This window comes from Pelobates fuscus, chromosome 5, assembly GCF_036172605.1.
Source record: "Pelobates fuscus isolate aPelFus1 chromosome 5, aPelFus1.pri, whole genome shotgun sequence".
In the NCBI taxonomy this organism is placed as follows: Eukaryota; Metazoa; Chordata; class Amphibia; order Anura; family Pelobatidae; genus Pelobates; species Pelobates fuscus.
Genome location: NC_086321.1, coordinates 285,207,313 through 285,268,260, shown reverse-complemented (window position 1 = coordinate 285,268,260; position 60,948 = coordinate 285,207,313). Strand labels below are relative to the sequence as shown.

General features: G+C 43.7%; 1 protein-coding gene across 1 annotated transcript; it reads right to left on the bottom strand.

The window, feature by feature from the left end:
• Positions 1-8,325: 8,325 nt before the first annotated feature.
• On the bottom strand, positions 8,326-51,673 carry CIB3 (calcium and integrin binding family member 3). Its single transcript, XM_063457304.1, has 6 exons — positions 51,565-51,673; positions 46,954-46,988; positions 13,437-13,548; positions 11,900-12,047; positions 10,441-10,636; positions 8,326-8,412 (listed from the first exon to the last, which is right to left on the bottom strand). Exons 1-6 carry the CDS (start codon positions 51,613-51,615, stop codon positions 8,391-8,393), a joined length of 564 nt encoding a protein of 187 aa, XP_063313374.1. The 5' UTR covers positions 51,616-51,673; the 3' UTR covers positions 8,326-8,390.
• Positions 51,674-60,948: the final 9,275 nt, after the last annotated feature.

Below are 60,948 nucleotides of genomic sequence, written 5' to 3'. Positions count from 1 at the left end.
GAGGACATGGGGACACTGGGACATAGTGTCTCTGTGTCCCAATGTCTCAGTGTCTCCCAATGTCCCTATTTCTCACAGCGTCCCCATGTGTCTCAGTGTCCCCATGTCTTCCAGTGTCCCATAGTGTCTCAGTGTCCCCAGGTCTCCCAGTGTCCCCTAGTGTCTCAGTGTCCCCATGTTTTCCAGTGTCCCCAAGTGTCTGTGTCCCCATGTGTCCTAGTATCTGTGTCCCCTAGTGTCTCAGTGTCCCCATATGTCCCCTAGTGTCTCAGTGTCCCAGTGTCCCCATGTGTCCTTGCTGCCTTTCCCCCCATCCCTCACTTACCTGAGCTGTAGAGCTGCTGTCTGGACTCTCTGTGCTGTGTAGATGCTCCCACACAGATCAGTGAGTAGAGAGAGGCAGGGATATGCTGTAACTTCCTATCCCTGCCTCTCTCCACACACAGTGACCCCTACTGGCCAGTGCTGGTATTGCAGAGTAATCTCCTTTTATTCTGAGAAAAATACCTGCATTTGTATTGCCGGTATTACTGCAATACCGGCATGGCCAGGCAGCCTCACATACCGGCTGTGCCAGTAAAATACCAGTCAGGAGGCAAACCTAAGAGTAGTGTGTAAAAAATATATATTTTTTTATTTTTTTATTTTTTAATTTTTTAAATGGGCCTGGGCCTGGAGCTGCAGCTCCATCAGCCCCTGTGTTAATCCGGCCCTGCCCCTAGTGTCACCATGTGTCTCAGTGTCACCATGTCTCCCTGATGCCTTTCCCCTCATCCCTCATATGCTGTAACTTCCTGTCCCTGCCTTTCTCCATACACAGTGACCCCTACTGACCGGTGCTGGTATTGCAGATTAATCTCCGTTTATACTGAGAAAAATATTTGTATTGCCGGTATTACTGCAATACCATCACGGCCAGGCAGCCTCAAATACTGGCTGTGCCTTAAAATACCAGTCAGGTAGCAAACTTAAGAGTAGTGTGTAAAAAAACAAAACAAAAAAAAACATTTTTTTTAATTTTTTTTTAAATGGGCCTATTCAATGGGCCTGGGCCTGGAGCTGCAGCTCCATCAGCCCCTATGTTAATCCGGCCATGTATACACATGTACCTTGTAGATATATGATCCATTATGTTTTACTTAACTTAACAACCTATGTGTGTCACTAATCGAAACATACTAAGTGCACTGCTTGAAATTTAGTGATTTGTTGTGCTTACTATGCTCAATGCAAATGTGTGGCTGAAAAATCCTAATTATAAAGTGCCTAAATATATAATATATTGTGATAAAGTGCCAGTGCAAACTCTGTCTAAAAATCTATTTAGAAGTGATAGACCTATTATAATAGTTCATTGGTTACTATAAAGTGCTGCGTGTACCAAAGATGTGTTAGTTGCTATTTATCGTCTCAAACAAGAGACTATTGAAAAGTAATACATCTAGTGTGCACTACCACCATGTAATAGCTAAAAGAGAGTTGTGCTCTAGTTCAATATCACCATAGGCTAAATATTAGATAATGTGACATGATATTAATAATAATATAATAAAGTGCATACAGTTAAGAAAAAACTAAATATACTCAAATACCTATTAAAAGTTAAAAATTGATATAAAACAATATCTAAATCACTATACAAGATCTGAACAATATATATATATATACAGGGAGTGCATAATTATTAGGCAAATTAGTATTTTGACCACATCATCCTCTTTATGCATGTTGTCTTACTCCAAGCTGTATAGGCTCGAAAGCCTACTACCAATTAACCCCTTAAGGACCAAACTTCTGGAAGAAAAGGGAATCATGACATGTCACACATGTCATGTGTCCTTAAGGGGTTAAGCATATTAGGTGATGTGCATCTCTGTAATGAGAAGGGGTGTGGTCTAATGACATCAACACCCTATATCTGGTGTGCATAATTATTAGGCAACTTCCTTTCCTTTGGCAAAATGGGTCAAAAGAAGGACTTGACAGGCTCAGAAAAGTAAAAAATAGTGAGATATCTTGCAGAGGGATGCAGCACTCTTAAAATTGCAAAGCTTCTGAAGCGTCATCGAACAATCAAGCGTTTCATTCAAAATAGTCAACAGGGTCGCAAGAAGCGTGTGGAAAAACCAAGGCGCAAAATAACTGCCCATGAACTGAGAAAAGTCAAGCGTGCAGCTGCCAAGATGCCACTTGCCACCAGTTTGGCCATATTTCAGAGCTGCAACATCACTGGAGTGCCCAAAAGCACAAGGTGTGCAATACTCAGAGACATGGCCAAGGTAAGAAAGGCTGAAAGACGACCACCACTGAACAAGACACACAAGCTGAAACGTCAAGACTGGGCCAAGAAATATCTCAAGACTGATTTTTCTAAGGTTTTATGGACTGATGAAATGAGAGTGAGTCTTGATGGGCCAGATGGATGGGCCCGTGGCTGGATTGGTAAAGGGCAGAGAGCTCCAGTCCGACTCAGACGCCAGCAAGGTGGAGGTGGAGTACTGGTTTGGGCTGGTATCATCAAAGATTAGCTTGTGGGGCCTTTTCGAGTTGAGGATGGAGTCAAGCTCAACTCCCAGTCCTACTGCCAGTTTCTGGAAGACACCTTCTTCAAGCAGTGGTACAGGAAGAAGTCTGCATCCTTCAAGAAAAACATGATTTTCATGCAGGACAATGCTCCATCACACGCGTCCAAGTACTCCACAGCGTGGCTGGCAAGAAAGGGTATAAAAGAAGAAAATCTAATGACATGGCCTCCTTGTTCACCTGATCTGAACCCCATTGAGAACCTGTGGTCCATCATCAAATGTGAGATTTACAAGGAGGGAAAACAGTACACCTCTCTGAACAGTGTCTGGGAGGCTGTGGTTGCTTCTGCACGCAATGTTGATGGTGAACAGATCAAAACACTGACAGAATCCATGGATGGCAAGCTTTTGAGTGTCCTTGCAAAGAAAGGTGGCTATATTGGTCACTGATTTGTTTTTGTTTTGTTTTTGAATGTCAGAAATGTATATTTGTGAATGTTGAGATGTTATATTGGTTTCACTGGTAAAAATAAATAATTGAAATGGGTACATATTTGTTTTTTGGTAAGTTGCCTAATAATTATGCACAGTAATAGTCACCTGCACACACAGATATCCCCCTAAAATAGCTAAAACTAAAAACAAACTAAAAACTACTTCCAAAAATATTCAGCTTTGATATTAATGAGTTTTTTGGGTTCATTGAGAACATGGTTGTTGTTCAATAATAAAATTAATCCTCAAAAATACAACTTGCCTAATAATTATGCACTCCCTGTAGCTATAGAATATTACTCAAGCTGGATGTAAATAGTAAATTATAAAAATGAATGGAAGATCATTAAGTCCTCTGGGAGATACTGTATGTAGTTCATATATCCAGTAGGCTCCCCTATTAAGTAGAGCTCGACCTCGATCACCTCCTCTTCTGGATTGTGGTATAAAATCAATAGCCATGAAGAGGACAGAGGATGTTGTTTAGCCAAAAAATGTTTTGCTACCGGGCCGCCTTATCCGAAATACCGTCTCTGTAGGCCAGTCGAATGCTGGAGCGATGTCCTCGTATTCTTTCACATAAAGGGGTTTCAGTTTTTCCCACATAATTAAGGCCAAAAGGGCATGTCAACTTATATACCACAAATTATGTTTTTCTCATGATGGTGTACCTAATTTCATACCTTTTGTTGGTATGTGGATGGTTAAAATACTTGGCTTGTAACATATGTCCACATGTAACGCAACCTAGACAGCGTACACAACCGCGGCTAACTGTCTTGGATGTATTAGTATAACTGGATCTGTCACCAACATATCTTTCAAATTCTTATTGCATTTAAAACATATGAGTGGAGCCTCCTTAAAGACCTTAGGGAGTGTATCGTCCGTGGAAATCATTTGCCAATTGTCCCTAATAGCTCTGGCTACCAAAGGTGATTGTTGATGAAAGGTCATTGAAAATACCAATTTCTGTGGGGTTACAACCTTCTGAGGTGCTTGTGGCATCCTGGCTTCACTCAATGCTCGCTCGAGGATATTGTCTTTGTAGCCACGGTTTAGAAATTTCTGGTACATTTCCTTTAACTGTCTTTCCATCATCTCAATGCTTCAGTTATTTCTGATCACACGTAGGAACTGTGCTTTGGGAAGATAATTTTTAAGTGCTCTAGGGTGTACATTTTGGGCATGTAGGAGCATGTTGCGGTCTGTGGGTTTGGAGTACAATGAGAATTCAATTTCTCGTTCTCCAACTCTCAATTCTAGGTCCAAATAATGTACTTTTTCTTGGCTGATGTTTGCCGTTAATTTGACTGGTGAAGGAAGATTATTCAATTTTTCCACCATATCAGTTGCCTCTGCATGTGTACCTGACCAAATAATAAGCAAATCATCAATATAACAAAAGTATTGTACAATATGTCTGTGATAATATATATCGCTCTTCATATACATACATATAAGAGTTCGCATACATGGGGCCCATTGCCGCCCCCATGGATGTGCCGGCCACTTGCAAGTACCACTTATCTTCAAACCGAAAATAATTATTTTGGAGCGTCAACATTAGTAGCTCGAGTACGAACTCAATAGGTGGACCCTGATAATTTTTGGCTTGTGTCAGCACAGTTCTCATTGCATCGACTCCCTCTCATGGGGGATTATTGTATAAAGACTTGCGACATCCATAGTTATTAAAACCAATTTTCGTCCATTGACTTGTATCTTTGACAATTTAGTAAGTAGAGTCTGTGTCTTTTTAACACAAGTGTGTAGTTCTTCAACTGGCCCTTTCGAGATCGGTTCAAGGATACCATCTACAGCAGATACTATAGGGTGCCCAGGTGGCTTTTCTGAATTTTCATGTATCTTAGGGATGCTGTCAATTATGGGCGTCCGTGCATGAGATTTATGTAAAAATTGATAGAGTTGGATGTCAATGTATTCTGCCGTTAATGCCAACGAGAGTATGTCCTCTATTTTAGATTGAATGCCTTTTGTGGGGTCACTTGGTAACAATTTATATGTATTTGGATCGGAGAGTTGTACCTGTAGTTCTTCGGCATAGTATTGATAATTCATAATCACTATGCCTCCTCCTTTATCCGCTGCCCTGATGACAATGGAAGGGTCATCCGCTAGTTCATTAATAAGTTTCCTTTGGGGGGGCGGAGCCTAGCATCCAGGCTGAGCGGACGTGCCAGGTCTAAGCTCCTGCACAAAACACTAGATTTTAGGGGTAAATACCCCAACACCTGGCGCAAATCCATCCGAGAGGGGCATAGTCATATGGGGAACACCCGGGCACATCTTCGGATACCCAAATCACTAGGCTGCCTGCCCGGGAACCCCATCTACGGAAACCGGGGCCTACAGGACAGAGAGAAGGGGGAGACGGCCGCTCTCCTCTCCCCCTGCCTGCCACAAAACCATCTCAACCCTCGAATCTCCTACCCCCCCCCCCCCCCGGGACCGGCGGGGGATATCCCGGTCCTCACTGTGTGCCAGGAGAGACACATTTATATTGATTACCACGAAGCAGACGTGCTCCAGGGCCGGCGACACATGAGGCATGTACAAGATGGTGGCTGAGTACTCACCACAACAGCGGTTCCATCCCCAAAAGCAAAGCACAGACAGCGGCACCAACCTCACAAGGTGCATTGACGAGCTGTTCGCCAAATTCTGGGAGAAGCTGCAGCTCCGAGCTCAGAATGCAAAGGCAAGAAAGCAAACCCCCAGGAGAGCAGGTGAGAGGGGCAGCCGATAGAAAGGGGAACACCCTTAGGCACGGCACCGGATCGCTCACGAACACTCACCCACCACGGCCCACTACAGCCATCCGACGACTCACCCCTACAGCCTTACCGGCATCCAGAGTCTAGTGAGAAGACACGCTCCACGGGAAATCGGGGCCCGATACCGAGCCGCAACCCCCCGCTGCTGGCAGCCACTGACACTCCCACTCGACGCCATAACAGACAGAAGAATCAGGAATGCCAAGCACCTGCACAGTATTACAGATGTCTCCAAGCCCGACCTGAAACTTCAGCCACAAGGAGGACACGCTCCCGTTGGAGCAAACTGCGATGGCACGGCTTTGGAACGGCTGAACAGGGGCCTACCCTGTCGCATGCTGAGGCGGGGACCAAGTTTCCAGACTGAGATGCTGTGAGACAAGATGCACACGGACTTCTGCCTCACCCTCTGGACCCTGTGCAGTGCTACACCATTTTGGGGGTCAATATCTTACCAGCTACTGGTGTGGGCTAAGTGACTTATAACACACCACATAGTTACCCAGCTTGCTGGGGATATTAGGAGCACAACTGTTGAAACACCTCCATGTCTGACAAAGCGAACACCACATACCCACACATATACTCAATATAACTAATGCCGTAGAAAGATAGCACAACTTACAGATTAACATGATGTGCGGTGCCTCAGACGGAAGATAACATAATGTTACATGACAGTATAATACTAGCCATTCGATATACACCGCTGAGGTTTCACGGCATATCTGCCCTACACGCACTACTAGTACTGCGCATTACCTGCTAGAACTGTTTAAATTGTTTAAAATGATCTTATTTAGTTTTTCATGCCAATCATAGCCTTTATTGTTCAGTCTGTTTGACCTTATATTGTATATAATAATTGGATTTACATAGCTAATCGGATGAAGCGACTTACTCTAACCCATAAAACAAAGTAGTCCCTCATGGGAGGATATATAATGTTGATAACACTGTAATCTTGCGTCTATTATCAGATATATATGACTCTTTTTCTTCCTTTCTGTAATGCTCACTCAATGCTTCAATAAAACAAAGAATGAAAAAAAAAAATATATATATATATATATGTTTCCTTTGTTGTTTCGTGATGTTCTGTTCTGTGGTTTGTTACATTGCTGTGAAAAGATGTTTTGAGTTAGCTTATTTGTAGCTGCCAAGTATGTATTTATTGAGGCTTTATTAGACTGTGGGTCAAAAGTGGATTTACACTTGAATTGCTCTGTTCTTTGTCCTGTTGATTGTATCTTGCTGGTTCCTGTGCGATTAAAGTATTCTTTAAAGCGCACGGTTCTACCGAATTTAAATAGTTCCACGTTCCACACAAACTGATTAGAATAAGGAGTTGGAACAAAGGATAGACCCCGACTCAAAAGTTCAATTTCCTGGTGGTCTAATGTTTTATGTGAGAGGTTGAAGATGGGAACTACTTCCTGAGGGGTGGCTTGCCCCGCAGACCTGGTCTTGCCTTTATGCCCTCTCCTTGTTCTACTCCTTCGTGACCTACTGTGCGACTTCTGGTGACAGTGCCCGTGTTCTCTAAAAAAAGGTTGGTATCATGTCGTATGTCACTCTCAGAGGCTGATTCACCTGAAGTGATGTCTATGGTTGTTACCTTAGGGCACTGAATTCATTTACGTGGTCTCCGGAGTCTATGTTGTTTATCCCCTGTTAACCATTTGTATACTCTGTGTTCTTGGTAGTCTTGTGCTACTCTTTACATTTTTTGTCGTTTAAAGCAAACCAGTTTGTTTTTGTACTTCAAAAGTTCTTCTTGTAGTTTCTGTTTAAGTTGTGCTCCCTCTGGTGATGTTCCAGGTTCAGGATTTTTTGATTAACATCAATCATGTCAGTCCTAACATCTTGAATAATGATTAGCATTAAATCAAGGGAAGCTTTATTAAGGACATGGGTCCAATCTTTACACACTTTAGGATTAACCCGCCCAATGGGGGGTATATTAAGTATTCTGAACCCCCTTGGAATCCTTTTAGCCTTGTAGTAATCGGACAAGAACAGCCAGTGTAAATTCAAATCTGTGTATTTTTTGTGCAAACTTAACAATTTAAAGTAGATATATTTTGGAGTCCATTGCTGTGGTAACTGTAAACTAGAATGTTCCCATAATATTTTATTTGCTTCATCCTCAGAAAATTGCAGGGTCTCGGCTTGTTCCGAGTACCCACCAGCTTGTGAAAAAAAATTATCCATTAAAATCAAGACTGATCCACTTATAAAATAACAAGTATAGTGCTTAAGGGGCACATCCACTAAATGTTTGAATTATATAAAATAAGTTTTAAAATGTAGTCACTTTTTTATAAAGAATTTTATTTTGTTAAAAGAAAATAGGACAGATTTGCTTTTGGTAAAAAGGCAATTGCCAAGCGGTTTGAGTCCCACAGAGATGGGGGGAGTGCTGTACAAGTAGACATTATCATTGCAAGAACAATACTTTAGAAAATATATTTGGAAATATGAATGCAATTGGAGTACACACTGAAGATGTGCATTTCATGGAAACCAGATCCACTCTTTTCAAAACCCATTTCGAGATTATTGATTGAAGTTAAATTCGAATATGGAAAGTGCTGGTAAAAAAAGGGTAAACTGTTATACCAAAAGTCCATTAATAATCATTTTTATTATTATTTATTTTTCAATAACTTTTTCATTGCGAGTTTTCAATGGAATACAGTAGGTTTGCAACAAACTAGGTTTAAATAAAATCACACAATATATGTTACAAACACTGTCAAATCGAGTTTTGTGCAGTTGCCCAATACTTTTCTGGAACATCTGATTCGGTTGGATTGTGTTTTTTTGCAAGACTTTTTAGGCCCTGCTCTTTGTCCCAGTGAAAGAGAGAGAAAAAAAGGGGGGAGAGGCTTAGAAGAGCGAGGTTTTTCTTGCTACATGACAGCTGGCAGGGTGGTTTCAGGGTTCGTGATGACAAACGGAAGGTGATGTCACGATTATCCCTTATGGCTTGCAGGATGGGATTAAGGGCAAGAGCAGTGGTGAGAGGGGCAGCCCTGCCTGGTTCCATTGTGGATAGCAAAGGGGTCCAGTAGGGCCCCAGTTATGCAGACCCGAGCCAAAGGTGTGGTATATGGAGTCCATATCCAGGCATACATGTTTGGACCTAGCATGTACTAGCATATTTTTTTAGAAATCAAAAAGAAAACAAGAGAGAAGAACATATATGCAGTATCAAATATCCAGACACAGGCTTCACAGGTTATATAAGACGAAAACTGTCTGGTATGAAACTAGCATTATTGGTCGATAATGGTACAATACAAATAACTACATGAAAACAAAGCATGATATTGGCAATGACTAGTGAAGTCAAGTATACTGACTCATTTGTGAACACACAAGAATAAAGTTAAGCGGAAGACCACGTAAAGTCACATAGCAGGGTCACCGAATGCTGAGGCAAGTTATCACCGCTCTGCTGATTATATAGCCGAATAGTTCCAAACTTTCACTGGAATTAATATCACCATAAAACTGCTTAATGGAATGGGTTCCATGGCCAAGCAGCTGCATGCAAGCCTCACATAACCAAGTACATTGCCAAGCATTGGATCGAGTGGTGTAAAGCACGCCACCACTGGACTCTGGAGCAGCATGACTGTTCCCAGTGCACAAAGCAAGGTCCATAAAGACATGGTTGGATGTCTGGTGTGGAAGAACTTGACTAGCCCGCACCCAGTCTTGACCTCAACTACATCAAACACCTTTTGTTCTGCTGGGGCCCCAGAGTGTTCTGCTGGAACAGAGATGGCGAGCCAAGCTTCTCGTCCAACATCATTGCCTAACTTTACAAATTCTCTGTTGGATGAATGGGCAAACAATCCCACAGAATCACTCCAAAATCTTGTGGAAAGCCTTCCCAAAAGAGTGGAAGCTGTTATAGCTGCAAATGTGGGTTCCAACTACATATTAATGTCTATGTATTTAGAATGCATTTGTTGGTGAAATGGTCAGGATATTTACCGCACTGCTGTATACTCATACAGCACAAGCTGAACTGTAGAAGAGGTACGTTTTAACTTTGGGAAAAAATGTGCGGAATATTATACAAAATGTATCAAAATGATTAAGTTTGAAGCAAGCAATTTTCAAGTGTTTATAGACATTAGACAATGTAATCTTTTGTCTGCTTGACACATTAAGGGGAAGTGTACAGGAACAGTGTGTTCAAAAAATGGAATCTGCTAAGCAAGCAGACTTGTTCAACAAAAACAAATTAAAACAAGCAAGAAGGAAGACCAACACTTTGCGTGCTAAGTCATCATGTTTCCAGAGTAATTTTACACCTCCTCTTCTGTGTTGTGAGGTATTTTCAACAAAAAAATTCCAAAATACCTATGCAGGGGAGAATGTTTATCTTTTTCAGAGATACAAAATATACACTTTCTAAAGTAAAGTTTTTACTGAATGAAAGCTTCAGGAATACCCCAGAAAAAAAGGTTTCAGGAAAAAAAAAAAGAAAATCCATGTGAGTGGCCATTGCCAATTGGCACCACAAAATATTCTCTAAATTACACTTTCACTTACAATTCTTTACTCTCTCTTTAATAGACATCAGCTTGGAAAAAAACACTTACCTGAGAAAATCCGGAGCTCTGACAATCATATGCTGGAAATCTTCCAAAGATAATTTTCCATCATTGTCAACATCAGCCTCATCAATCACCTTGTCACATACTAGACACACTTCTTCTGGAGTTAGTTCATTCCTGGTAAGCTTATTAAGTGTCTTTTCCAAGTCTGATTTACATATGTAGTCATCATTATTGAAATCTGGATGAAAAATAACGTCACTACATTACATCACTACAGGCTAGTATGGTGGGAAACATGTCAGACACAGTGACTAGAAGAACTCAAATAATGTTTAGGTGCACAAACTGGGAACCATGTAAGAGCATCACTGGGAGAAAAGCAGTGCGAATGTTCTAAAAGTGAAGAAATCTACATGTTCCCCTTCTTTGGCCACATGTAATGAAAAAGAGGGGGGGGGAATAAATGTGTCTCTCTGTCTTCTTTTTTAAGCAATTATTATTTAATTCCTCGCCTTTTTAAACCCTAAAGCTCCTATCCCACTTTAAAGCCCCTGTCCTATTTCCCCATACCCTACAGTTGCTATACACCCATGCACAAACACACACTCACACAAAAACAACACGACTTTCCCTATGCTAACACACACTGTAGTCAATACACACACTCTACAACCCTCAATACACGCACACTCTATAGCCCCTATATACACAGCACACTCTGTAGACACACTACACACTGCACTCTAGATACACACACTGCAGTCCTAATATACACACTCTATATACAACCCCTAGAAAGACACCTCCACTACATCACATGAGCAAGTCCTACAGCCCCTAGACACACACACACTCTGCAGAGCCTGGACACACACAATTAACAGCCAGAGATACAAATACACTCTACAGCCCCTAACCACAAATAATACACAATAAACATACCCCTTCACATCCACCCCTTACACCACAAACAGTCCCCTCTACACACATGCAATCCCATAAAGCAGTCTCCAAACACATACAACATAATAGGCAGAATTCATACACATGCTAAACATCATTTATAAGCCCTTTCACAATTTTGTCCTCTGGTATCCGACTTATGGGGCCACCGGAGACAATTCACCAGTAAATTCAGCTCAATCATGTCATAACACAGTGCATTTTCCCCGTGCAAGAGGACGTCAGCAAGGCTCTGCACCTGGGATGCTCTGAAGAGACGTCAAACTTATTATACTAACTTTGAGGAAGCATGTTTGCCATTCATGAAGACATGACATGCCCTTAGGCCACAATAGCTCATTCAGGTCAATTCTGTTTGCAGTTGGGCTATTTTGGCTTTAAATTTTAAGTTCACTTTGAGTTGACCTTACAATTTGCACATTAGTACATAACCCTGATAGTCTTATATTCCTTCTAGCTCCTTTGTTTTCTGCAACACTACATGCCCTATGAGTTAATGTTCTATCCAAATACAAACAATGTCAAGGCATTCGCTTACCATATATTTTAAATGCATAATATGCCTTTAGGTCTCTGGGCGCCATTTCACTGAGCACTGAAAACATATCTAAGAAGTCATCCAATGTCATATTTCCCTCACCGTCTTCTGAAAAAACCTCAGCTATACGCTGGCGGAAAGGGTTGTCCTACAAAAAAAAATCAATTATTTTTTTTTAATTTAAAGGGGAATTATCACCTCTCTAAAAATTCACAATTTAATGAAATATTGAAAACCACCTATAACACATTAGCCTTTTTTAATTTCATAAATAATTTTCTTTCAAATGTATATTAAAAGACTTAGTAAGTGACGATACACTTCAATCTAGGCACAATCCAGGGCATACAATGCGACAAAATAAAAAAACAGAAACAATTGTTTCTGTTTCAACTCTTACAGTAACTATGTTTATGGCAAAAAAATTATTATGATAACTGACAGTGAGCCAAGATGGAAGCACTCAGTTTCCATGGGTTTAAAAATAGGGTCACAAAATAGATGATCAATAACAGCAGATAGTTGACTTAGAGAACTTCTCTAGTTTGACTATTTCACCTTAAAGGGACACTATAGTCACCTGAACAACTTTAGCTTAATGAAGCAGTTTTGGTGTATAGAACATGCCCCTGCAGCCTCACTGCTCAATCTGCCATTTAGGAGTTAAATCCCTTTGTTTATGAACCCTAGTCACACCTCCCTGCATGTGACTTGCACAGCCTTCCATAAACACTTCCTGTAAAGAGAGCCCTATTTAGGCTTTATTTATTGCAAGTTCTGTTTAATTAGGATTTTCTTATCCCCTGCTATGTTAATAGCTTGCTAGACCCTGCAAGAGCCTCCTGTATGGGATTAAAGTTCAATTTAGAGATTGAGATACAATTATTTAAGGTAAATTACATCTGTTTGAAAGTTAAACCAGTTATTTTTTCATGCAGGCTCTGTCAATCATAGCCAGGGGAGCTGTGGCTAGGGCTGCATAAACAGAAACAAAGTGATTTAACTCCTAAATGACAGTGAATTGAGCAGTGAAATTGCAGGGGAATGATCTATACACTAAAACTGCTTTATTTAGCTAAAGTAATTTAGGTGACTATAGTGTTCCTTTAAGTTTAAAATTCTCTTAAAATTCCTGACAATTACCACCTTAGTAAATAACCCTGGTATAATAATGGAAGATCACATTTAGTCCAGTTTCTAGAGTGTGACAAGCAGTCGTGAGATTGTTTCTAATTTCACTATTGTGGCTAGAGTTCTGCAATTGAATTAACCAGAAAACACAGTTTAGTAGGCAAACCCCTTATTATTTTGGGTTCACTGTTAGAGCAACAGGTGAGTCAGGGAGCAGATTAGTGAAAACTAAGTAACTGAGATGGTAGAGTGACTTAAAGAAGGACTTTGACTTTACTGTGTATTATGTTAGCTTTCAATTATCTCCCCGAGTCCTGCCAATTAGCACATAATGAATAATTGATGAAGCATGGCATTAGAGTGACATCTGGCAACCTTTGCAGTTATTGCTTCTTTCGTGTTTCACCTTGAGTTCTGGCATACTGCCGATAAGTTCATAAGGAATCCGCACATCTGGTTTACTTGTGTAGTCATCAGGAACGAGCTGCGGTGCCAGGTCTCGATATCTGTGGAAAAGTCTTCAATTGGAGAGAGAATTAAATGCACATCTTTTTTTTAATTTTTTTATTTAAATTATCTTATGTTAAATGACTTTCTCTAATGTGTTTAGGCGGGGTGGGAGGGCTACAAACCCGCCCTCATATTTAGTCAGGATATTTTTTCTGTTGAAATATAGCTAATTGTTCCTTTAAGGCCAACATATTTGTGAAAATGATTTCAAAAAGTTTAACTAGTCTGCTAAAAAATATAGTGACCGAGTAGTCCAGTGAAACTTAACATCTGGATCTGGAGCAATACATGTCACGATGAAATGAGCCTCTATCAGTCAGAACAAACACATCATTTTCCATACCTGTCAACATTGGCAGGTATATAAACAACAGGGTCAGGGGCTGGGAGTGGTCTTCAGAGGGGCATCATTTGACTCGCATCACCAGTAAAGCCTGCAATGGACGGACCTGCCCATTTTCCATGTGGGGTGTGACAAACCATGTGGCTAGCCCCTTACTAACAGGACCATGCAGGGAACACTGGTAAAGCATTCTTTACAGAGTCCTAGAGCCTGCTACATTGCGCACGTGTCTAATGATGCGCTCCTGCTGTGCTGCCCCAGGACATCTACACCAGGGAACTAAAGCGGGACAGTGGGAAAGGACACCTAAATTTGGACTGCCCCACCAAAAGCGTGACTGTTGGGAAGCATGATATTGACCAGGTCCCATACTTGTAGCAGCATTGCAGGACAGCTCACAGGTGACCCAGTCCATGCTTCGCCCCCTTGGCTAAGATCATCAAACTTTCTCTATGTGGAAAGATTAGCGACTCCATTGCACTGTTGTTGTGCAGCACTGACCCAGTAAGCACCACTAGTGGCCATCTGAGTGACTGTCACTAGAGGTGTTCTTAGGCAGCATGTTTCTCTGAAAAGGCAGTGTTTACACCTCCCCCCCACCCTGCAAAGTCAAGCGGCTAGCTCAGAGCACCAAGCCACTGGACCACCAGGGAATGCGATATCCTTCCTCCCTGGCAGGTAAGAAGCAGGGAGGGGGGAATAAAATAAAATATTAATAAATAAAATATTAAAATATATATATTAATAAAAATAAAAATGCCCTCAACCATTTTACACAGTTTACATGCCTGCACAGACACACACTACATCCACTTTACACACACACACTGCATGCACTACAGAAACACACACTCCACATTCACTACTCGGGGGGCAGTCCAGTGGGCGGACTCATGGGCAGCCCTGTGGGCGGACTCGGGGCGTCTTTGTGGGCGGACTCAGGAGCAGGCCCTGGGGGTCCCAGACCTTGAGCTGTGTCAGGGACCCCAAAATTTCTGATGGCCGCCACTCTCCAAGCACTATAACCACTACAATTCACTAAAGCAGTTGTGGTGCTATAAGTGCCCTGGTGCCCCTTAAAATTTAGTCAGTTGATAACACATTTTTATTATGTATTCTGACCACAAGCAAGCACCCTAAAAAACTAAATGTTAAATTATACTATGTGCAAATCATTAGGTCGTTGTTAGATCATGCTAGATCAATTGATGTTTGTGTTAGATCTAATGTTGAAGAATCAATATTAATAATTACTTGCTGGTAGAGCTAACCCATCATCAGTACCCTATTAACAAAAATTTGGACAAACGGCTAGCTATTTTGGTAGATATTTGTATAGTCAGTTATGATCAGCTAGCTGTTCCATTAGAGCTCACATAATTACAGAGATATTTAATAAAGGATTCAGGGAAAAAACATTTGTTATACTTACAGATCTTTGTTAGATCAGGTAAGATAAAGGAGGTTTATGTTAGATCTCACATAAATACAAAGATTTCACACAAATACAGAGTACTGGGGTATTTTCATTATAGACCCCCACATGAAAGCGAAAAAACAAAACATTCAGGCTAATAGATAGTTGTTAGGTTAAGTAAGAACAACTGAATTCTATGTTTGACCTTATGTAATTACAAAGATATTTTACATAATTACTGAAACAACTCTGTAAGCAGTGGCATACACACAATCCATGGCGCTCCAGTGCGAAACTGATCCGTGGGCCCCCATTGACTCCCTTCCCCCTCTCTCCCCCCTCCCCGACACATACATACAGACACATACATACAAACATACAGAGATACATACACACACACACATACAGATACATACAGACAGACACACACACACATACACCCCCGACAGACACATACATACACACATACATACAGACACACACATAAACATACACACAGACACATACACACACACAGACACACATACATACAGAGAGACCCACACACACCCCTGACAGACATACACACAGACACATACATACACACAGACACACACACATACATACAGACACATACACACAGAGACACACAGACATACACATACACCCCCGACAGACATACACAGACACATACATACACACACACACACACACATACATGCATACACACACATACATACACACATACATACAGAGACACACACACACAGACACATACATACACACGTACACACACATACATACAGAGACACACACACATGCAGACACATACAGACACATACATATACAAAATGTTTCCTGTTTCCTACCTTTTGTGACTTTCCCTGGGGTCCATGGGGGCTCAGCCTGATGGAAGTCAGAGTTTCCACTCTGACTACCTCTCCGGCCTCCCGCGCGGCTCTCTGATAGCTAGGAGGTGTGATTGGGGAAGTCACTTCCTCCCAGCTCTGTCTGATGTCATCACAGGGTGCCGGGTCACGCTGGGTGCTTTAACAGCGCTGACTGGGCCACCTAGAAATCCATCTCCATCGGGTGGCCCTATCAGCATGGGCCACCCGATAGGCCCCCTGAACGGCGGCCCCGGTTGCAGGGGTCCTCAGGGTGGCCGGGCCTCCTGGAGTGAAAGCTCCGGTCGCAGCTGCGACCGTGGTATGTACGCCACTGTCTGTAAGTATGTGAAAGTTGTTACAGTGCCAGGAGGGCCCTGGAGGCACTCTAACATCAAGGGTTTAAACCGTTCTCAAATGGTTTTAAAACCAAAGTTTCTTCACCCCCTCTCCCCCAGGTGGCATCCAGCTTCTGAACTTTCACTTTCAGGAAGCGCAGAGTGCTGTTGGGCAGGGGAGCCACTGATTGGCTAAGATTCACCAAACTGGCTTAGAAAAGGTACATTTCTTTCCAAGACAGTTTTATGAATTGTGAGTCACTGATAGGCTGAGAGCCTATCATATGAAATCATATGCCAATAATTTTTGGCCCAAGGTGCTGGCTAGGCACAGAATCTGCTTCTCTATCGCAGATTCATTGATGATATTTTTTTCATTTGGCAGGGAGGTAAAGATCTCTAAATAGTTTTTTGGAGTATTTAAATCACAATCATATTGTCATGAAACTAAAGAGTGAATATAATCGTAAAAAAAAAAAACTTTTTTAGACCTGGAAGTATATATATAGAAAATCTATTAAAACCAAAACTTTTTTAAAATAGTCGACGTCAATTGTTATATTAATATGTCTAGTTATCACTATAGTCCGTGGTTGCAAAATATTCCCAAGGGGCAGTTTACACATACATACAGATACATACAAACACACACATACATAGACAGACCTACACACACACACACACACACACACACACATACAGACACACACACACATTCATACAGACGCACATACAAAATGTTTTAGTCACCCTCCTGTTTCCTACCTTTTAGATGCAGGAGAGTGACTTCCCTGGGGTCCAGTGGTGGCTCAGGCTGGTGGGAGTCAGAGTTCCCACCCGGACTCCCTCCTCTTCCTCCCATACTGCTTTCTGGCAATTGCTGGGAGGAAGTGACCAGGGCACTTCCTCCCAGTGTCTGATGTCTTCACCCGATGGACCCCTTCAATGTGGCCTCGGCAGTTCTACCGTGCGGGACAGGGCCGCAACACATGGTGGCGGGCACCGCGGTCACAGGGGTCCGAAGGGCGGTCGGGCCACCTGTAGTGATGGGTCCATTAGCAGCAGCGACCCCTGCAACTGCAGTAGTTCTGCCACTGGTGGAAAATATAGGCAATATCCAGAGGGGGTATATGAAACATAGTGTTTCAGCTCACTTGGTGTTTGTGTGCCGAGTCCTTCCAAACTGTCTGGCTTTTTGTCGAAGTTTGTCATTAGCGACGGTGGGCATTCGGGAACCGCATCACTTCATCCGGGTCAACAGGCATCTCCGTGAGGATTTGCAGGTATGGAGTTCTTTCCTAGGGACCTACAATGGGCATTCGTGTTGGCTGCGGGAAGCCACGTCCAATGTGGCACTGGATCTGTTTACAAATGCTTCAGGCTCCCTCAGATTCGTAGCATTTTTTCAGGGTCACTGGTTTGGCTTGGCCATCGGGTTGGAAGGATCTGGATCTGATTCACAACCTTACCTTTTTAGAGCCTTTTCCGATCGTGGTGTTGTTAGAGCTGTGGGGCGACGACCTGCAGGGGCACGTCGTGGTTTTTCACAAGGACAACATGAGCATGGTCCATGTGATCAATTGGTCAACGTTGGCTTCTCCCCCCGTGTTGGCGTTGCTTCAGCGCTTGGTGTTGCTGAGCCTGCAGTTTAATGTTTGGGTGAATGCGAGTCATGTTCCAGGTGTGTTAAATGTGGTGGCTGACTCTCTCTCTGTTTCAGTGGAATCGTTTTCGAGAGGCAGCGCTAGAAGCAGACCGAGTGGGACGGATTTGTTCTGCATCTTTATGGGGCCTCACTTTGGAGGCCTGAGGAATCTTGTGGCCAAGTCTTTGTCTTTAGCATCGTGGCGGGCATATCGGTCGGTGTGGTCGCAGTGGCTGTCCTTTGTCGACGGGGAGCGGAGCAGCGCTACTGAGTCAGGGAGGTTCGAAATGATGTTGCTGTTCCTGTCTGCCTTACAGTCTCAGGGTAAGTCATGTGCATCTGCGGAATGAGCGATGTCGGCCTTGTCTTTTATGTTTCGCTTTTTCGGTGGAGGGATCTCATGGAAGAGCTTAGTGTCCAGAGGGTGTTAAAAGGTTGTAGGCATAGGAAAGGTAAGGATCGTCGGAGACCAATTTTGGTGGACTTGCTGTGGCAGCTCTTATCCTCTTATTGGTACTTCCGCAGGTGTGCTTCGGAGTTTGAGGTGTTGTTGTTTCGGGTTGCGTTTGCTCTTTGTTTTTTTGGAGTGTTCCGAGTGGCTGAATTGGTGGTGCCCAACTTGCGGTCGGTGTCTCCCATGTTGCTGTTAGATGTTCGGCGGTCCGAGTCATCGACGGATCTTCAGTTGCGTCGATCCAAGACCAACTGTGGGGGTTGGGGAGTGTGGGTTCAGATTGGGGCCGCTGGGGGCCCTTTTTGTCTGGTTCAGTTGGTCAGGACCTATTTGGAAGTGAGGCAGTGTCACTGTTGGTGCATCGAGACGGGTCTCCGTTGACGTGATACCAGTTCTCCTCATTGCTAAGGTCGGCGTTGCGAGCTTGCGGAGTGGACGCCGCTGGGTATTTTGCTAAATCCTTTAGAATTGGGGCTGCCACGCAGGCGGGCATCTTAGGTTATTCAGCGGCTGCTATTAAACGTTTGGGCAGATGGGACTCAGGTTGTTTTCGTCTGTATCTTCGGCCTCATTTGTTGTAACGCTTTTCTCTCTTGTAGGTCCCCCTCATTATGTGTGGACCTGGGCCATTCATATTTTTACTGGGCAGCTTGCAGAGCGGAGGTGAGTTCCTACGGCAGGAACTTGGGCTTTCTGGATGAAGTGGCCAGGGTTCAGTGGCAGGGTATTATGGGGCTATCATGGGGGCAGTTGTTGAGCTGAGGAGGTTTGTGTCGGGGTCGGTAATTTTGTTTTAAATCATTTTTATTGTCATCACATTCTGTTTGTGGAATTCAAACGTAGCATTGTAAAAGCATACGGTCGCCTACACAGAGGCAGGAACATTGAAACAAGTATATTGAACATGCGTAGTTAGTTTAATTAAGTAGGTGCGTACTTCAAGATACATTGACTAGGCGGGAATAACCCGAAGTAATATTTGTCTGTGTGGTTGTCCTGTTTTAATTGGTTTGCGTAGTTGTTTTGTGTTAGTTGGTTTGCGTAGTTGCCTTGTGTTAACTGGTTTGTGTATATTTTTTTTTTTTTTTTGTCCTCTGGTTTGTATAGTCGCCTCATGTTAGCTGGATTGGGTAGGTGTTTTGTGGTAGCTAGCTAGCGGAGCAGCTTTGTGCTAGATGGTACTTGTAGTAATCTTGGGTTGGCTAGTGATTAAGTTTTCTTGTCACCTAAGTGGTCACGGCCTATATATCACTTTCAGCTATTTTGGTGCCTGCCAGAGGCATCGCATATTGTGTATCTGGTTTGAAATTGTACCCGGCTAGTTAGCGGGTGCGGCCATTGTGTTAGTATATCGTTTCTTGTCCTCTGGTTTGTATAGTCGCCTCATGTTAGCTGGATTGGGTAGGTGTTTTGTGGTAGCTAGCTAGCGGAGCAGCTTTGTGCTAGATGGTACTTGTAGTAATCTTGGGTTGGCTAGTGATTGTTTTCTTGTCACCTAAGTGGTCACGGCCTATATATCACTTTCAGCTATTTTGGTGCCTGCCAGAGGCATCGCATATTGTGTATCTGGTTTGAAATTGTACCCGGCTAGTTAGCGGGTGCGGCCATTGTGTTAGTATATCGTTTCTTGTGTCTAGGCGGTCGATGCTGATAGTTGTTCCGGTGTTAGCTGTGTCAACCGTTCTATATTGCTTGGGATAGTGGGAGCGTTTTTGTGGCTCAGTCCGTAGCATCTGTTCTGAGTCTTGGTGTGCTAGTAGGCAGTGCATGGAGTTGTGCTTTGGTTAAAATTGTAGGTTATGTTGTTAGTTGGGGTCTGGTTTATGTTCGTACGTCTGTGTGCATGTGTGCCTCCCTCTAGGGGTTGTGGTCGTGTAAGGTGTGAGTCTGGTATTTGTGTGGGGAGGGCGGGAGGGTGGGGAAGAGGGGGAGAGGACGAGAAGAAGAGGAGGAGAAAAAAAAAAGAGGAGGAGAGAAAAAAAAAGGGGGGGGGGGCGGCTTGGCGGCAAGCGGGTATCTTAATCAGCCGGTCTCTGTGTGTCTCCCATCTCTGTTCCGGGGATCTCCGCTCCACCGGTGCCCCAGGTGGCCTCTCCCCACCTGTTGCCCATGTGTTCCTCTCAGTGTTCAGATGCATTAAAGAGCGTCACAAAGTCATCCGAGGCGATGTGTCTTAGCCAGTAGAACCGGCTACTACTAAATGCACATAAATGATTTCTGGACCAGTCAGGTCTTTATCTCTTAAAATTGAATGACTTTGATTACTTAATATAGATCTCTGATAGATTTATTGAATAAATTCTTTAATATGATCGTTTTTCACTTTATGCACTTTATCTTAGAATAATGGGTTTTACACCTGCTTTTTATATTTGGTTATATAGTTACTTTTTATTGTGATATTTCATATAATACACTTCAACACTTAAAATATAATTATGAACTAGAACTACTCACAGCTTTGGAATCTGTCTATTAACATGTACACTGTCTATCCAAATTCTGTAGACCTTTCTATATATACAACACGTCTCTTTATGTGTGTACATATAACTTTTGGAACACATATACTGATTGTTTATCTTTATCACTTTTATATATGTTCTTTTCTTTTTTTACATACGTATATATTCTATATTATATATGTCAGAGAATCAAATATTATCATACTAAAGTTATTAATAGTAATGCTTGAGGAGAAATTGGACTCGATCTGGCTTTGATTAATTTTATTGTTTATTACTGTGATATTTACATTTTAATTTTTTTCTAATTCTGTCTCCATATCCCAGGGATGGTACTGATTGAGAAAGCTTCCAATTGAGTTAATTGACACTCGTGACACAGCTGTTAGCCTTTACTATCAATGTGGCCATTCTGGGGGTTGTATATGGATGTAATTTTAACTAATTGTTTGATGGGATCTTGTTAATTGTTAATCACTTGTATTCCTATAAAAATGAATGTATACATGCACTTAGTAGCTTGACAAAGACCGTGTAGGTCGAAACGTTGCGATGGAGTGGGTTCAATAAAATTGCCTGATTTGTACCTTGGAGTGCCTCGACTTTTCTATTTTGTTATTTAGCCAGTAGAACCATCTCGTACGATATTTTTCTTTGGCGTTTGCAGTCGTTGCCTTCAGGTCCTCGAATCTCCGGGTGTCTTCCACCTCCTCCACCCAGCGCTTGAGTGAGGGGGTGCATCATTGTCTCCAGAAGATTGGGACTGTTGCTTTCGCTGCATTGAGGAGCCTCGGTATCACTGATCGTTTGTATGCCGGTGTGGGTGTTGTTGTATGGTGTAGTAGAAAGGGTGCCGGTGCCACTGGGATGTTTTCGTCTGTGGTTTCGTTAAGTACTCGGCCCACCGCTTCCCAGAACGGGCGGATGAGGGAGGAGTCCCACCATAGGTGGAGGAACGATCCCGGCTCCTTTCCGCATCGCCAGCATGTGTTTGGTTTCGTACTGTCTCTAGCATGTAGATTCGTTGGGGTAATGTACCATTTCGTAAAGACTTTATACAAATTTTCTTGGAGCCTCGCCGACCCTGGGGTCTTCTGGGTGAGTGTTATGATCTTATCCCAGTCTGCGTCCATGAGTGTTACGTCTAGGTCTTCTTCCCAACGCCTAATGCACGGTGGTGCCAGAAGGTATCGTCCAGTCGTCAGTGCGGTGTAGATCTGGGAGATTGCTCTCGGGGGGGGGGGTGCCTCCAACCGGCACATGGACTCAAACTCTGTACAATCCCGCGTAAGGCTCGGTCGTTGGGGGATCGAGCGTGCATATCTCTGCAATTGTTCCCTTGCTATAGTGTGGAGGAAGGTATGCCTTTGGTCCGGAAACAGGTCTGCAAGTGGCTTTATAGAGCAAGGGGGTGTGAGTACGTCCATCATTCGGGGTATTGTGGTGTCGGTCCGCGATCTCAGGGTGGGCCCCATGTCCGCCGCCGGGAACTCTGGGTTTCTCCTGAGTGGGAGTAGAGGGCTCGGGTGTGTTGTGGAACATCCAATACAATCAAGTGGGGCCGTTTTGGTGCCAGATGCGGAGGGTGGCTTTCACAAATGGGTTCGCGTGTGTGGTGCGTCGGCTCGCTTCTGGGGTGATCCACGGTAGGGCTCGGAGGTCGCAATCGGAGCTATCTGCTTCAAGTCGAACCCATAGCTTGTCTCTTGGTGCTGTCAACCAGCCGATGATTCGGGTGAGGTGGGTCACAATGTAATACTTCCTGAAGTCGGGAAGAGCCAGTCCCCCTTTGATTTTAGGGAGTGTTAACCGGGAGTGGGCTATTCGGGGGGCCTTGCCCTTCCAGATGAAGTGACGGACTGCCGCTTGGATGGATGTGAAAAAGCTCTTTGGCGCTGCGATTGGTATCGTCTGGAAGACGAATTTAGGGAGTAGGGTCATCTTCACCGCGTTGACGCTGCCTAGCCACGATATGTAGTAGGTATGAAGTTCGGCCTGCACGGTTTTGAGAAATAGCAGGTAATTGTGGTGGTAGAGATCCGCTGGGTCTGGTGTGAGCCAGACCCCTAGGTATCTCATCTTGGTGGTGCACCAGCGGAAGGGAAAGCGGCGTCTGAGCGTCTGCGTTTGGGTGTGCCTAACATTAAGGTTTAAGATTTCTGATTTGCTGTAGTTGATGCGTAAGTTGGAGACCTTGCTGTATTTTTCGAATTCAGTCATGATCGTGTGGAGTGTCATGGCCGGTTGTTGTACAATGAAGAGCAGGTCATCTGCGTATGCCAGGACTTTGTGGTGTGATCGACCTATACAGAGTCCACGGATCACCTCGTTGCCTCTGATGTTGTTAAGGAATGGCTCCAGGGTTAGTGCAAAGAGCAGGGGCGATAAGGGGCACCCTTGGCGCGTTCCCTTGCGGATGTGGAACGGGTCTGTGAGGGCCCCGTTGATGCGGAGTCTAGCTGTCGGTGCACTGTAGAGCGCCTCTACCCATTGTATGTATTTGGGGCCGATGCCCAGGCTCCGGAGGGTTTCGAAGAGGAATTCCCAGTCCACCCTATCAAAAGCCTTTTCGGCATCCGTGGAGAGGATCAGGGTCTGTTGGTCGGATTGCGCTGCTACGGAGATCAGGTTCAGTGCCCGTATGGTGTTGTCTCGGACCTCTCTTCCGGGGATGAACCCAGTCTGATCTGGGTGGACCTGGTCTCGGAGTAGTGGTGCCAAACGGTTGGCCAGCACGCTCGCCAAGAGTTTGACATCCACATCCAGGACCGATATCGGGCGGTAGCTGGGTCGGTAATTTTGGTGGTGCATGTGGGGGGGAAAGATTTGGGCCTGATGAGACTGTAGATCACATTCATTTGACCAAGCAGGATCTGGCCCACTGTGTGGCTCTGTTTCAGGATCTCACGCTCATCTGGTCGAAATTGTTCCACACGCTTGTTGGCGGGCTTTGCCGCACGCTCGGGGTCTCGAGCATGGGCGGTGAAAGTTAAACATGACGGTCTCTAGGTTTGTGCGACGGCTGGGTGGCATAGTGGTTTGTCACGTGGACCTGGAGGGCAACAATGTGAGACTTAACGAGGAGAGAGGAAGTCCATCTGAAGGGGATTGATCTGGAGGAGGTGGAGGTGGCGCTGGTGGCGGGGGGCACAATGCCGACCGATGGGGCCAGTCTCGGTTGACATCATGGTGGCGGTGCTCCTGGCCAGCGAAATGGAAAGTGAAGTGAACGATGAGTCGGCTTGGGGAGTCGCATTCTGCCGAGGGCTGATGGCGGTAGGCAGGCTGATACGAACTCCGGACAAGTAAGTGGGATCTGTCTGTTGGGAAAATTACCCAACAGCTGACAGTTGGATGGAATGCTGGTCTGTTAAACAGTCTTAAACTTAATAAGCTGTTGCCATTGCCCTTACCCATAATGCTTGTCTCATGTGTTTTTGTTGGGGGCAACGGGAGTTGGGGACTGGTCAGCAGTCATGCTTCTATTTAGTTATTCTTAGAGAAGGTTAACAAGAGCTAAACAAGTGAGAGAAGGTAATGTAATACCAGGAAGTAACAACTTGATAGACTGAAGTAAGGGAAGAATTGCATGGGACCAAAAATAACAGATTACACAGATATGAGTGCAAAAATAGCAAACCTAGAACTTGTGTGTTAACTATAATAACATTAGCTTCATGGAAATATCAGCTTTATACACTGAAATGCAAGTATGCAAACCGGAAACAACTCCCACAAATAGTACAGTCCTTAACCCTATAAAAGACACAGGTACATATGTTTGGCAATGCACAAATTTCACAAGTAGTGCATAATATGAAACCTTTGAAATTTGACAATGTATGAAAATGACAAATTTTACATAAATGAAGCTATTTGCCCAATGCAAGGAATGCATGGAAATAGATAATAGATTAATTTATGTCCTTCATGAGTTAAATGCATATAGTTTTTTTTGTGAATTTAATTTTTGCATTTAGACATGTTCAGAAGCATTAACAAAATGAGTCTCGCAAGACCCAAAGTAAATTGAATAATGAGACTCACAGTCTCTCAATAAAAGAAAGAGGAGAAAAATAAACAAGAAAACCAACATTACTTTCTTTAGAGAAGAGAACCGTAGTGCAGAAGTTCACAAGGCTTTTAAACTATAACAATAATTTGGTGAAAAAGTTTAAAAAGGGGTAGGAAGATTGGTCATGTAAAGAGAAAAGATATCTGTCTGGGATAAAGCCACCAATATATAGATAATTTATCCATCAACCTGTCCCACCCGATTGGGATCTACAGTGACTTTCGAAAGCCATCTTTATTAGTTGTCAGTATCCTGAAGACCAGAGCAGTCTCACTTCTTATAGCTCCTGCTCCTGATACCTAAAACGAGCGATATTTCTGCAAAATCTGGGCCAGAACACCCTTACTTACACTAATAGGGTACCGTGGGCCACAAATCCAAAAACGCAAAAGCTGACAAGGGTCTCCCTAGCAGAGCTATTGGAGATCTTCACCACTGAGCCCAACAGGCCGCATGGGCCAATATGGCACTGGGAGAGGACTGATCTTCCTTCTCCGACTTCTTCCCGGACACGGCGAAGGGGCCTCGACAGACATGGTGCCGAGATCTGCACAGACAGCCCCAGAGGACAAAGGCCCGGTCACTGTAACATCACCAAGTGTGTCTGTTTCCCCATGTCTCAGTGTCCCCATGTGTGTATGTGTACCCAAGTGTCTGTGTCCCCATGTCTCCCAGCACCCCCAAGTGTCTGTGTCCCCATGTCTCAGTGTCCCCAAGTGTCCCATGTGTGTCTGTGTCCCCATGTCGATCTGTGTCCCCGTGTCTCCAAGTGTCCCCCAAGTGTCTCAGCGTCCCCAGGGGTCTCTCTGTGTCCCCATGTCTCACAGTGTCCCCTAGTGTCTCAGGATCCCCATGTCTCCCTGCAGCCTCTACCCCATCCCTCACTTTCCTGAGCTGTAGGCTGTCTCTACAGGCTGAGAGCTGCTGTGTGCTCTCTCTGTGCTGTGTAGCTGCTCCCCCATAGATCAGTGAGTAGAGAAATGCAGGTATATGCTGTAACTTCCTATCCCTGCCTCTCTCCACACACACAGCAATCCCTATGGATCGGTGATGGTATTGCAGAGTAATCTCTGTTTATACTGAGAAAAATACCGGCATTTGTATTGCTGGTATTACTGCAATATCGGCACCGGCCAGGCATCCTCAAATAAATACCAGCCAGGTGGCAAACCTAAGAGTAGTGTGTAAAAAAAAAAATACATATATTGTAGAATGGACGCTTGTCTGGACCTGGTTTTAACAAACAACGTTGATCTTTTGACCAACATTCAAGTAGGTGAGCACTTGGGAAATAGTGATCACAATATAGTGTCCTTTGAAATAAACTCAAAAAAACAAAAGCACATGGGGTATACTAAAACATATAATTTTAAAAAGGCCAATTTCAATAAGATAAGGGAAGCTTTACAATATATTGACTGGCATAAACTCTTTAGTGAAAAGAACACTGAGGATAAATGGATCATCTTCCAACAAATATTAGAAAGGTACATTTCTCAGTATGTACCATTGGGAAATAAGTATAAAAGAAACAAATTAAAACCAATGTGGCTTAGTAGAGAAGTAAAACAAGAGATTAAAAATAAGAAAAGGGCATTTAAAGCATTTAAATCAGACAAATCAGATGCATCTTATAAAAGATATAAGAAAGCAAATAATGCGTGCAAAAAGGCAATTAAACTTGCTAAACTTCAAAATGAAAAAATGATAGCTAAAGAGAGCAAAACCAACCCCAAAGCATTTTTTAAGTACATAAATTCCAAAAAACCCAAAAATGAAAGTATAGGTACACTTAAAACTGAAACAGGGGTGTTAGTTAATGAAGACCAAGAAAAGGCAGGAATTCTAAATAACTATTTCTCCTCCGTATATATTAAAGAAGAACCCATGGCAATAGATGTGCAAATGATTGCTACTAAAAACTTGCAGAATAATTGTAATTGGTTAACTCAAGACAATGTGCTGCAGCAACTAAAGAAAGTTAATATAAACAAAGCTCCAGGGCCTGACGGTATCCATCCACGTGTACTTAAGGAACTAAGTGTAGAAATAAGTGAACCTCTGTTTTTAATCTTTCAAGATTCTTTTCTTTCAGGAAGTGTTCCGGAGGATTGGAGGAAGGCAGATGTGGTTCCTATATTCAAAAAGGGTTCAAAATCCTTGCCTGGAAATTATAGACCTGTGAGCTTAACTTCTGTGGCTGGTAAAATATTTGAAAGGTTATTAAGGGATAATATTCAAGAATTCCTTGAGAAGAATATGGTTATCAGCAAAAATCAGCACGGTTTTATGAAGCACAGGTCATGTCAAACTAACTTGATTGCGTTCTACGAAGAAGTAAGTAGAAGTATAGATCAGGGTTTTGCAGTGGATGTGATCTATTTGGATTTTGCCAAGGCATTTGATACAGTTCCACACAAAAGATTAGTGTTCAAACTCAAGGAAATCGGTCTCGATGAAAATGCTTGTTCTTGGGTAGAACATTGGCTTAAAAACAGAATACAAAGAGTTGTCGTTAATGGTAAATTTTCAAGCTGGACAGAGGTGGCAAGTGGTGTCCCTCAGGGGTCTGTTCTGGGACCCCTTCTATTTAACATTTTTATAAATGATCTTGAAGACAGCATTGAAAGTCATGTTTCAGTGTTTGCAGATGACACAAAACTTTGTAAAATAATACAATGTGAGCAAGATATTACTTTGCTGCAGAAGGATTTAGATAGACTGGAGGACTGGGCACTCAAATGGCAGATGAAATTTAATGTTGAAAAATGCAAAGTTATGCACTTCGGCGTAAAGAATACACAAGCAACGTATACCCTTAATGGAAGCGAATTAGGGATAACAACACACGAAAAGGACTTGGGAATTGTTATAGACAACAAACTATGCAACAATGTGCAATGTCAATCAGCAGTGGCCAAGGCCAGTAAGGTATTGCCATGCATGAAAAAGGGCATTCATTCTCGGGACGAGAATATCATTTTGCCTCTCTATAAATCACTGGTAAGACCACATATTGAATATGCTGTGCAATTTTGGGCACCTGTTCTAAAGAAGGATATCATGGCACTAGAAAAAGTGCAGAGGCGGGCTACAAAATTAATAAAAGGAATGGAACATATCAGCTATGAAGAAAGGTTAACAAATTTAAACCTATTTAGTTTAGAAAAACGTCGCCTGAGAGGGGATGATAACATTATACAAATATATTCGGGGCCAATACAAACCATTGTGTGGAAATCTATTCACAAACCGGACTTTACATAGGACACGTGGCCATGCGTTTAGACTGGAAGAAAGAAGATTTCGTCTAAGGCAAAGGAAAGGTTTTTTTACTGTAAGAACAATCAGGATGTGGAATTCTCTGCCTGAAGAAGTGGTTTTATCAGAGTCCATACAGATGTTCAAACAGCTACTAGATGCATACTTGCAAAGACAGAATATTCAAGGATATAATCTTTCAATGTAGGGTAATAACTGCTTGATTCAAGGATAAATCTGACTGCCATTCTGGGGTCAATAAGGAATTTTTTGTCCTAGCTTGTTGCAAAATTGTGCTTCAAACTGGGGGGTTTTTTGTTTTTGTTTTTTTTTCTCTTTTGGATCAACAGCAAAAATCAGGTGTGAGGAAGGCTGAACTTGATGGACGCAAGTCTCTTTTCAGCTATCTAACTATGTAACTATGTAACTATGTAACTATGTATATAAAAAAAAAATTATAATCAATGGGCCTGTTCCCTGGGCCTGGAGCTGCAGCTCAATCAGCCCCTATGTTAATGCGGCCCTGCCCTGTCCTATACCACAGCTTGTAATTACCCCCTACCCGCTTATGCCAAAACATGTCTGTGCAACTGTATTGAAGGGGGTGCCTCTTCCTAAGTGCATTAGACCCCTCTTGATTGTATTGGATGTTCCTCACTCCAGCCCTGGAAGACTTAGTTAAAGGACCACTATAGTGCGAGTAAAAAATACTTGTTTTTCTGGCTTTATAGGGTCTTTAGGCTCCCCCCCTCAGGATCCCACTCCCGCCGGGCTGAAGGGGGAGGAAGGGGTTAAATGCTTACCTTTCTCCAGCGCTGGGCTCCCTTGGCGCTGGGGACTCTCCTTCCTCTTCCGACGTCATCCGCCGAATAGAGCCGCGCGCGCATTCAATCAGTCCATAGGAAAGCATTTCTCAATGCTTTCATATGGACGTCAACGTCTTCCCACTGTGATTTTCACAGTGAGAAGCACCTCTAGCGGCTGTCAATGAGACAGCCACTAGAGGCTGGATTAACCATATTGTAAACATAGCAGTGTCTCTGAAACTGCTATGTTTACAGCTGCAGGGTTTACCCTAGATGGACCTGGCACCCAGACCACTTCATTGAGCTGAAGTGCTCTGGGTGCCTATAGTGGTCCTTTAAATAATAGTCTATTTCTGTCTTGTTCCTAAAATATAAAATCCTCATTACGCATGTCTTTGACTGTGATGTATATTATCTCGGACCTGCAATTTACTTATGTTTTTTCATCAGTTGCTTAAAGTATTTGTAGCATGCATGTGGATTAAGCAAAAAATAAAGAATTAAAAAAAAAAAACACAAAATAGATGCAACTTAATAACTATATGAGAAAAGGAATTATATTGTTTTGAAACGCCATGCGTGTTGATGTTTTGTTGATGTATACCGTACCATGTCTAAGCACTCATTACATCAGTCTGTGACTGCATATTTACATGTTAGCATATTGTCTTGCATTACAATAAAAGGTTCGTGACCGAAGACTGGCCTCTCGTAACATGGGGTCATCTTTCAGCCAAATCCACCATGTGTTGCATTGACAGAGTATACAATTTCATATAATCCTTGGTTTACAAACCACAACAAAAATGCCTTTACAAAGCACATTATTATAATGAAAGAATGATATACACCATTGGTCTTCCATTCTTCTAATACTGGTATGACTGTACATCACTGTCTCTATTCCATGGTACAGCTCTGCTGAATTTGTTGGCACTTTGCAAATAATAATAACACAATTCAATATCAGTAAGACAGGGGATGACATCCAGTACTGGATATAATTCCATAAGAGACCTTGCAAAGTGTTGGTTTGTGTCAACTTGGGTGGATTGTAAGCTGTGGACCAGGTAGAAGCCTAAACATACAGACCTAAGTAACAACAAATAGACTTTCCATGTACTGGTCCTTAAAGTGGCCGGACTATTGGTGGAAAGTATCAGAGAGAATAGCTGGGGTCAAGGACAGCAGAGATACATATATACGATTTAACTAGCCAAGGTCAAAAGAGTACAGAGATCAGGAGAAATGTTTAACAAATCAATATTAAATACCAGAAAATGATACCCAAGGAACGCGCTCTTCGGCTACTAGAACCACAACAGGGTAAAATGGAGTGGGAGAGGTAAATATATATAGACAGTACTTCATTTCAATTGGCCCATGTCATATCAGAATTCCTTACGATTCATGGGTGATAGAAAATCTCATATGACTGTTTGGTTTCACCATAATGAGGCGCCAAATTCAGTCCGGTGAAATCTGCATTCGGATCCAAATTCTGTCCGATGAATTCAACCCGTAAGAACACACAGAGCTTTAGTGGGCAACATCATAGAAAACACCATAGGGCTCAGGTAAAAGGCTAGCGTTAAGTGTAAATAAAAACTATCCTACTGGCAAAAAACCTAAGTAAGGAAGAAAAGGATTTGATGTATCTTTATATGGTTTCTTCCGTACACTTAAATTAAAAACCTTTTTCTTTACAGCTTCTAGAGACAATGGAGAACAGAGCAGTCCCATACAACGGCAGTCTCCTGACAATACACCAACTGAATGGCCAACAATGACCATACCCCTATCCACAGGTTTGAAGCCAAAGAGCACATTCACACCTATGGTCACCAACCAGTCGGAAGAAATTTTTACCAATTTGGTTAAAAGGGACATAAAAAAATTGAGACGTAGAAAGGGCCATTTAAAGAGACAATATAAAAAAAAACTAACTTTACAAAGGATGAATGGGCCATAATAAATAATTTAGAAACAGATAAGACAATTGTCATAAAACCAGCGGATAAGGGGGAGCGCTAGTCATTATGGATAGATCATATTACATCAAATAAATTTTGGCACAATTGTCCAATAGGTCTAATTATGTACCCATAGGAATATTTACCCATGTAACATAGGAATATTTTTCAAGGAGATATGGATTTACCCATGGAATTTAATAATATTCCCCTCTTTTCCTACAAGAGAACAAGGAATCTAAGAGATATCTTAGTAAAATCTGACATAGGGAGCTCAAAAAGAAAAGTTAAAATCTTCTCAGAACAACCCAAAAAGGGTACTTTCCCATGCCTAGGCTGTTCAAGCTGTAACAGTGTTATCAAGGGGGAATATTTTATGCACCCACATACTGGTAAAAAAATAACGTATTGATGATTATTACACGTGTAATTCCGACCATTTATTTTTTTCTGAAATGCCCATGTGGACTTCTCTATGTGGGTGAGACCACCAGAGCGGTGAAGGTATGCATAGCCGAACGGTGGCCCTGCAGACAGGGAACTGTTTGGCACCGGTACCACAGCATTTTAAATAATGCGGTCATAATATTAATCAACTTAGATATCAGGTAATAGATGGTGTGACGAAACCAACCTCGCCACTGAGAACTGGAGAAGCCTGGTTGCCCGCCTGCTGCCTTTGGACTATGGCCCTGGGAGATTGGGCCCTTTACAAACAGTATTCGGCCCTAACAGAGTGCATGTCACTCATTCTGGCCCTTTAAATACAGTGGGGCCATTCGGTACTTGCCCTGTGTGAGCAGTGATACCCCCAGATAGCTATGCCCTGGAGCCTATTCATATAATGAAAGACTATGGGAAAGACTTTGGCTCCATGGCAATTAAACTGTATTTGTGTGGTCTGCGTGCCATTCACCTAATAATGTGCACGCAGACCTGAGCTATCTGGGGATATGTTAAATGTCTGTGTTTAATGTATAAAAAGTGACTTTATGTATTTTAAAGAGTTTTATGTTGTTTTGCAACCATGTGGTTAATGGAGTCTGCCTCTAGTCCTGGATAATTAGATTTCCTCTCCAATTATCTCCAGGGCAGAAGGGAGGAAGCCAGGATGCATTGTGGGGATGTTTTACTTTTACTGTTTGAGCCAGAAGGAACAAAAGATACTTTTAGTAACTTTTTAACCCCTGGTCGGATTCATGCCATTTTTTAATATGTTGTTCCCCTGAATGGATTGATTGTGGATATGTATTTTTATGTGAATGTGATGTATGGTTTTAAAGTTATGAAAGTTGTGTAAAAGTATATTTTGAACTGTACACATAATGGGATTAAGTGTCACACTAAGGGGAGGGGATGTGTGGGAGGTAACATCTATGTTATTGGTTATTTTATGCCTCCCCCTGGGTGTGGCCTGTATGTGTACTCATGTAATAAAAACCAGGCTGGGTGCCCAGCACCTCAGACCACTGCTTGACCTTCAACACGGAGCCTTGTCTCGTTCTTGGGGGGATTCACTGTATGCTGTTGGAGATTTGACTGCTAGGAGTGTAAGCTGATGTCTGCTTTTCCTATTCATCTGCTAGCAGCTATTTGTGAGGTTCCAGCTGGAGTGCTACCTTATTCACCTATATCCAGTTCGTGAGTTCTGATGTTCTGCAGTAGCTGTGCCTTTCTGAGGAAAGGGGATTATCGCCTAAACTGGGTTTTATCCTCTTGTATGCTGAAACGGTCCGTAACAATTGGTGGCAGCGGTGGGATGGCGTCCTAGTGCGAGGAGAAGCAGCTCAGAGACACTGGTAACGTTTGGAGTTACAATTGAGGGCAACGCTAGCCATTGGGCAGCGCCCCTGGCTACAACAGGATGGAATCAGCTGGTTTGCGGACAGCGTTCCATGATGAGGAAGAGAAGGAGGCCGCAGATTACAGGGATGCAGCCAGAAGGGAACTCTGGTATGATGCCCTGGAAGATGCCCAGTGGCGGCGAGGTGAGGGCCTCCCCAGTGATGAGCAGCGGCTACAGAAGCGTGTGGCAATGCGAATATGTCTATTGGGGGAGCAGCCCCTAGATGAGTGGGTGGCAAGACTGGAGACCCTGGTATGGCGAGAGATCGGGCTAGACAACGCATACCAGGCCCTCTGGTGGCATACCATTCGACTTACTCCCTGGACGGCCGAGCACGACCTACCGGAGGGGGATGATTATGATGGTCCTGGTCTACTTCAGGATGCCATGGAGGAGGATCTTGATTTCGGCAGCACGGAGGAGTCTAGGTTTTGGGACATCTACGACTACCGGATGGGCATGTATGTCTGGGCTGACGAACGCGAGGTGAGAGAAGACATGACCCACCTGGTAACAAGGGAGTGGGAGCTGGAGCAAGACTACCTACACCTGCTCAGCTCCGTGCAGCCCCAACCTACCCGACAAGCAGAACCAGGTCTAGAGCCCTTCAGCTGGAAGGATATCGTAGAGGTTTACTGGGAAGATCCCCAACCCCAGAGTGAGTGTCAGGGAGCTGAAGGTGCCGTCCTTCCCCCCCAGCAGCAGTGTGTCCTACAGAGAGCAGAGACAGTTGGTCCCTCTCTACAGCAACAGGACAATGGTAAGGGAGTGGAGACAGGCGGTCTCCCTCTCCAGCGGCAGTGTGTACCCCAGGGGGCCGAAGGTGCCGTCCTTCCCCCCCAGCAGCAGTGTGTCCTACAGAGAGCAGAGACAGTTGGTCCCTCTCTACAGCAACAGGACAATGGTAAGGGAGTGGAGACAGGCGGTCTCCCTCTCCAGCGGCAGTGTGTACCCCAGGGGGCCGAAGGTGCCGACCTTCCCCCCCAGCAGCAGTGTGTCCTACAGAGAGCAGAGACAGTTGGTCCCTCTCTACAGCAACAGGACAATGTTACGGGAGTGGAGACAGGCGGTCTCCCTCTCCAGCGGCAGCCTGTGTTTCCGGGAAAGGAGCACAGCACCCCCTCTCCCCAGCGGCAGCTTACCCTAACAAGGGGAGACACCAATCCCCCAGACGGCGCAGATGGGACCGTGGTCTCTGTGCCTGACCTACAGGGATGCTGGACAGCCTTTCCAGATCCCCAACTACCCTCACCGGGACACCCAGAGGAGGGGGTAAGTACAAATTCCCCTCCCCAGGTAACTCCTAGCGTGGCACCAGAGTTAACAGAGGCAATGTTAACCCCTACTGACGTCCATGTTCCCTTGGCTACTGAGCCGGACTATGTCCCAAGCATCCCAGCAGACGAGCTGGCAGCTGGGCAGAGTGCAGTCGGCCTCTGCCCTACCTTTGTCCCTGGTCCAGAGCCGGATGTCCCGCAGGCTACCCCAGCCGAAGAGCTGGCAGCTGGGCAGAGTGCAGTCGGCCTCTGCCCTACCTTTGTCCCTGGTCCAGAGCCTGATGTCCTGCAGGCTACCCCAGCAGAAGAGCTGGCAGCTGGGCAGAGTGCAGTCGGCCTCTGCCCTACCTTTTTCCCTGGTCCAGAGCCTGATGTCCTGCAGGCTACCCCAGCAGAAGAGCTGGCAGCTGGGCAGAGTGCAGTCGGCCTCTGCCCTACCTTTTTCCCTGGTCCAGAGCCTGATGTCCTGCAGGCTACCCCAGCAGAAGAGCTGGCAGCTGGGCAGAGTGCAGTCGGCCTCTGCCCTACCTTTGTCCCTGGTCCAGAGCCTGATGTCCTGCAGGCTACCCCAGCAGAAGAGCTGGCATCTGGGCAGAGTGCAGTTGGCCTCTGCCCTTCAAGTACCCTCGGCATGTGGCCTCATTACCACAGCCAAATACCCAGGTGCAGTGACTGTGTGTTGTGGGTGGGCTGTTCCTGTACTTTGATGTTGTGGGGGGACTACTCGGACATCTGTTTATTGTGGGTTGGTGGATCGACTAACGGAGGCACTGACCGACAGAAGGTCAGGTGCCTGGTTAGTCTTCCCCCCAAAGGGGAGATGTGTTACAAATCGCTATTTGTAACTGGCCCTTTAAATGAGAAATTGCCCTGCTTCCCTGGATTGTGGAGAAGCATGTTTGCCAGCCTCCTGCCTCATGACTATGGCCCCTGGAAGATTGTGCCCCTGAAAACTTATTAACATTTATTGGGTGTGTATGGCCCTTTAAGAACGTCTGGGGACATATTGTGACTTTGCTGAACAATGCCCCTTTAAGACTATGTCCCCAGACCGGTAAAATAACTTGTTCCTGGCTTTCCCCCACTTGGTTCAGTAAATAGGGCTTACTGAACCAAGTACCACACAGGCGGACCACCCAGAAGCTAAAGTGTGCAGGCAATTTACCTCCCAGGCTGTGAGGTTACTGCCGGTCAATTGCACGTGGCGGCGGCCATCTTGGTTTCCTCGAATGCGGTCAGCGGTGTATGCTAAAGATTCTGTGGAACTGAAATCGGCTACACATTTTGCCGAACACCGCTGACCCTTACCTTCTCCCATACGGAGCTTGCAGCTCCAGAGACTAAGTCCCGTTCGAAATGGGACTTAGTCGTTTTTTCGCATGAAATTGACCGACCGACTTTTATTGAAATTGAATGTATGGTTTTAAAGTTACAGTGTGTGTGTAAAAACTGTATTTTTATTGTATGTAATAATTGGTTTAACTGTTTATCTGAGGGGAGGGAACCTGTGGGCTGTACTATGCTGTTATTGGTTAATTTCATCCTCCCCCTGGGAGTGTCCTGTGTGTACCTTATCCTAATAAAAAGCAGGCTGGGTGTTCCAGTCCTCAGACCTCTTCTGACCCTCAATACGTAGCCTTGTCTCGTTATTGGAGGGAACTGCTATATCACACTGGGGATTGCTATGCGCTGCATATTCCCCTGAGCTCTTAATCACTTAGCTCTTGTAAGAGCTTGTTCCGGATACGCTCTCCTGGAGGAGAGGTCTTCCCCACACGGTCCTGGAGGACAGAAGCCGATCCAGGGTGGAAGGAAGACGGCACGGCTCCAGTTAAGCTACGGCGGTTGTGGAGCCTGCGGTGGTTGTGGTGTCGTCTGCAGTGCTTGGAGTCCTCTGAGTGCGCTAGGAGCATCCATCAACGGAGGGTACTCAGTCGGAGTACACGGAGCTCCGTTACAGATGGGGTCCCTCCATTCAGAAGGGGTGGTCACAGGCAGCGACTCCTCATGCAAGAGAATCTACACGGGATAGATTAATACTATTTCCAATTTTATTAAGTTGTGGCAATAAATGTACATTCATATACACTTTCTTTCTTGAGTGCGGTATCATTTGGTGGATTTGTATTTTGTGATTTAGGGTCTTTAGAGGTGACCCAGATACCTGCACCTTTTGTTTTGAATGAGTGCAAGTACTCTTGAGACCCTATACCCTATGGGTCTCAATGAAGACTACGATTTAAAACATTTCCTATGAATTTCATGTGGAAGGGGTTCTCTTAGACAGGACGACAGAATAACATTGTTTATACCTATGACCATAGACCTTTTGTAAAAAAAATTTTTTTTTTTTGCAGTGCAAAGACATAACAACAAGCGTGGGGTACCCCAAAGGCATTCCTCACGCTAATTTTCATTGCTTATAACATTGGGGTATTCGGGGTACTTGCACATTTTTGTTAGTTTAGTGGGTGGTAGTTGTAGGATTAGGCATGCAATTAATAAAGAAAGTGTGACAAGTAGTCAGAGTTCCAAGGGGAAACCACAGGGTAGGATAGCAAGGTGGCGGCCGTCCACCTCACTCACCGCCCGGGTAGGTGCAGCTTTGCTGATGTGCCCTCTCAGGAGTCGAAAAACGCTTGTTTTTCAGAGTGGCCTCAGCACTAGCGCCTCTTTGCCCGCAGGACCGTTGTTTCCAAACTGCAGAAGGGTAAATTATTTGCTTTTTGAGCATATTAATTAATGTTATTTATCTGCAGGAGCTCGCTTGTATGCAACCTCTATGCATGGCGGTCCGGCCCCGCCCCCCATGACCATAGAATTTTAATAACCTCAGTATTATATTTTGACAATTTGTTTATAATATCCCTTCTGCAGTTCACAACCAAATGACCAATATTGGTCTGCTCCACTTGTTCAGTTCTTTGGCACACCACGGATATGACCAACTTCTGGTCCGCTACTTGAACATCTTCAACGTCATACCACACCAGAATGTACACTTATATGAAATACTGCATGGGTAAGCAATAAATATACCTTTTTGATAATTAGTATATATTAATGTATTTCATTTTGGTCCATTAGAAATCTTGTATATACATTCTTAGAGTTAAATATATGTTACGAGAACAATAGATTTTTCACTTTTCCCATCTGTTTACTTTATTGTTTCTTCTTTTTTATAATTTTTTCTATTTTTCCCAGTCAGTCAGTCAGTACTATGTATTATAATTTTTGATATTCTCTTAACAGTGTATTCGTGGAGTTTCTCTATACTTTTGCATTCATTTATATATGTGGTCTGAAATATGTACATTGGGTGTTTGAAGTAACAAATGCACTTTGCAGTCATTGAACAAATAGTACTACTCCTTTTACTTAGATTTAAATATGTTGTAATGACTTATTTTGTCCACTACTGACTAGTGGAGCTGTTGGACGCTATAGATTTATACCTGATTTGTAAACTCCCAGCCACCTTACACATGCCTACGTCATCATGATGACATCATGACGTTCCGCATCGGATGAATGGCGGGAACGTCAGCTTTTATAACAGATTATTCTGTTTGTTACACCAGGGCCATTTAAAGGCATTAACTCCCAAGCGCGCAGCCCTGGATTTACCTGCCTCTATCCAACTGACCCAGAGGGACCCTCCAAGGATGCCCATACCCCGGCCATCATTTTTTGATGATCTGACATCAAGTGTTTAATACTCTGTCTCTATACTTTTATAGTGGTGGGCAAATCACTGAATAATACTATCATCATACCTTTGGTGTCTTTACACGGGATAGATGAATACTATTTCCAATTTTATTAAGTTGTGGCAATAAATGTACATTCATATACACTTTCTTTCTTGAGTGCGGTATCATTTGGTGGATTTGTATTTTGTGATTTAGGGTCTTTAGAGGTGACCCAGATACCTGCACCTTTTGTTTTTAATGAGTGCAAGTACGATTTGGATTTTTTGGATCACACAGGAAATAGCAATAAAGGAGAGAAGAACTAAAATGGAGGCAGCTATTTAATATTTTTGTTTTTGGATGAATTTTTAAAATAATATTATTTTCATATGTTGATATTTTCTTATGATCTTTTTTTTCTTTCAATATTTTGAAAAAAATATATATTTTAAAGGTTTATCCTAAAATATGAAATCATTTGAAAGGGTTATCCAAAAATATTGCCCCAAGGCATACATTGCAATGGATCAACATATTTGTTGATATCTCTTTTGATAGTTGATAGAATCAACATTTGTATTTGAAAGAGAAAGATATAAAAAAATGTTGGTAAGATGCAATGTTAAGGTTAACAATATTTGAAAAAAGAAAAAGAATGTTATGTTAAGAGATGCAGCCATACTTAAGGAGTTCTTTCTGGTTACGCAGAGAACCGAGGGGTTTGGTCATATTCACTAATATGTCACCTTTTAACATCTCTTAATTTATTGCATGTCACACTTACTCAAGCAGCCAGCAATGTCTCAGTGTAAATGGATTGCTATGACCAAGTGCTCAAGGAACAGGTCTTATAACGAGTGGGACAAGATGCATTGCCATCTGGTGCTATTAGTTATGTCATTTTTGTCTCTAGGAAATCCCAACAGGGTTATTCACAAAAGTAAGAATTCAACCTGAATAACAAATTTAAGTTTAAAATAGCCGAACTAGAAGCTATGCTTGTAGTTACGCCAGACAGAAAAATATAATAATTGTACCCCCTGAGGGGACACCAAAACGGAATTTACTAGTAGTTTAAAAATAGATCTTGAGATGTATCTGTAAATAACCTTTTTTAGACGTATATGTACACAAACTAAAATCCCTTGTATGATCAAAATTGTTATTATAACAGAGGTGAAAAATGTTCTGACATTGCATTATTTATGTGGGTTATGAGGGTAGAAGAACATTTCTGAGTACCTGATGCGATAAACAAATTCAGTGACAGGCAGGTAACTCATCAAGTGAATTTTGATCAATTGGTATCCAACTCATAAACAGGTCACTTGCATATTTTAAATAATAGAGGTACCTCTTCACCCCAAGTTAGCTTTGATGGCAATCAAAGGCAAATTATGTCATATAACTTTAATGAAGCTACTAGTTGATAAGTAGAAACTCAGTGGTTTTAAGTCTAAAAGTAGTAAAGTTACATTTAAATAGTTCTATAAATTCTAGCCATTTTTTTTCCAATTCAGCTATTTCAGCCCACAGATTTGAAATGCAAAAACTTTAAATTCTTGACAATTCACACTTGCCTCCTGGCATTTGTAATGTATGCCTTTTGCATCATGGGGGAGCAAGCATGAAGGAATTCTGAACATTCCTTACATATAATGTTAGGGATATATATATATATCTCAAAGGTCATGTGTTGGTCGGAGCATTCGCAAAATATATAGAAAAATGTTCCTACAGATGCGTATATACCCACCAGGGACGTATCTTACACGAGGCAAACAAGGGATCTGCCTTGGGCGTCACTTTGCAGGGGGCGGCAAAACGCCCCCAACTGGCCAGGCAGATCCCTTGTTTGCCTCGTGTCCTGGGGGGCTCAAGAGCTGGCTGCCTGGCCACTTTTGAGCCCCCCCAAGGCGGGCAGCAGGCAGCGAGGGAGCATGCTCATCTGAGCTCCTCCTGCTCAGCTTAATGAAGCCGGGAGCTGGAATATGACGTCACTCCGACTCCCGGCATGACTAAGCGGCGCGCCAGGGACCTGAGCAGGGACATTAAAGCTCCCTCGCCACCTACTCAGCCCCCTGCCTGCCCGGGACTGTGTTTCTGTAAGTGTGTGTGTCTAAGTGAATGTGTGTGTCTAAGTGAGTGTGTGAGTGTGTGAGTGTGTGAGTGTGTGAGTGTGTGTCAGTGAATGTGTGAGTGTGTGTCAGTGAATGTGTGAGTGTCGGTCAGTGAATGTGTGAGTGTCGGTCAGTGAATGTGTGAGTGTCGGTCAGTGAATGTGTGAGTGTCGGTCAGTGAATGTGTGAGTGTCGGTGTCAGGGTACCTGTGGTCTCTACCTCCGAAAGAGGTAGAGACTTAGCTGTTCCTCCATCCAGACGGCCTGATGGCTCCCTTCCCCACGGTCTATCCGGTCATGCAAGGCCGGCCGCGAGGGAGTGACTGCCTTTTACAGCATCTAGGCAGGAAGTTGTCATCAGGACACTCCTCCGGAACGACCTGTCACTCAATTGCTGCAGGACCAATCAGGAAGCCTCGGAGGCGTGGTTACTGCTCTGAACAGGGTATTTAACAGAGCTTCTTTCATTAGCTCATTGCCCTGTCGTGGTTCTAGCTTGTTCTAGTCACTCAGTGCTTGTGTATTCTATTATCCCTTTTGGTTTTGACCCGGCTTGTTTACCTTACTCTGCTTATCTCTGTTACCCTTGATTCGGCTTGTCTCTAGCTTACCTGTCTTCTGTTACCCTCGACCTCGGCTTGTCTTTGACCATTCTTTACTGTACTACTTACGTTAGTCCGGCCATTCTAAGGTCCGGTATACGTATCTGGCTACTGTTTGTACTCTGCGTGTTGGATCCCTGTCCCGATCCTGACATTACGACAGGGCCAATGGATCCTGCAAGTACAAACAGTCAGCTTGCTTCTCCTGATCCTAGGTTTGAAGCCATGGATCATAGAATGGATCAGATGGCGCTTGCGCTACAGGCACTTTTATCTCGTGCCAATAACCCACCAGAGGAGATACATAATACCCCTATTTCTCCTGTCGGTTCAGGTCTAGAGGTAGCCACAGTGGGTGCTTCTTCTCGCATTACCCCCCCAGTACGCTATGGCGGGGCTCCTGAGAAGTGTCGTGGTTTTTTAAATCAAATTAGTATCCACTTTGAATTGCAACCTCGCTCCTATCCTACAGATAGGGCTAAGGTAGGATTTATTATCACCCTACTTATTGAGAAGGCTCTGAGATGGGCCAACCCATTATGGGAAAACGAAAACCCATTGGTGTATAACTATAATGCATTTGTAGCTGCTTTTAGAAGAACATTTGACCCTCCAGGTAGAAAGGTGAATGCAGCCAGATTACTGTTGCGCCTGAGACAGGAGAACCGAACACTTGTGGATTATGCACTAGAGTTCAGGTCTCTGGCGTCAGAAGTCAAGTGGAATGAGCAGGCATATATGGATGTATTTTTGAATGGCCTATCTGATGTAATCCTTGATGAGGTTGCTACTAGAGAACTCCCTGAGAATTTAGAGGACTTAATTTCGTTCATCTCTCGGATAGATGAACGTTTAAGAGAGAGACAGAACACTCGAGAGAGGAATCGGAGACCTTCTTTTAGGTTAGCCCCCGCTTTTCCAAGTCCTGACTCCACAGTATCTTTGCTTCCTGAACCTATGCAGATAGGGTATACCCGCCTCTCTGAGGAGGAAAGACAGTACAGGAGAAGAGAGGGTCTGTGTATGTATTGTGGAGCCAAAGGGCATTTGCTCTCGAACTGTTCTAACCGTCCGGGAAACGCTCGCACCTAAGTCTCTCTAGAGGACAGGCCTTGGGTGTTTCTATTTTGTCCTCTACTCCTAATTATAAAGATCACAGGCTTCTGCTACCAGTTTCCTTAATTTGGGAGAAGGAAGTAGTCAGGGCTATGGCTTTGATAGATTCCGGTGCTGCTGAGAATTTTATAGACCAAGCCTTTGCTATTAAAAATAATTTCCCATCCCAGCTAAGGGAGACACCCTTGGCCGTTGAGGCCATAGATGGTAGACCACTACTAGATCCTGTTATCTTTCGTGAGACCGTACCCATTAATTTAAATGTTGGTATCCTACACGTGGAGAATTTATCTCTTTTGCTGATTTCGTCCCCTTCCGTTCCCATAGTTCTGGGGTACCCATGGTTGAATAAACATAACCCTATTATCGATTGGGAGTTAGGGGAGATACTCTCCTGGGGCCAGGGCTGCCAGGAGAGGTGTTTAGGCAAGGTTTCTCCATTAGCTAACATTAACATACCGGAGAATCCTACTCAGTCCACAGAAGGACAGATACCAGACCTTTACCTGGACTTAAAGGCAGTATTTGACAAGAAGAATGCCGATTCTTTACCGCCCCACAGGTCATTTGATTGTAAAATTAAGCTTCTACCCAGGACTATGCCTCCGAGGGGTCATGTATATCCCTTGTCTGTTCAGGAAAACTTGGTTCTAGAGGAGTATATTCGGGAGAATTTAGAAAAGGGATTCATTAGGAGGTCTTCTTCTCCGGCCGGGGCTGGGTTCTTTTTCATTAAGAAAAAGGATGGCACGCTGAGACCTTGTATTGATTACCGAGGCTTGAATAAAATAACTGTCAGAAATGCCTATCCTATCCCACTGATTACCGAGTTATTTGATCGTCTTAAGGGCTCCAAAATCTTCACCAAGTTAGATCTCAGAGGGGCTTACAATTTGGTGAGAATCCAGCAAGGTCACGAGTGGATGACGGCATTCAATACCCGGTATGGCCATTATGAATACACTGTTATGCCATTTGGACTATGCAATGCTCCTGCAGTATTTCAAGATTTTATTAATGAGGTACTTAGGGAGTTTCAGCAGGATTGTGTTATTGTTTACCTGGACGACATACTAATACACTCTAAGGAGATTGAGACTCACCATAGACAGGTCAGAAAGGTGTTACACAAACTTCTGCAACATGGTCTATACTGCAAATTGGAGAAGTGCAGTTTTGATCAGGCTCAGGTAGACTTCCTGGGGTACGTGATTTCTGGGGAAGGTTTTAAAATGGATCCTGGTAAACTTCAATCTATTTTAGACTGGCCTTTGCCCAAAGGACTCAAGGCTATCCAAAGGTTTATTGGGTTTTCCAACTACTATAGGCGCTTCATTAAGGGTTACTCCTCTATCATTGCGCCTATTACCAATATGACCAAACAAGGGGCTGATACTAAGTTCTGGTCTGAGGAAGCTATTGGTGCTTTTAAGACTCTCAAGGAACTTTTTGCCTCAGCTCCCATTCTAGTTCATCCTGATACGACTCTGCCTTTCTTGCTCGAGGTCGATGCTTCTGAGACAGGAGTTGGGGCTGTTCTGTCTCAAAGGTTAGGGGTGGATAAACCGTTACACCCTTGTGGTTTCTTCTCTAAAAAATTTTATGGGCCTGAGAGCAGATATGACATCGGGGAGAGGGAATTGTTAGCGGTCATTAAGGCTTTAAAGGAGTGGAGACATTTACTGGAAGGGACACTACACCCTGTTACTATTCTAACGGATCATAAGAACTTGTCTTATATTGGGGAGGCGAAGCGCTTGTCCGCCAGGCAGGCTCGCTGGGCCTTGTTCCTCACTCACTTTAATTATGTACTTACGTATAGACCTGGTTCTAAGAACTCTAAAGCCGATGCATTGTCTCGTCAATATGAACCATCCTCTATAACTGAACCACTTCTGTCCGCCATAGTTCCTAAGGGGAATATCATCGCGAACACGAATCTCAGGATTCACTCTCCATTGCTTTCTGAGATCATGAAGTTTCAGCATTTGGCACCTAAATCAGACCCCTGGGGATCGACACTTCGTTCCTGCCGCTCTCCAACTGGAGGTGCTACGCTGTCTCCATAACAGTAAGGTGGCTGGGCATCCTGGCATCCGCAAGACTTATGCGCTGGTCTCTAAAGATTTTTGGTGGCCTGACTTACGCAAGGATATTAAAGAATTCATCGGGGCATGTGAAGTTTGTACCAAGACCAAGCTACCCCATTCGCTTCCATGCGGATTTCTACACCCTTTAGAGGTTCCTGAAAAGCCTTGGTCCTGCCTGGCAATGGACTTCATTGTTGATTTGCCTATCTCTAAAAAGCAGACTGTCATCCTCACTGTGGTAGACAGATTTACTAAAATGGCTCACTTCATTCCCTTACCTAAACTCCCATCTTCGCCCGAATTAGCGGAGATATTCGCCAGGGAGATTTTCCGTTTGCATGGGATACCTTCCCAGATTGTCTCTGACAGAGGCTCCCAATTTGTTTCCCGTTTTTGGAGATCATTCTGCTCCCAACTAGGCATCAAATTGAATTTCTCCTCTGCCTATCATCCTCAGTCCAAAGGAGCTGCTGAACGCACTAACCAAAAAGTTGAACAATATTTACGTTGTTTCGTTTCAGAACACCAGGACGATTGGGTCAGTTTGATTCCTTGGGCGGAGTTTGCACATAACAATCTCATTTGTGATTCTACGCATTCTAGCCCTTTTTTCTTGAATTATGGCTTTCATCCTTCCATCCTTCCTTCGGAGTCTTCTTCTCAAGGGATACCGTCGGTGGATGTTCATGTTGCCAATTTAAGAGAGTTGTGGGATCAAACTCGACAAATCCTTCTGCACAATTCTACGCTGGTTAAAAAACACGCTGACAAACGTAGAAGGGCAGCACCGGTGTTTGTTCCAGGCGATAGAGTATGGTTAAGTACTAGAAACATTCGGTTAAAAGTGCCGTCCATGAAGTTTGCTCCTCGATATATTGGACCTTACAGGGTACTGTCTCAAATTAACCCAGTTGCGTATCGTTTAGCGTTGCCTAATGCCTTACGCATTCCTAATTCATTTCATGTTTCCTTGCTAAAACCATTAATATGTAACAGGTTCTCCTCCACGATCGCCCCTCCCCGCTCAGTTCAGGTGGAGGGTCAGGAGGAGTATGAGGTCGATTCCATCGTTGATTCTCGAATCTCCCGGGGGAAACTGCAATATCTGGTCGATTGGAAGGATTATGGTCCTGAGGAGAGAAGTTGGGTACCTCAGGAGGAGGTGCATGCTCCCCGTCTCCGCAGGGCGTTTCACTCTCGATGCCCTTCTCGCCCTGGTGTATTCCGCCCGGTGGGCGTATCTGAGAGGGGGGGTACTGTCAGGGTACCTGTGGTCTCTACCTCCGAAAGAGGTAGAGACTTAGCTGTTCCTCCATCCAGACGGCCTGATGGCTCCCTTCCCCACGGTCTATCCGGTCATGCAAGGCCGGCCGCGAGGGAGTGACTGCCTTTTACAGCATCTAGGCAGGAAGTTGTCATCAGGACACTCCTCCGGAACGACCTGTCACTCAATTGCTGCAGGACCAATCAGGAAGCCTCGGAGGCGTGGTTACTGCTCTGAACAGGGTATTTAACAGAGCTTCTTTCATTAGCTCATTGCCCTGTCGTGGTTCTAGCTTGTTCTAGTCACTCAGTGCTTGTGTATTCTATTATCCCTTTTGGTTTTGACCCGGCTTGTTTACCTTACTCTGCTTATCTCTGTTACCCTTGATTCGGCTTGTCTCTCGCTTACCTGTCTTCTGTTACCCTCGACCTCGGCTTGTCTTTGACCATTCTTTACTGTACTACTTACGTTAGTCCGGCCATTCTAAGGTCCGGTATACGTATCTGGCTACTGTGTGTACTCTGCGTGTTGGATCCCTGTCCCGATCCTGACAGTCGGTCAGTGAGTGCGTGAGTGTCGGTCAGTGAGTGCGTGAGTGTCGGTCAGTGAGTGCGTGCATCTGTCTGTCTGTGCGTGCATCTGTCTGTCTGTGCGTGCATCTGTCTGTCTGTGCGTGCATCTGTCTGTCTGTGCGTGCATCTGTCAGTGAGTGTGTGTATGTCATTGTTTGTCAGTGCCAGTGCGTGCATCTGTCAGTGAGTGTGTGTATGTCATTGTTTGTGAGTGTATATGAGAGTGTGTGTCTGTCAATGAGTGTATGCATCTATCATTGAGTGTGCGTCTGTCAGTCAAAGTGCGGCCTTGTCAGGAAGGGGTGGGGAAAATTAAAATTAGGGGGGGTGCCCGAGCACCGTCCTGCCTAGGGCAGCACAAATCCTAAATACACCACTGATACCCAGACTTTCGTACATATTATTATTACCAATTAAAAATATCATATGGCAAACTAACTAGTGTCACAGTCATATAATAATGTTCAACTTGAGTATTATTATAGAAGTAATAAAAAATACACACATTTCACACGTCCCTCCTGAAATAAATAATACAGTCCCAAACACTAATGCACAAACCGTGTGTATGGAAGGATGGACAGGGTTCTCAATGGGAATCAAATGAGCAATGTATACGTCACTTCAAGAGTTAACTAATTTATATAGCACAGAATGTAAACTAAAATGACAGAAAATGGAAATTTTTAAAAACAACAGATGTAAAATATGCACAGAATTGACATTAAGCAACCCGGAGCAGATTTTTTTTTTAAAGTGAATGATCAGTGAGTAAAACCGGTGCTTCTACATAACACCCCCTGACATCATGTTCCTGTGATGCATAATACTAATGATTGGGATAAAACGGGCAGTTCAGTGACGTAAATTGCAAACCTGGCTGCCTGGCTCGAAGATTTTATCTTAAGCAGACAACCTGTTTATCAGTTCAGCTGTGAGAATTTCAGCTAGCATTAAAAATCTAGTCAACATTTGTTAAAAATATTGGGCAAAACCTGTCAATAAAGCTTGTCTGGGGTTTGCCAATAATATAAAATCAAGGCCGTGGTGGGGACGGTGGTACAGGGCCCTAAAATAGGGAATTTGTGAGGCCTGCTACATTATTTCAAATATTCAATGCATTTGCATACACGAAAAAAGATTTAGAGCATAGTTATGTTCATTTAAAGTAATGCCATTTCTACTTACCTGAGTATTTCTTTTCTTGTAAAGAAGGTACAATCCTGTTAACATATGAAAATAAAATGTATTTTATATCACATTCAAGGGATAAATCATTTTTACATTCAACAGGTTGCTTTGGTGCAAAGCTTTGTTGGCAGAGAAAGGGGGGAAAAAAGCACACAAGACTGCACCCAGGCTGCAGAAAAATCAAAAACATTCTATTTGAAAAAATATTTGTATGATGGTTTCCAAGATATTAGGACCTATAACAGATCCCCGATGATGTTCTGTGATGCATCTGAGAGATAAAACAGAACAGTTCATGTAAAACATATTCATATATTCTGCCACCTTCCGTAGAGACAGACAGACAGAAACATACATTCATGCATACTGTTAGAGAAATAGAGATATATAGATATAGTTACATAGCTGAAAAGGGACTTGCATCCATCAAGTTCAGCCTTCCTCACATATGTTTTGCTGTTGATCCAAAAGGCAATAAACCTAGTCTGAAGCGCTTCCAATTTTGCAACAAACTAGGAAAAAATTCCCTCTTGACCCCAAAATAGCAGTCAGATGTCTCCTTGGACCAAGCAGCTATTACCCCACTAATTAGAAATTATATCCCTGTATTTTATGTTTTTGCAAGTATTTATCCAATTTCAGTTTAAACATCTGTATGGACTCTGATAAAACCACCTCTTCAGGCAGAGAATTCCATATCCTTATTGCTCTTACTGTAAAAAAACATTTTCTTTGCCTTAGATGAAATCTCCTTTCTTCCAGCCTAAATGCATGAACTTGTGTCCTATGTACAGCCCTGTTTATGAATAGATTTCCAGATAATGGTTTGTACTAACCCCAAATATATTTGTATAATGTTATCATACCCTCTCTGATGGGCCGTTTTTCCAAACTAAAGAGATTTAAAAAAATGTAAACCTTTCTTCGCAACTAAAATGCTCCATTCCTTTTATCAATTTTGTAGCTCATCTCTGCACTTTTTTAGTGCCATGATATCCTTCTTTAGCTATCAATTTCCCATATTCTAGCTTAGATAGATAGATGCTGATAGAAAGACCGATAAATAAATAGATGGACAAATAGATAGATTAGATAGATAGATCAATAGATACTGTTAGATAAACAATGATGTTAGATATTTAGATAGATACTGATATATTAGATAGGTAGAGAGATACTGATTGAGAGACAGACAGATAGATAGATTCTGTTAGAGAAAAAGAGATGTTGTTAGATATTTAGCTAGATAGATATAGCTAGAAAGAGAGATGCTATTAGATATTTAGATTGAAAGTGATAGATACTGTTAAAAAAAAACAATGTTTTTAAATATTTAGATAGATACTGATATATTAGATAGGTAGAGAGATACCGATTGATTGATTGATTGATAGACAGACAGATACAGTGAGGGAAAAAAGTATTTGACCCCCTGCTGATTTTGAACGTTTGCCCACTGACAAAGAAATGATCAGTCTATAATGTTAATGGTAGGTGTGTTTTTTTATTTATTTATTTTATTTTTATTTATTTTTTCTTGTGCGATGAGTGGTAACAAGCATGCATAGCCACGATAGCATTTGCAGGCAGTATATACAACATTTCAAATCTTGGCAGTTAGTACAGCACTTTTATTTTTATATATTTAACATAAAGTCAACAGACTAATATAAACATAAGTATCTAAAATTTTCAGCAAGCTAGGTTGGACGTGTTTAAAACAATGTAAGGTTTGCTGAAGCTTAGAAATGTGGTCGGTAGGGGAGACAGCTTTTGCTTCGTATCTCATGCTTGCCTAAACAGTTAAGTTGTCAAGATATGATTAATAATTTATACAAAGAAAATAAACTAAAACAAGATAATCAATGCTTAACAATGGTAGGTGTATTTTAACAGTGAGAGACAGAATAACAAAAAAAAATCAAAGAAGTTATAAATTGATTTGCATGTCAATGAGTGAAGTAAGTATTTGACCCCTTCGACTTAGTACTTGGTGGCAAAACCCTTGTTGGCAATCAGAGGTCAGACGTTTCTTGTAGTTGACCACCAGGTTTGCACACATCTGAGGAGGGATTTTGTCCCACTCCTCTTTGCAGATCCTCTCCAAGTCATTAAGGTTTTGAGGCTGACGTTTGGCAACTCGAACCTTCAGCTCCCTGCACAGATTTTCTATGGGTCTGGCTAGGCCACTCTAGGACCTTAATGTGCTTCTTTTCAAGCCACTCCTTTGTTGCCTTGGCTGTTTGTTTTGGGTCATTGCCTTAAGATACTGTGTAGTTCTGGGCTGATTCCTCACTGTTCTCTAGATCATTGAAACTCCACGAGGTGAGATCTTGTGCATGGAGCACCAGACCGAGGGAGACTGACAGTTATTTTGTGTGTCTTCCATTTGCAAATAATCAACTGTTGTCATCTTGTAGCCGATTTCAGCCTTGTGTAGGTCTACAATCTTGTCCCTGACATCCTTGGACAGCTCTTTGGTCGAGAGTGTCAGGATCCCGCGGGCGGCTGCGATGGGAGGCTGCAGTCCGCTCGCGGCACTCACCCTCCAGCCGTCCGCGGTCCCCTTCCTGGCATGCGCTCAGCGGGCGGCATCCTCCCAGCCACGGTGCTGCATGATGCTGCACGCTAGGAGACCGCCCAATTTATTAAACGCCGGGGTCAGCCACCTGACCCGGCGTTAAAGGCACAGTGCCTCAATCACAGTGGGAGGTCTAGATATCTCCCACGTGTGATTGTTAATTCTGATTGGAAATTATCCAATCAGAATTAACCTTATGATTTAAATACTTACCTTTCCTGTTCCTCCCTGCCCTGTTGTGGTCTTTGCTTGCTTGCATTGCTACTGAACTTGTGTTTCTGGTTACGTACTCTCTGGCTTGTTTATCTGACTTTGTGACTTTCTCCTACCCTTTGACCTCGGCTTGTTTCTCGTTATTCTGTCTTCTGGTTCCCCTTTCTCGGCTTATCTCCTGTCTATTCTTTGTGTGCTTAGCCCGGCCACTCTAAGGTCCGGTACTGCACCTTTTCTGTGTGTGTGTTAGCGTGTTTGGTTCCCGGAATCGTGACAGAGAGTTTGAAATCTGTAAATCTGTAAAGTCTAGAATCAATAAAGTTTCTCTCCCTATATTTAGGAGTTAACCATCCTCATTTGTTTTTAAGAGTTTGGAATCTGATTGATTGCTTCTGTGGACAGTTGTCTTTTATACAGGTAACGAGCTGAGATTAGGAGCACTCCCTTTAAGAGAGTGCTCCTAATCTCTGCTCGTTACCTGTATAAAAGACACCTGGGAGCCAGAAATCTTGCTGATTGGTAGGGGATCAAATACTGATTTCACTCATTGACATTTGACATGTGTTTTTCTGGATCTTTTTTTGTTTGTTTGTTATTTTGTCTCTCACTGTTAAAATACACCCACCATTAAAATTATAGACTGATAATTTCTTTGTCAGTGAGCAAACGTTCAAAATCAGCAGGGATAGATAGATACTGTTAGAGAAATCGAGATATTTTTAAATATTTAGATAGAGATAGATACATACTGCTAGATAATGATGTTGTTAGATATTTAGATAGATACTGATTGCTAGATAGATAGATAGATAATATTAAAGATAGATAGATTGTATGCTGATGCCAGTCATTGATTATGGGGATGTAGTACATGCATCTGCACCGCAATCCCACATTAATAAACTCAATACATTGTATAACTTGTTCTGCCGATTTGTGCTGCAATATAATTACAGGACCCACTATTGTGACATGCTAAAAGAACTAAACTGGCTGTCGCTGAAATCCAGACGCACCCTTGATCTTTCCAGCCTTGTGTTTAAGAGCATTTCTGGGAAACTCCCACCCTACCTGAGCAAAATGCTCTCCTCGGCTGTTCCCACCTCCTATAACCTCCGATCCAGTACCAGCACTTTATTTAGTCTACCACAATACAAAAAGAAAGCGGCTCTTTTTCCTACAGAGCACCGCAATTATGTATCGACCACCCGCACACTTTCAAATCTTCCCCAAGCCTAGAGTCCTTTAAGAGATACCTCTCTACATACCTCAAAACAGAATGCACCTGTCATGGTTGATTATATATTTCCTACCTGTTCTATGTTAAATTTAGTATATATTGTATATTAATATTGTTTTTGTATTTCATTGTAACATAATGTATCAATGCAATGTTTTGTGGACCCAGGACATCTGAAAATGAGAGAAATCTTAATGTATCTTAACTGGTAAAATATTTTATAAATAAATTTTACTGACACTACACACACCAGGTTTATAATTATTGTGGGATATAGAGAATTTGCAGAATGCAGTTTGCAATTGCCCACAAAAATACTTCAGACCAAAATTAATATTACATCAACTCAATCCTGTATTAACAATTAAAAAAACACACAAAAAAAACCAAGTTTATTCCTAGAAAGAGCTTCTTTTATAACATACGTACATACAATGAAACTTCATTAAACATTAAATGGATTATAATAAAATAAATGAAACATTCCCCAAAGTAGACAAAGGCCTAAAGACCTGGATATAGCATACATTCTTCTTGTTAACCTTATTTCAGTTGCTAAATGCTATACACTTACTTGGTAGGTATCAAGCTGTTCGGCAGTAAAAATAGTTTGTTTGTTTCCCATTGCCTGTTTCTGTTTTTTTTGATTCAAGAAACCATCACTTTCTCTCTGTTACCCAGCTTTTATACGAACGTTGAATATTGAGATATTAAGGGCTACAGCAGCAAGGGTCAGACACAGGGGAGGATCAGATAACAGTCCTATTCTTCCTGCATTTCGGAATCATAATAGGAGCATTTCATCAAATCTTTGATCTGAATAAAGAAGTCTGGCACACTGATGAGCATATAAATAAACTGCTATAATTACACCGCTTGTTACATGTCCAACATATACTCATATTACACCATTTACTGTGTCTATTGCTAAAGCAGTCATTTGTCTTTGGAGGTGCAGCCTAATTTAGGGGAAAAAATAAATGAAATCTATCTATATATGTTTAAATTGTATATATTTATTTTTGTTAATTCTCATGGTGAGAATAGATTATACACGATTAATTTCTGTAAAATTTTCATTCATAAATGTTTTAATTGTATCAAAAACATTATTGTTTAATTATCAAGTCGAGAATTATTCTGATCGTTTTATAAGATAAGGTATGGAACTATGTGTACACAGTCAGAGTTGCCTTCAGAAGTCTTGGGGCACCTAACAAACCCACTGGCTGCCCATTTAGACGTACACTCCCTCCCTGCCCGGTCTGACCGTTTCGTCTGTGAATATCAATTGTCCCTCAGGACGCCCACGATTCTAACCATACTGGCTGGATTGCCATCTGGCTGGTATTTTACCAGCACAGCCAGTAATCCAGGCAGTGCCAGCATTTAGAATATACTGACAGAATTGCTGGTAAATTTTGCAGCTGGCTATAGCCAGCCACCTTTGCCAGATACAGACAATCAGGGCGGTGCCTGTACACTGTGTATGTGCACAGCCTGCATACTGTCTGTCTGTCTCTCATGCTCTCTGTGTGTCTTGGCAAGTTAGAAGTCACAAGTAGCCTGCAACCTCTGTCTTCACCAAACGGAAAGCATGAGAGGCAGACAGACATGATGTCTGTGCACATACACAGTGCAAGACAGCACGCTGCCACACAATAGACAGGGAGGTGCTGAAGATGCCACGTGGGTCCTGTGGTAATTTCAGGGGATGCCATGTGGGTCCTGGGGTAAGTGCAGGGGATGCCAGGCATCTTGGTGCAGAGAAAGTGCAAGGGATGCCATCTGAGTGAAGAGCAAGTGCTGTGGATGAAATCAGGGTGCCTGCACAAGTTGCTTATGGCAAAAAGATAGCACAGATATGCTGGGAGTAGAAAGATGGCACAGAGCTGCAGGGGGCAGAGAGTAGGCAAGGAGAGACAGGGGGCAGAAACATGTCACAGAGAAGCTGGGGGCAGGGAGATGACACTGGCAGGATGTTTGGGGGCACAAATGACAAAGAGAGACTTTTTGGAGGCACATATAGCCCATTGCATGATATACCAAATTTCACATCTATATGCCCAAGTGTATAGCACTTTAATTCTTTCTATTCAATTATATTGTATGTCTTGTACATCTATTTTATTTGAGTACTTGTTTCTGTCGCTGATGTTAATGGATTGCTAGAATTGCACTATGGGCCACTAAATTGTTTTTGCCCCCAAGGCCTCAAATTGCGAGCCATCCCCTGGCAGACGCACACAAACAGATATGCAGTCCCAGACACATTCACAAATAAGCATAAACACACATAGATACATATTGACAGACAGACTAACATACACACAGCAGTCGTATGCACAGGGGCTCCCTGATGTTATACAGTCTGGGACCTGTATAACAAGGCAAAGGGAACCTGTAATGAGTGAAGGGATGAAAGAAGTAACAGGGGGGAAGGGAACATTAATGGTAGAATCGGAACCTTCAATAATAAAGGAATAGGGACCTGTAATAGGTAATAAGGAACACAAGAATGGGGACTTGTAATAGAGTGAAAGAAAAACAAGAAAAGAGGTGCAAAGAGATGAGCAGGGTTGCATTTAATATTTTTTGGACCTCCCGGACCCCTCCCCCCCCCACCCCCCCCCCCCCCCAATACAGCAAAACTTGAGTAAACACAGACATTTGCTCCTGTAATGTTATGACTCTGAAGGACTGATGCTCCATCCTTTATCAACATTTGTAAATCTTCAAGTTATACATGGAAAAAAAGTAGTTCCAAAAAAAAAAAAAAGTAAATTCAGGGGAAAAAAACAAGGGGAAACTAGGGAGAGCTAGGTTTGGAACATGCCAAGATACAAGGTAAGTCACTTAACTCCGGATTTTGTCCAAACTTAACATTGGCAATAGCTGACCCTAATCTTTACTCTAGCATTCCTAACACCAAACCTAAACTATTTGTAACCATGCCTTAACCATACACCAACCAGTATTGCCTAAGTACTAATTTACTTACCCAGTGAAAGAAGAAGAAGGTTACACTGTATACAATTCCAAATAAAAAGTATACAAACACAGCCAGGATTCAGCTGTAAGCGTTTGCAACACTTCAAGTAACACACATTCATATAAAATGTAAGTTACTTGGCCAGTCAATGTAATGACAGGAATGAATAAGCAGATAACTCCCTAATTCCCACGATATTAGGGAGTTTTCTACTAAAAGGCTGAAAGACCTGAATTGGTCTTTCAGCCAAATGTACTAATACTAAGTAAAGATTAGTAAAAAGCAGCGGGTGGGGGCCCTAAAGTAAAAAAGGGGGTGAGGACCTATTGTACTCCCCACCGGCCCCCATTCCAGAGCGGTGGGTGGGGGCAATACAAATTGGGGGGGACCTAATGTCCTCCCCCCTGGCCCCCACCCCTGAGCGGTGGGTGGGGGCCCTAAACTAGAATAAGGGGGGGACCTACTGTCCTCCCCCCTGGCCCCAACCCCTGAGCGTTGGCTGGAGGCCCTAAACAAGAATAAGGGCCCTAAACACCCCCGCAATGCAGTGTGTGTTAGTGTAATATATGCAGTGTGTGTGTCAGTGTAATGAATGCAGTATGTGTGTCAGTGCAATGAATGCAGAGTGTGTCAGTGTAATGAATGCAGACTGTGTGTTAGTGACCTAATGTCCTCCCCCCTGGCGGTGGGTGGGGGCCCTAAACTAGAATAAGGGGGGGACCTACTGTCCTCCCCCCTGGCCCCAACCCCTGAGCGTTGGCTGGAGGCCCTAAACAAGAATAAGGGCCCTAAACACCCCCGCAATGCAGTGTGTGTTAGTGTAATATATGCAGTGTGTGTGTCAGTGTAATGAATGCAGTATGTGTGTCAGTGCAATGAATGCAGAGTGTGTCAGTGTAATGAATGCAGACTGTGTGTTAGTGACCTAATGTCCTCCCCCCTGGCGGTGGGTGGGGGCCCTAAACTAGAATAAGGGGGGGACCTACTGTCCTCCCCCCTGGCCCCAACCCCTGAGCGTTGGCTGGAGGCCCTAAACAAGAATAAGGGCCCTAAACACCCCCGCAATGCAGTGTGTGTTAGTGTAATATATGCAGTGTGTGTGTCAGTGTAATGAATGCAGTATGTGTGTCAGTGCAATGAATGCAGAGTGTGTCAGTGTAATGAATGCAGACTGTGTGTTAGTGACCTAATGTCCTCCCCCCTGGCCCCCACCCCTGAGCGGTGGGTGGGGGCCCTGAATACAAATTGGGAGGGACCTAATGTCCTCCCCCCTGGCCCCCACCCCTGAGCGGTGGGTAGGGGCCCTAAACAAGAATAAGGGGGGGGGACCTAATGTCCTCCCCCTGGGCCCCCACCAAATTTACCCCCCTCCCCCCCAGGTGACTAGGGGTCCCCAAACCCCTAGTCACCCCCTCCCCTCAAAAATAAACCCATACCTACCCTCCTCACCCTAAAAATAATGAGGCATTAGGTCCCCCCCCTTATTCTTGTTTAGGGCCCCCACCCACCGCTCAGGGGTGGGGGCCAGTGGGGAGGACATTAGGTCCATCCCCCCCCAATTTGTATTTAGGGCCCCCACCCACCGCTCAGGGGTGGGGGCCAGGGGGGAGGACAGGCCCGAACTGGCCATCGGGCACAACGGGCAAATGGAGCCAGGAGAGGACCCGGCGGAGCTCCTACTTACAGCTCCGCCGGGTTCCTCTCGCGAGATTCGGAGAGATTCGGAGCTTTGCGAGATTCGGAGCGTTGCCATGGCACCCTCACACACACACACTGCACCCCTGACACAGCCCCCTCACACACACACACTGCACCCCTGACACTCACAGCACCCTCACTCACACACACACTGCACCCCTTACACTCACAGCACCCTCACTCACTCACACGCTACACACGCACTGCACCCCGGACACTCACAGCACACACACACACACACACTGCACCCCTGACACCTACAACACTATCACTCACACACCCTGCACACCACTCACAGCACACTCACTCACACACTACACACTGCTCCTCTGACATTCACAGCACCCCTGACACTGACAGCACCCACACACACTGCACCCCTGACACTGACAGCACCCACACACACACTGCACCCCTGACACTGACAGCACCCACACACACACTGCACCCCTGACACTGACAGCACCATCACTCACACACACTGTACCCCTGACACTCACAGCACCCTCACACACAGCTTCCTCACACGCACATAGCACCCTCACGCAAACACAGCACCCATCACACACAGCACACACACACTGCACCCTTACCCACATATCACCCTCAAGCAAACACAGCACCCATCACACACACACACACACACTACACCCCTTACACACACACTGCACAATACGCTTTCCTAGCATTTTTGTCTCCTGGTATCCCATCTATGGAGACACCAGAGACAAATGTCAAGCAAACACAGTGCAAGCATGTTATTAAAGTCGCTTGCGCTGTGCAGAACAAATACAGGGTCTTTTTGTCATGCTTCTTCAGCAGAGCTCTGCGCATGATCTACTCTGGAAGAGCATTGAACCAACATGCTCACTTTGTGATGGGGTGTGCTTGTCATTGGTGATGACAAAACACACCCTATTGGCCCCGCCCCCTTTTTAGTGGGCCTCTGTAATGAAAAAATGCCCGGGCCGATTTTTTTCTTCCCAGTCCGGCCCTGGGGGAGGACATTAGGTCCCCCCACTTATTCTTGTTTAGGGCCCCCACCCACCGCTCAGAGGTAGGGCCATGGGGGAGGACTATAGGTCCCCCCCTTATACTTGTTTAGGGCCCCCACCCACCGCTCAGGGGTGGGGGCCGGTGGGGAGGACAATAGGTCCTCCCCCTTTTTTTTTTACTTTAGGGCCCCCACCCGCCGCTCAAGGAGGGGGGACCCTTTTTTTTTTTTTTTTTTTTACAGTGAGCAGCCACAGGCAGTATAGCGAGTAGGGGCATATTATTTACTAGTAATCTTTACTTAGTATTAGTAAATTTGGCTGAAAGACCACATTAGGTCTTTCAGCCTTTTGGTAGATAACTCCCTAATACTGTGGGAATTATGGAGTTATCTACCAAGCGGCTGCAAGAAAAGTCCCGAAATGCCGGAGTTCCGAAGTTGCCGATGTTACCGAAGTGCCGAAGTGTCTAAGATCCAAAGTTCCGAAGTGGCGAAGTTCCGAAGTGCTGAAGTGTTCAAGCGCCGAAGTGCCGAAGTTGTCGAAGTTCAGTAGTGCCGAATTGACGAAGTCTCGAATTGACCTATCCCGAATTTCGGAATGCCGAACCGAGCCGAATAAATGCACATGCCTATAATATTGGCAGCAATGGGAGGAAGTGATAATTGGTCACTTCTTCCCAGCTACATACAGTGCACTGCGCAGGGAGGCACAAAGGAGATGAAGCGGCACAAACAGCAGGGGGAAGAGCATCAAGAGGTTCAGCTCTAGCCACACACTCCCATCAGCCTCAGCCCTGGACCCCAGGGAAGCCACACTTCTGCACATAAAAATGTATGTTAACAGAAAGGTGGCTAAACTTAAAAAAATTATGACATGTGTGTGTATGTATGTGTCGTTGTGTATATCTGTGTGTCAATGTGTGTATCTGTGTATGTCAGTTTGTGTATATCTATGTCTGAGTGTGTGTGTATGCATAATTGTGTATCTATGTGTTTGTCAGTGTGTTTATATGTGTGTATCTGTCAGTGTGCATCTGTGTGTGCGCACGTGTCAAGGTGTATGTGTATCTGTGTAAGTATGTATGGCAGTTTGTGTATATGTGCACCACCTGAAATTTTGGGGGCCCTGACAAAGCACAAGGTCTGGGCCCTCCACCCCCCCCCCCCCCCGCCCGGCCAGCCTCACACCCCCGCAATGCAGTGTGTGTTAGTGTAATATATGCAGTATGTGTGTCAGTGCAATGAATGCAGAGTGTGTCAGTGTAATGAATGCAGACTGTGTGTTAGTGTAATGAATGCAGAGTGTGTGTTAGTGCAATGAATGCAGTGTGTATGTCAGTGTAATGAATGCAGTGTGTGTGTCAGTGTAGTGAATGCAGAGTGTGTGTCAGTGTAATGAATGCAGAGTGTGTGTCAGTGTAGTGAATGCAGAGTGTGTGTTAGTGTAAAGAATGCAGAGTGTGTGTTAGTGTAGTGGATGCAGAGTGTGTGTTAGTGTAGTGGATGCAGAGTGTGTGTTAGTGTAGTGAATGTAGAGTGTGTGTCAGTGTAGTGAATGCAGTGTGTGTGTCAGTGTAATGAATGCAGAGTGTGTGTCAGTGTAGTGGGTGCAGTGTGTGTGTTAGTGTAGTGAATGCAAAGTGGGTGTTAGTGTAGTGGATGCAGTGTGTGTGTTAGTGTAGTGGATGCAGTGTGTGTGTGTGTGTGTGTGCGTGTGTAGTGGATGCAGTGTGTGTGTTAGTGTACTGAATGCAGAGTGTGTGTTAGTGTAGTGGATGCAGTGTGTGTGTTAGTGTAGTGAATGCAGTGTGTGTGTTAGTGTAGTGAATGCAGAGTGTGTGTTAGTGTAGTGGATGTAGTGTGTGTATGCATGTATTGTAATGAAAGTTATTCCCCCCTCCCTTTTTCTTACCTGGTTCAGGGAGGGGGGAAGATTCTATGATCCCTGGTGGTCCGGTGGCATGGTGGGGCCCCCAGCTCCCTGTATCTGCAGAGGGGGCCCAGCGGACTGCAGCTGTACTTTACAGCATTTCCCTCGCTCTAACTCACGAGATGTGGTGTGCGCGGAGCGCGGAGCGTTGCCAAGGTAACCCATGGCAACGATGTAACGGCCGCACGTCTCGCGGGAGTTAGAGCGAGGGAAATGCTGTAAAGTACAGCTGCAGTCCGCTGGGCCCCCTCTGCAGATACAGGGAGCCAGGGGGGGGGCCCGCGGCTGCACCTTTATATAGCAATCATCGCTACATATAGGTGCAGAGAGTAATTGTGGGGCCCTGGACTGCCAAAGCAGTCCGGGCCCCCCAGGACCGCCGGGCCCGTGACAACCATTATGGTTGTCACCCCCTGATGGTGGCCCTGTGTGCATACATTCCAGCCATCAAACACCAACATTACATGTTTGTATAGGGTGGCCTGTGCCGGTATGGCAAAAATACAAACAATACAATTGCCAGTATTTTTCTTTTAAGAGAATGTGCTGCTGTGGCAAGCCTAGCCACTTTAGATCATATTGCTGTATCTTTAAAGGTTGTCTGTAAAAAGCCACTGGAATGCTGTGTTTAAATGTATGCCTGTAATGTTGTACTATAGAGCATTCGTATGCTAGCCGAAAGCCGCTAGCATTCATATGGTCGTTTCACGAACAGCGACTTTACCTGCTGTTCGTGAAACGAATCAAGTACCGAACAAGAGCCCACACACAGAGGGTCGTGTGGCTCCCATTAACAGATTGCAACATTGTTGCAATCAGTTGTTAATTACTTTCCTGGATGACCGTCGTTCGGCTACCGACCATGCGGCGATCGGCCATCCTGGATCCTTTGTTCACCCAGCGGTGTTTGGTCATTGAGCGCCTGGAACTAAAATCGGCTGCTCGATGGCGCGAACACCGCTGGGCTTCCAGGACGTTCGGCAGCTCCGGTCTTCCAATATTGGGTTCCTCAATCGGAATGTGATTTAAAGTATGTGTTTGTGCGCCGTTCAGTTATTTATGCTGGGATCTGTGCGGTACTCGCACGAAGTAGACCCCAGCTATCTACCGAACGGTCATTCAGTATAATCACACGAATAAAGCAAAAGTTATGTATTTTTATGTTAAAATCCGGTTCTGCTGTACGGAGGGATAATCCACTTAACAGGATATTCTAGTGGGAGTATCCCTCTCGTACAGCAGTGCATGGTGGGAGAAATGCTCTGTATTTTCAGTTCCCATAGGCGTGGGAACTTACTCAACACACACGCAATCCCACAAGCAGGCTCCAAACACATGCATGTAGAAATAATCCATCATTAGGAGACACAACCACTGGATTTAAATCCCTCACTACTCAAGAGGAATATGATATCAAGACCAACATGGACTGTACTACATCAAGAGTCATCTATTTAATAACATGTCCATGCCCACAACAATATATTGGACGTACAAAAAGACCCCTCAAAATACGTATTGCTGAACACATTAGAAATATTAAGAAGGGACTTCCAACGCATAATCTTTCCAAGCACTTTAAAGAGATACATGGGGGAGACCCCACAGGACTTGCATTTATGCCTATTGAGAAAGTGAATACCCGCTGGAGAGGAGGTAGCATTGATAAGGCTCTAGATCAGACAGAAGCTACGTGGATTTTTAAGTTAGGGACTTTGGTCCCTAAGGGACTCAATGTAGATTTTGAGCTTAATGCCTTCCTATAATATTATTTTTGTCCAGCTGTTCATTGATCATTTTCTCAATATTATTTTTGTCCAGCTGTTCATTGATCATTTTCTCCCCATTGGTCATTTTTATTTATTTATTTATTTTATTTTTTCTTTCTCCATCTTTATTCATAGTCCCTATTTTTTTTCTCTCCATCTTTATTTATAGTCTCCCCCCCCCTTTTTTTTTTCTCTCCATCTTTATTTATAGTTACAGACCACCACCAGGGATCATTTATTATTTATTATTATTTTGTATATATATATATATATATATTTTTTTTTAATATGTATTATATATATTTTATTTATTTTTCATATGCATTAAGTATCCAGTATTATTTATCATTAATTATTATTTTTCTCCTAGAAGGATGGATTCACACTATACCTATATGGTACCTATCTAGTATTGGCTATCCATATGTAGTCAATATACTATTATGATTTTATCCACCTATCTTCATGTATATATACCAATTTATGTCCAGCATTTCATCATCTCTAATTAATTCATTATATATGTTCCTTTCATTTGGAACATTCATATATTGCTTTTATGTATTTTTGCATTT

Coding starts and splice junctions, on each gene's coding strand:
- CIB3 (XM_063457304.1), bottom strand. CDS start 51,615: ATGGGAAACAAACAAACTATTTTTACTGCCGAACAGCTTGATACCTAC. Junction 46,989..51,564: donor AACAGCTTGATACCTACCAA/GTAAGTGTATAG, acceptor ATATGTTAACAG/GATTGTACCTTCTTTACAAG. Junction 8,413..10,440: donor AGAGCTCCGGATTTTCTCAG/GTAAGTGTTTTT, acceptor TTTTTTTACCAG/CACTTTCCATATTCGAATTT.